We start from the raw sequence: 72,089 nt of genomic DNA on the forward strand, positions 1-72,089 counted from the left end.
ATATTAAATATAGTTTTTAGAAATAAAAACTAATTTTGAGGACCACATACTATGCTTGCTTCTATTTTAATGTTCATTTCAGTCATGTTTTGAGAGGAATATTTTTCTGGTTTCTGGTACTTGGTGTAAAATGTTTTAGAACCACTGCCCTAGATAACAAATGATTAACGGGGTTTTGTGTACAATTGCGACTATCAAACATATATCTGTGGTTACATATTTAATCAATTACAAGGAAGCATATAGCAACACAATCATGCAAAAAACAGGATTTAATACATTTCCTATGGTCATTAAAATGGAGGACAAGCTTTTTAGTGTGTGCTCAAAAGCAGTTTGAAGCACTTTTACTAGCGCTGCAGGCTCAATTTTCATCTCAGGAGAACTTTAAGGGCATATTTCTGTATGTTGTGCAAGGATTGCTTGCAATTGGCGTGCGTGTGAGCAGAAATTTCCTCCAACTCTGGGATGCCCCATTTGTTTCAAAGTGTCACCCATGAAAGCGCCTCAGTGGGTGTCACTCGCCCCCACTGACAGAGGTGGTACCTGGAAAAGTCTGCCGGGCTGATTGGATGACGATGACACCCAAGAGGCGCGAAGCCAAATGAAGCGTTTCCCCCTCCCCCAGGTGTCTCATTCACTTTCAGTCGGGAACTTTTCTGCCCCTCCTCTCCAACGCCGAGGAAATAACAGCGTGCGTTCAAGCTCAAGCCATCTTGTCGACCGCCGACGGTTCGAGCCTTTCTGTCGCTCCGTCCACAAGCGCGACAAATCCCGGAGCGGCTTCGCGCAGCTTTGAGCATCAATCGAGGACGCGAGGTGGGCCGGTGGTGGGCTCCCTATTGCGAGGCTTCTAGGCACGCACGTGACGGGCTGGGATTTACTGGATTTAACCAAATCATTTCATCACTTGTATGGAATTATAACAGCTTTGCCGTAAGTAGTTTTCCTGCTTTTACAATTAATACTGTGTTACATGTGCTGTTAAGAAAATAACAAAACCAAATAAAAGAAGCTTTTGTGTAACAATGAACACAATAGTTGTTATAAACGAACTGAAATGTTTTTAGGAATACTGTAATATCTTTTGACTTTTCGGGGACTTCTTAATAGTAATATTGGGGAACGGGTGCCCGAGGATGCTGTACTGTTCTCATATAACCTTGAAGTCCTGTCGCAGATGTGGCTTTGAAGTTATATGGCGTGATGCTGATAACTGATTTACAAATTAGTTATACCACCAATCTCATCTCTACGGAACTAAAATTATTCCAAAAATAGTATTTAAAAAATATATTTTTTTGTATAGATGCAGCAGGTGAAGTTATGGTATGATTATTCTGAGCATCTCACCTAAGTGTATTTTGCCACTCTCCAAAACTTAAATAAACGTTTTTTGAAGTTTTTAGTAATACTTAGTTTATTTTTGTTCTCATTTCATGTAACATGATCTTTTTGTCATATCAGGTTTTTTTCTTTTTTTTTTTTTTGGTGCTCTTCAAATGTGCTCCTAAATATCTAAATTATGAGGTTTTCCCGTGGTGATTTTATGTACTGATTTATAGAGGAGAACATTTGACTACTCCAATCAATGCCACTTGTGAATGAGGGTGTGCGTCTGTGCGTAGGCGTGGTTGGGGGGTCTGCCCTCATGTGCAGTCTGACCCCACAGGAAGCCTTTGTGCACTCGTGTCAAACTCATTTTCATGGCTGCCCAAATCATAGTCATGGTCTCCCTCAGACGGCTGTTTTGTTTATGAAAATCTATTAATCAATATTGACCTTACTTTGTGTTTTCATATACACAATTGCCTGTGCATTGTCCTTTTTTTTTTAAAATAAATCAAATACTGTGTCTTTTAAAAACAAATTGAATTTAAAATTACGAGTCATGGAAAATAGGGTGGACCAAATATTTAAATATACAAAGATTGTTGATTTGGGGAAAAAAAAAGTCATTCTTGGAATTGCAGTTAGAAGTTTACATTTTAGTGGAGATTTGCAGCAAAAAAAGAGAGAGAAAAAGAACAAATCAATTTAAGAAGAAATATGAAGTACCATGTTTCATTTGCCTTAGCCATGAAGTGATGTGGTCAGGCAGATCTGGCCCCAAAACTTCGAGTTTGACACCTTTGCACAGCCACTGAAAATTGAAATTTCTCACATTTGTTCTCCATCCCGACTAAGCTGGTCTGAACATGATTATTTTGAACGAGAATAACATGTTAAAAACCACAGAAACAACAACAAAAGCCTCTGCTTCTGTCTTTTTGTCAACAGATGATACAAAATATAAAGCAGATCCTGTGGTTATATTGCCTCTGTGGAGCAGCAACTGCAAGCGGTACGTTACGGTCACTCCCCTTTCTCCCTGCTCTCCTCCAATACCTCTGACAAGGTCACATTGAGCCATGTGCTGCTGAGTGACGCGTGGCCGGCCACGCCTCACGGTGAAAACGTTGCCCTCTGTTCTTAAAACCGCAGGTGTCAAACATATGGCTCATGGGCCAAAACTGGCTTGCCAGGAAGTTCAATCCGGCTTACAGAATGCCTTTCAAAATGAGAAAAAAAAAATGCCGGTTACCCTATACTATGAATTATATAATCATCAACTGTTTGTTAGTTAGTGAACATGTCTCGGCACTATCCTGACATAGGATTGCAAAAGAAAGCCAAGGGGCAAATTGCAAATTTTCTTTAATAAATGTGACGATGCTAATCTTTTGAACATGGATAGTTCATTAGATATCAAGATTTTATTGTGGTGACTTTAGAGCCTTGCATTAAATAAGTAGAAAACAGCAACTTATTATTCATATTTCACAACTGTACCTGCTCAGATATTCAGTGGAACACGTTAAAGAAAGCGAATAATCTGCTTGCGGGACCAAATCAACTGTAGAGCTGCAAATAAAGATATGACAATCGAAATAATCCCTTTCTGTAATATTTTTATGCATTGAAAAAAAACAGCTTTGAAATAATACTCCGTACAGAAAAAAAGTGAATACACACAATTTGACTGTATATCTATCCGTATTATCTGCCCTAACAAAATATACTGTACTGTAAAATCTAAAATCAATTTCTGTCTTGGGTGATAAAATATGCCGTGTGTTCCCTGGTCGGGCCCACTTGACATCAAATTAGGCAGAATTTGGCCCCTGAACTAAAGCGCAATGAGATTGACACTCCTGCTTTACAGGAACCTCAAGGTGATCGTGTGTCCTAAGACCTTTGCTCCTGGGGGCCCCATTGGCCCCTGAGGCTCTTCTTGGCCTCTGGTCTCTGTCTGTCTCTGAGGACGGAGGGACACCTTTCAATTAGACCGAGTTCCCGGTCTGGAAATAACAGCTGGTTTCACCTCTCATCCTAATAAGGCCATCGGTTAAACCTCGCACACTCATGCCTGGAAGGCAGTCTCACCGCCGTTTCCAGAGCATTCCCTACATCATTCCTCTTCAATACTCCCCCACCACCACTTATCCACCCCTCGGAACCCCTTCGAGAAAAAAAAAAAAAAAGAAGCAAATTCCCTCCTCACCACATGAGTCAGTGTGATTCAGCCTGTTGCCATGTTGTGTTTGGTTGTCTGTCTGTGTCCTTTGCCTCTCTACTCCAAAGTGGACTGAGATACAGTCAGCAGAGGCAAAGTAGTGGTCACCCTGTCTGGTTCAGAACAAGGCCTAGTTTAGTTCTTAACTGTGTCGAGAAATAGATACAATCGAGGGGAAAAAAATCCATGCGCCGCAATGGAAAAACTGCGACCACTAGTGTTCCTGTCTGGGGAAAAAACACATTTTAAGGGGCTGGATACCCTATACAGGATCATTTCTTTAGTTGAACCGCAAACAACACGATTGTCAAGAATGAAGCACATTTGCCTGGCTGCTGTAACTATATTATAATAACACAAATACAGTAAATTGAGAAAGACAAGGAAAGTGTGACTCTTACAGAGATTTTTGGCAACCGCTGGCCCATTCATTTAGGAGACAGTGACTCTCCACGCTTTGCTTTATAGCTGCAGGTACACATGAAATTAATGATATAGTTACATATTATTATGAAACTCAGCTATATACTGTATGTACAGTATTGGGATAGCTTATACGGTTTTGATTGGGGGTCATAATCAATATTGCAATATCAAATTTCAAATTACATCAAAATTATTTGCTGATGGTTGGCCACTCACAAAACTATTTGTAGTACTCCGCAGACTGCGTGGCAGTTCGTTCACTCGCATTCAGCCACGCCTTTACATGCGCTGTATAGTCTATATTAAATTGGGCATCATTTTGGAGCTGAGGTGTGACTTTCCAAGCGTAATTTTCAGGCGCATGATGTTTCTAACAATTTGTGTGGTTTTCTTACACCCTGTCAATTGAACTGAGTCTGGCAATAGTAGAGATCAGACTTATGGTGGTACAGAAGCTGTGCCATTAAAGGTCCAGGAGCCTTGAAGTTCAAATGTTGCAGTACCCTTTAAATCTTAGTACACTATGGGGCGCGTTAGTGTAGTGATTCTCTACTAGTGGGTAGTGATGCAGTTTTTACATGTAGTTGTATACATCCTCAGTTCCTTTATAAGGCGCTCTGACAGGGACTTTAAACATGAGGAGTTATGTTTAAAAAAAATTATATATATATATATGTTTACGAGAAAAACATGTCCTTTATTGTTCCTAATTTCTAATTTCTGTGAAAGTGGACCCCGACTTAGTAGCAATTGAATGATGGGGGTCCCTGGATGAGAACAGTTGAGAACCACTGGGGTAGTGTGTTTATTAGGACCAGAAATAAAAACCATACTACAGTATAGCATATCCCCATTTTTTTTTTTTTTATTAAGGATGAATGTACTGACCCTCTTTTGTTTTGTTTTCCCTTTCAGTCGCCAACACGTTATCCATCATCAAGCCAGTCACTGGTTCCCTCTCCGGGAAGGTCAACCTTCCCTGTTTCTTCTCAACTATTCCGACCTTGTCACCAGCAAACCCCAACACCACCGCCGTTTTTTCCATAGACTATTTCCGCATCAAATGGACAAAAATAGAGGGAGGAGTCGAGTCAACAGTGCTCGTGGCACAAAATGGGGTCATCAAGATTGGCTCCAGCTACAGGAACCGGGTATCTGTGCCCAGCCATCCCGAAGATGTGGGAGATGCCTCGTTGACAATGGTAAAGCTGCTTGCTAGCGATGCGGGCACCTATCGCTGTGAGGTCATGTTCGGTATTGAGGACACCCAGGATACAGTTAACCTCAATGTTGACGGTAAGGAGATTCCTGTCTATTTGACAGTGATATGTCTACTAAAGATCCTGTACTTGAATGTACATTGTGATAGTTAATGAAAAGAAAGAACTGTTAGCAACTAGACGTGTCCTCCCATCTACATGCATGGCCGTCTTCCTGCTTGCTCTCCATACTAAAAGCATATAGTCTCAATAATTAGTGCTCCAGTGAATATAATGAAGCGCTCTGTGTTACTGCCTATTGCTTTCCATTTTGACATTTACTAAAATGTTACTTTCGCTTTTTATTTACTTATTATAACAACTAAAGAAGATGTGAACCATACGTATGATAGTTGACCATAACTGGCCAGCCAAAAGATATTGGGCTCTATTTATGCAGCGGCCACATCTGTGGCATGCAGCAGCTTTCTGGCATACTGTACCTTGATTTTCATGGAAGCGCAAGATTAGCTGTGCCTGTCTGCCAGTTTAGCAACCAGCTGTGCGTTTCAGCGTGGCAAGGGTGTGTCCTTTGAAACGCATCCGGCGAAGTGACGATTTGGTGGCAGCAAGTCAGTCCAAACGTATCCCCGCTGAGGCCACGACTGCTGTTCTAACAAGATTTTTGTAAATTTGATCATGGCTGCGACTTCTGTGTCATTACCTTTGATGGTGGTTGAGAATCCCTACATCATTTCCCTCGCATGTATTTCATGCATTTTTAATTAGCTCGATTTGTCACTCACCATCTTGTTTTATTGCAGCGTTTCACCTTTGCAAACTCAACCCATCCCCTGGAGATTCTCGATTCTCGCTGATGTTGCCGCATACATGGATGGCATTATTCTGTTTGTGTCCAGGTGTTGTCTTTCACTACCGTGCCAACACCAGCAGGTACACGTTAGACTACGAGAAGGCCGTCGAAGCGTGCTACAACATTGGCGCAACCATCGCAACATCCGAGCAGCTGAAAGCCGCGTACAAGGACGGTTTTGATCAGTGTGACGCTGGCTGGATTGCTGACCAAACAGTGAGGTGTGTTGTACTTCAAACATGTCTGTAAATCAATGACATTCAATGCATTTGCCCACATATCGAAGAGTTGTAAACTGGATCTACCTGTCACTGTGTCTAGATACCCGATTATAAACCCCAGAAAAGGTTGCTATGGCAACTTACAAAATAAACCTGGAGTTAGATCCTACGGAACCAGGAAACCCACAGAGAAATACGATGTCTACTGTTATGTGGAAAAACTTTATGGTAAGACATACTCTCTAGTATATTTTCATTGACGACGTACCGCCAAAAAAACAACATTCACAGGCACGCTGCCTAGTAGTCACCCAATAAAAAAAACAACGTGACAATGATGTTGTAAAAGTATCTGGCATTGATTCTGACGATCTTCGCTGCGTGTTTTTCTTATCACTCAAGTTCCAGACCGTGACTGCTGACAAAACACAACAGGGCCTTCTAATGACGGTTTAAATCTTTGAGCTCAAGCCCAGTCTCCTTTCAGTTGTTCCTCCCACTGGCATTTCGACTCTTCAGCTCAGATATTCCATTGCAGCATCCGATATGAAGCTCATTTCATTGTAGTTAAATACAACTGCAGAATGACATTTCCACCATTAGTGTGAACAGATGCAGATGGCGGTGTCAGCCACAGAACAAAACCCAGCACGGAGGAACACGTTTTCTATGTACTGGATTTTCTTTTCTTTCTGGAGCCAGCAGTCATATTTGTTTCAACATGTTCATATATTGACTGTTGATACATTTGTTTCTGCATCTGTTTTGGAAAAATCCAACATGGCCATTAACGTAAAATCTGATAATAATCAGATTAATTACCACATTTGATTGAACATTCTGATCAATTTGAAAGAAAATAAATGGTGAAGAAAATCTAATCAAAAGTTACTAAACAGTCAGTGTAACCCCCAAACTTGTGTCACGCTTTAAGGATGGGTGACCACTATAAATCAAAAGAATTGATATATTATGGGAGTGGTTGAAACGTTCCGCCCTGGAGTAAATGAAAACATGTTTTCAGCCTTTTGTTCACTTTGGTACTGTAGTTTGATAAAGACCTGCAAGTAGAGTACAGTACAGGTTTGTCACCAAGCAGCTCAACTCAGAATTGTAAACACTAATCCGACATGCGCTTTGACCGCAGGATGTTTACACGGGATGGCAAAGCTGTGTCAGCTCCATAAACAGAGTGAAATCATAGCAGTGCAACCCAAAAATTCATTAGAAAAAAAAACAGGAAGCAATGAACACAGGTGCATGATATGTGCAGGCATTATAGATACCAGTAATATTGTATGTCACCCCCATTCCATTTCCCTTGTTGGATTGGCCTTTTTTTTTTCGTAGTGATATACAAAGTTCAGCCAGAGGCAAGTTGAGGCTTTTTTATTGGCCTGCTGTACAGCTGGAAAACGTTGGCCTCACAGGGCTGAGGTCCCGGGTTCAATCCCGGACCCACCTGTGTGGAGTTAGCATGTTCTCCCTGTGCCTGTGTGGGTTTTCTCCGGGCACCCCAGTTTCCTTCCACATCCCAAAAACATGCAACATTAATTGGACACTTTAAACTGCCCCAGAGCAGGACCCGTAGCTCAGTGGTTAGACCACTGGTTTGGTAAACCAGCGGTTGCGGGTTCATATCCGACTGGGGCCTCCACTCCCTGAGAATGGTTGTGTCAGGAAGGGCATCCGGTGTAAAAAAAAAAAAAAAAAAAAAAATTGTGCCAAACATATATGTGTGTTCATCTGAGATGACACCCTGTGGTGACCCCGAAAGGGACAAGCTGAAAGAAACTTTTTTAAATTGTGATGGTGAGTGCAGCTGTTTGTCTCTATGTGCTCTGCGACTGGCTGGCAACCAGTTCAGGGTGTACCCTGCCTCCTGCCCGCTGACAGTTGGGATAGGCTCCAGCACTCCCCGCATCCCTTGTGAAGATAAGCGGCTAAGAAAATGGATGGATTGATCTTTTATATTTACAATTTATTTATTATATTATTTATTGTTTTATTATTTAGTACAACAGAGAAAAAAAATCTCATTAAAATCACATTACACATTATTGGGTTTTTTGGGGGGGTCAGAACAGATTCATGATATTTTAATTCAAAAGATTTGAAGTATGAGCAAGGTCAGGGAGCAAATGAAATTCATCTCATTTGTCTGTCTCTTGAGGCAACAATCTATGACATTTAAACATGGGATATGGTTAAAAGGTTGTGACACAAAGTCAGATGTTAAACGAAAGCACACTATTTTTAAAATTAAGAGCAAAATGTGGAAAATGTTGAACACGACAAGATATCAATTTTATTTAACCTAAAAAATGTTGAATGCATTTTTTAAATTGTAATTTCGAATGTTTTTTATTATTTTTAACAACTTTTGCTTTGTCACTGATGACTAAATCCTTTGTTGCATTTTGTCATCGTAATTCCAGGTGATGTGTTCTACGCTCCCGTGCCCCAAAAAATGACTTTTGAGGAAGCGAAGGACGCTTGCAAGACGAGGAATAGCGAGCTGGCAACTCCCGCCCAGCTTCACGCTGCGTGGCGACGAGGTCTCGACAAGTGTGACTATGGCTGGCTTTCTGATGGAAGTGCACGCCATCCTGTCGCCGTAGCCAAAATTCAGTGCGGGGGAGGCCTGCTGGGGGTCAGAACCATGTATCGCTACAAGAACCAAACTGGATTCCCAGAACCAACGACTCAGCTTGGAGCTTACTGTTTTAAAGGTGAGCCCATGGTGTTTACTGTGTATGATGAGTGTCATGGAACATGGCGTTACCTGTGCGCTTACAACGTTATGTGTTCATATTTGGCTGCATTGAAAATTGGCATTAAAGGCTCAGACATTTTTGTAAAACAGTCCAGACGATGATCTCATTTTCTATTTAGTCCCACCCTTTCACTTTTTCCGCCCTGTACATTCCCATGTAGGTACCAAACAACACATTTTTCTCTATTTTGTGCACACTTTGTCACTTTCTGATATGGGTTTCAGCATGGTCAGCATTAATTAATTAACACATTTTTTCAAACTTAAACATTTACAGGTACCGGTAATTATTTTAACGATGTCCCAACCTTAACCTTCTCAGAACGCAGCATCCAGTTGACCTCACTGTCTTGATTTTTTTTTTCCAGTCCATTTCTGTAGCTGCAAACATTGGTTAAGGGGAGGGGTAGTGGTGACAAACTGTTTACCTAAAAACCATTGGTTGGATTCGCCATTACTTCAATGGGAGGATTCGTGACTGTTTTTTGCTCGAGAGGCTGAATATTTCCCCCTCCTCCTTCAGGCTTATCCTCCAACGATCTATTGATTGATCTGAAACACATTCACACACTCAAGTACTATTCAAACACAGTTTTAAGTGTGTCTTGGCGTAGCTTCCGCATCAGATGAGAGTTAATACGATTCAGTTTTGACGTCTTACGTGATCTCAGAGCCTATCCCATTGAAAAGATGCAAGTATGCGTAAAAATAAGGTCATTGTTGTGCCACGGGAAAAGAGGAGACGACGGCAATACATCTCACGACACGTCGCGCTTCACTGGAACTTACTGGACTGGGACAATTCTCAACTAATCAGCAACCCCAGGGCAAGGCAAAGCAAACGACTGATGATAGGTTTCTTTCAGAGAAGCAGCAGAGTCCCTCACCTGTCATCTCTTTTAGGCCAGGCTCACTATCTTCGTCCCTTTTCTGCCTTTCTCCACTCATTTCCGCTGTCAGACTATTTCACTCCGTCATTCTCACTTGTACTTATCAGAACAGACATTTGGATAATGGACAAAGCTACCGCCGGACTTCTAAATTCAGTCATCCTCGGTGACCCTTGACCGGGCCTTTCCATCTTTACAAACGAGAGCTTGAGCAGATAAGCCATCCCCTGCCTGGCCATTTAGTGCTCCGAGGAAGCCTGACTCTCGCGGTGATAAGTACCCGTGGAGTTCAGAGGGCATACAAACAGCCCACCCTTTCCTCCCCGCTGTGTGTTCCGTGTCGCCTCGCTCAGCCATTTGTATTCACGCCCCCACCTGACCGCTTTTCAAGTCCCCTTGTTTTGGGATCCACTGCATCATTTCCTGCCTTCCCGCTCACAGCCATATGTCACAAGACAAACTTGTGTAAACCATGGATTGCTACATCATTTAGACTGGTGTTTCTCAGCCTTTATTGAACTCAGGCCAGGCTTTCAGACTTGACAGTTTATTTTATTTTTTTTTTTACGAGGAGCACAATGACGGAGCTGAAATTTTTAGGGACACAAGCAGAAAATTGAGGGCTTTTGTAAATCTAATATTTCAATTTCTTCTTATTTTCACTGAATTATTGAAAAATACTGTAGTTTGGCCATAAATGCAGAGACTAGAATGTTTTAAATTCTGATTTTGTTATAAAGTTATGACACAAAATAAGACAACAAGTCATACATCTTAAATACTAAAAATGTAAACTTAATGTTTAGGCTGGCAGCGCCAGTATTCTTCATCATCATATTATTATTATTATGTTGTTGTTGGCCGTATCATAAGCAGAATTTGAAGATCATTAAATTTGTCTCAATGAAATACCTCAGTCAAGTGAACTGAATCCCTCAGTTAAAAAAAAAAAAGTATCCTGAAATGATGACAATATTGACTCGCTTTACTCGTAACTTTGCTTCCTCGTGTGTGAAATCTGTTCTTGTATAGTTGAACACTACTCTCAGGAAGCCATGACGTGTTCTGTTGTATGAATAACTGCAGATGGATACACAGGTTGGAACTAATTGAAGAGCAAGAAGTTTTCATTGTTTCGCCTGTCACTAAACTGCTCTAAATACAATACAATAGATGATAAAATATACTTTTATACATTTTTCTCATTAATACCTTGGACATACACCTTGGACCATGATGTGATCTTCAGTGAAAGCAGGGAGCTGGCAGAGAAACAATTAGAAAGATGGAGGTACGCAGTGGAATAGAGAGGAATGAAGATTGGCTGAAGTAAAACAGAATATATGTGTGTGAATGAGAGGTGTGGAGGAGGAAGAGTGAAGCTCCAGGGAGAAGAGATAGTGAGGGTGGATGACTTCAAATACTTGGGGTCAAAAATAGAGAGCAATGGGGAGTGTGGTAAAGAAGTGACGAAACGGGTCCAAGCGGGGTGGAACAGTTGGCGGATGGTGTCTGGTATTCTATGTGACAGAAGAATCTCCGCTAGGGTGAAGGGCAAAGTTTATAAAACAGTGATGAGGCCAGAAATGATGTACGGATTAGAGACGCTGGCACTGAAGAAACAACAGGAGGTAGAACTTGAGGTAACAGAAATGAAGACGTTGAGGTTTTCGCTCGGAGTGAAGAGGTTGGATAGGATTAGAAACGAACTCATTAGAGGGACAGCCAAAGTTGGATGTTTTGGAGACAAGGTTAGAGAGAGCAGACTTCGATGGTTTGGACATGTCCAAAGGCAAGAGAGTGAGTATATTGGTAGAAGAGTGCTGAGGATGGAGCTGCCAGGCAAAAGACCGAGAGTAAGACCAAAGAAAAGGTTGATGGATGTTGTGAGGGAAACATGAGGACAGTGGGTGTTTGAGAGGAAGATGCACGAGATAGGCTTAGGTGGAAAAAGATGGCTGTAGCGACCCCTAACGGGATAAGCCGAAAGAAAAAGAAGATTTTTCTCATCAATAAATTATATTTTTCAGAGTAATAGCACACATGATGATCCCTCAGGTTTTGTAATGTGGTTGCCAATCATTGAGTTAGACTTCACAGAAAGAAAAAGCTGAAATGAGGCCACAGGGAAAAAGGGTGTAATTGGGATCTGATCGCTTCCTGGATTGTCTTGTACAAAACAAAGGTCTCAATAATAGCAACAGCTCAAATGTTTCAGTGAGCTAACACACTCCCTTTTTTGAGCTGCCTCTTTTTTCCTCTTTGGAAAAATTGTGTCTTGCACCATACATCAGAGATAGTTTCATGCCGAAAGTGTACATTAAGGTGGGTTTACACAAGCTCTGTTCCACTGAATCGGAATCAGAATCATCTTTATTTGCCAAGTATGTCAAAAACACACGAGGAATTTGAAAGTTCTCGAAAGATGTTCCACTAATTTTTATGTGTAAGTCAATGATGATGAATCCTGGAAGAACAATGAGGAAATGCTGAAAAAAAAAAATGCTATGGGGATTGATATTTTACAATAATATGAAAAAAAGAAGGTTCAAGCAGGTTCATATCTCAATAGATTGAGTCCCCATTTTATTTTTTTTGTGTGCAGCAGTACTAGAGAGATAAGAAAAGATAAGACAATTGTACCTCTTTCTTCAGTTATAATCAAAATGTGTGTTTTTACTCATAGATCCACTGACAGTTCCTTTGTTGAAGACCTTTTATTGTACAAATACATAATACAGTATCACAATTGCGCTCAGTGGTCATCTGCAGCCATTAATTTATACTTGTGTTTGTATTTGAGAATAGGAAGAAAGGCTGAAAGGTTCAAGTACTAATGACTTGTGTAAAGGGTTTATAGAGTAAAGGGCCCAAGCTGGATCTCAATGTTTAGATTTTGTTCTTCCAAGAATCACATTTGTCGTTTCACGGGCTTGAGGAAAAGTTTCCTTCCTCATGCGGAACAATGCATATTTTATTAAATCACAGAAAACAAATAACATTGCTGTAATTTATCCACGAGTTCATCAGTTTGTTTGAAAACACGATTCAATATTCTTGAGATGCCATAATAAAGAGATCACAGTTTGGAAAGAAAGTACTTCATTTCAGCAGCACTTTCTTAGATACATACAGTAGTCTTAGTTGCATGTTCACTACTAAGCATTGTTTCTGATTTGCAAACTGGCAAATAATTCCACTGTAATATTGCTTAAAGTTTTGTTGTCTTATATTTATAATGTGTGTATTTTACAGGAAGGAAACTGATGTTCAACCAAACATCTTTTGTGGACATTTCAGTGGCCAACATTACAAGCATAACCTTCGGTTCCTCCATCATTCCTTCAGTTGAGAGTAGTGCGGTTACTCAAACCCAAACTTCAGGAACTGGATCAGAAGCTGAAACAGACTCTGCTGTTCCTCCAACTCTTCCATCTATGTTTTCCACTAGCATGGTTCCACTTAGGCCGACTCCAGTAGGCAAAGAGGAGGAGTTATTCACCACTGTGGCACCGACCATTATGGAAGACCATGAAGACATTGATGATCTGACACCAGTCGACCCAGACTTTGATGTTGATGACTTTATAGATGAGAGGGTAATATACGTGGAAGCCATTCCCCAACATGGTGACACATTGCCAGACCTCCACTTCACAAATGACTCAACAGAGTCACTGTCCGAAACAATGGGAGAGCCAGACGATCATTCAGTCATTGAGATCAGTACCATTGGACCTGATGTAGTACTGCAAGATGCTTCCTCGAGCTCGGAGCCCATGTTCGCTGGGGGGGAAACAGAGGAAACAATTCCCAATTCTAATACCACCGACAAAGGAACAGAATCATCTGATGTGACAAGTGAAGAAGTTTTTAGTTCATTAGAAACAACCCCACCTGATTCCACGAGAGCCTTCCCATACTATGATAGCAAAAGTGAGGAAACAGAGACCGATACACTGATAGGGGCACTGTCACCCACAAAGTCATCACAGGACCTCTTGCTCAGTACAGATGGGACAGACACTCCAGCCACCACTGCCATTCTCACCAGCACCACATTTATGCGTAGCACCAAGCCTGGCACAGAGGTGGGCATCAACACCACCCCCCGTTTGCCAGTGGCAACAAACCAACAGAACAATGTCTTAATACAACATGTTATGACACCAGAAGAAAGCCTGTTTGCATCAGGGACAGGCGCTCCCATTCTCATCGAAGGTGCAACATCAGATGATGTGTCGACAAGAGTCTTTGACGAGTCCAGCGATCAGGTGTCACAGCAAAGTGGTGACACCCTCACACAGGTCGACACTACCACAGACATTGATGAAGAGTTCTTCACAATCGCTCCAGTGGTGTCAGCTGCAAGCAGCGACACCACCATCGCCCCAGGAACAACGGTCACAAAGGAATCGCCAAACATAGAGACCATCGGGATGCAGAAACACAACACATCAGGTATGACTTACCAACAGATCTTTAGCCTCGGAGTTGTTATGTACCACTATTAAAAGTCGGTGTCATTGTTAAAAGTTTGAACTTAGTTCTTTAAATTGGGCTGGCATTCATTTTCAGATGGGTACGTCACTTCATTTGCAGATTGGTGCCAATTTGCGGATTCAGATTTGTTTCCTATTTTTGGAGCTTTGGCTTAGTTTGTCATTGAGATTTAGGACTTATGTTTGTCTATTGTGTAAAGGTATCCATTGTGTCCTGGAGCTCTTCTTTCCAAAATCTGAGAGAGAATTAGTTTATTTTTTTCCCCCTAGGATCTCTGAACCCAATTCATCACTTTGAAAGAGCATACCTTCTACAAGCCATGTGACATGGTGTGCATGTCATTTACACTTTCGGTCTTCGCATTTGACAAACGTGACTCCTCATTAGCTTTTACATCAAGGTTATCCGAAAGTCTTAGCTTGCATAGTTTTACACAGATGAAAAGTGGCCTTCCACCACTTCTGCTACTTTTAAAACAACTTGCAGATGAGAAGCCTATTCAATTAGGAGCTCACTTGCACACAGCAAGTGCATCAGATTTTAGTCCAGGATTCATCACAACTACGGGCATTTCCACAATGACTTCAACAATGACACAATGCATTTATGAGTTAGAAAATACAGTCTATGACTTGTTGCTTATTATTTGCCGTCCTTGGAAACTGTATTCCAGGTTTTTCCACCATAGTATTTTTTAAGGAACACTAGCAGTCAGTTTCCAATTGCTTTATGTTTGGTTCTGTATACAGAGAGTCTGTCTGTATAGACTGCACTTCAATCCAATATGCCTACAATGTTTGGAGAATTTCCATCCTTGTGAGAACATTTCTCCGAGAGAAGACAAACAGACAGCGCATACAGTAGGTGTGTGTTGCTCATAAGTAAGCACAGATGCCCGTATTTCACTCACATTGGACCAGAGATTAAGAAGTGATGTCATCTCTAACAAAAAGTCTCCACTTGCTGCCAGGACAGCTGGAGGCCGCATGACCAAAGTGGGCGATTACAGCTACTCTTACTTCTACATCATGTCATGTGGCTCAGATGACACACAGTTTTTGCTCTCTTGGGATTTGTGGGAAACTTTTTGGAAAATTAGAATGCTAGGAGGCAAGACTTGTCTGGTTGCATGGTAACTGTGAAAAAATAAGATATAGAGATACATTTAATTGGTATACACGTGATAAGTTTGTGAATAATTACATACAAATTGATAAGTGCAAAGCTGTAATTGTTAAGCATCCTCTTTACATCAAACCTGTATGGATTGTGATGTACTAAATCCATTAGAACAAATCAAGCATTTGGTCAGCAACAAACTCCCCCCCCCCATCCCAAAAAAAGAAAAGCCTAAAGTATTTTACATCGATTATGAAATATGACAGAAATATGTGTGTGTGCAACATGGATGTTTTATGTCTTGGTCCCAAAAGTCTTAAAATTGTTCTCAGCATAAACACCAACAGAAGTCTAACGGAAATGTTAAGATTAAAGCATTCTAGGATGAAAAAAAAAACATACGATGCCAGCCAGTGGTTTTGGTGTCTAATTACTCTCAGGCCCTTTAGTACAGCCAGGGTAAGAGCCAGGGAGAGTGTATTTGTGTGTATGTGCCTATTTGTGTTTGTGTGTATGCAAGCTTGACTGTGGATTAGTCAGCTGGGTCCCCTGCATGCGTTCCCAGGCTGGTCTGAACTTTAAACAGGTGTTCTTGGTTGCAACCAATAATCATTTTCAAGCACCATTTACAATCATTTGTGGAAAACAGGGAGAGAAAGGGAGAGGATGATGCAATTACATTTGAGTAAGTCCCACATGCACTTTAAAAGGATCATCATCAGACACTTAAGGCGCTTTGATGAACCCCCTCCCCTCTTCTTCAGTTCTTGTTTGGTTCACACTGGACCTCATATACACGGTGGAGCAACAGATGAAATTTATTAATCTTTTTCCATGTCTGCATACAATGAACTCCAGTGTGATCTAAGCGAGGACGGATGAGAAGAAGAGCGTGTTTTAATAAAGCATGTGTGAGAACCGAAAGGCACGAACGACTTGCAGAGTTACATGGGCGAGGTACATAAAGCAAGCGCGATCACGAGGGGCTGTCGGCGACACATTTTAGAATCACATATACACACAAAACTGAAACACTCAGACACATGCTGTGGCACTACTGAAATGCTCTCACACTCAAATGAAACGCTCTCATACACACTTCTGAAATGCTCTCAAGCACAACTGAAACACTCATACACACTATTGAGATATTCTGTACATCTATGCTTCATGTTCCTCAATGAGGAACAAAATGTGAATTTTCTAAACGAAAGTTGTAACACTCATTTGTAGTTGAATGGTTAATTTAGCAATCCAATTTTGATCTTCATAATATAATTAGACTTGTTTTTTTTTCAGAAAATAAAAACATACAACGCCGATGTTTAGCTTATATCATCTTCTTCAAGAATTACGTTATTTATCCAAGGTTCTCGGAATTTGGCTTGAAAACAAAGGGCTTTTCTTCAACGCCATACAGTATTTTAACACTGCTCATTTGCACCAATCTCACTTATAACAATAATGATAATCAAAATATGATCAGATTTGAGTTGAGGGAAAGTTACTCCGTCAGCCATTCTTCACCTAGTATGAATCATGTTCTCTGCTACAGCCATGTTGTCAAAGTTTTGTTTTTGTTTAGCCGTATGTTACTGTTGTGGACAAAACAAAAGCTTTTAATGTTGACTAATCTGAGTTTTACTTATGATATTTCGATTTCAATATTTAAACATCTCCCTTTCAAATTAATATTGTGAATATTGATGTAGTTTACATTTGACGTGTTTTTTTTATTTCTACATTTCAAAGTTTGATTCTTTTATTTTAGCTGAAGGCTTTTCTCTTTTTGCAGTTGCCAAGATCATTCAATTGGAAAATGCTCCTGTTCTGCCTGACCGTGCCACTGCCTCAGTGATAGATGGTGATCTCATCCTCCAGAGTGGAAACCCAGGCTTGTCCCTTGCCACTGTTACTACTGCTCCAATTGTTAGTTTTATTAATGGAAAATACGAGATAACGCTTGATCCGCAGAGTCCAGAGGATAAAGAAGCCAAGGGTACCCAGATTGTAACAAATGTGAAAACTTTAGGAGGCAATGAAGAAATATATACGGGGTTTGATGATGGACTGCCCGACCACCCTGTAGACAGCTTAACTGAATCGGCAGAGGGGCTCCACTCAACCACAGAAACAGTGAACCTAGATGACTCTGACACTGACATTATCCCAAAACCTGAAACTAAGCTTCATCACATTTATCCTGAAAATGAAGAGGGCCCCACACACACAGACAAAAGCTCTGCTCCAACTACAACTTTGGGTGACACTACATCATTTGAAACCACACGGAAAGCTAGCTTGTCAACCACAGACAGGATGTGGGATATGACAGCTCCTTCCGCTCACTTTTTTCCAACCAGATCACTATATGGTGGACATATGAAAAAAATACCTGAGGACATCCAAATAACATCAACAGATAAGATAGCTAGTGCCTTCTCCACATCTCTCCAAAAAGAGAGAGACGAGTCAAAGGATGCTCACACAACTGCGAGTGACTCACAATTGACTCAGACAGAAAAGGCAGAGGATACATCCATTTTTACTTTGGAAACTGATCTTCACATAGACAGAAACATACCTGAGGCCACAGTAGAAATAAAAAGCACATCTGCAAAACCAGCTGCTGAAGATTCCTTTCAAGCTCCTCTACAGACTGCGCACACACCCATGTCTGCTGATGCTGATGGGAAAATAAGCATAAAGAGCAGCATTACAAAAGGAACGTTGAAACCATCCATATTACAAGTGACATCAACTATTTCTTCTGACGGTGGTCAAACAATACCAACCTCTACATTTAGTTCCACCCCAAGTACAGTTTCTATTCACAGTGCTGTGACTTTAATGGCAGCCACAGATGGAGTTAAAATGGAGGAGTCTGAAACAGCCACACGAGAGCCTTCTATATCTGGCATAAGAATGGTCACAGATACACCACCCAGCATGGTCTCGAGGATATTCTCTCCTGTTTCAGAAACTTTGGATACAGTTACTTTATCATTACCTGAAGAGGAACTATCTCTGGAAATGCAAACATTAAGTTCTGCTAAATCTGAGGAAGTTCAAGATGGTTCAGGTGAGCAGACACCAGATTTGATCATTCAGACATCTACCATTACTGCCACATCTGCTTTTGAAAGTAAAGAAGAATTGAGTACCGAGTCACCGATTGTTCCAGAATTTAAGGTGCAAGATGCAAGCACTAAATCCAATCAATCTGTCTTTGGGCTGAGTTTCACACCTGAAACAGAATCATTATATGTCAGTCCTGCTTTCATAGAAGGTTCTGGAGACATGGCCATAGAGCTAACTGCAAAATCATTGGTTTCAACAACCACATCCACCTCAATAATTAGCACCCACACCCAAGTAGTGACAGCATCTCATCAAATCTCCACTGAGCCACCTCAGACTGAAGACTCATATGTACCACCAGAGAGAATTTCTGCTACAGAAACCACTGATGAGCAAAGAACCGGACTATCCAAAAAAGTGACGGCATCTCCAGTTTCATCATTTTATAGCACAAAGAAACCAACAAATATGCCACTTGAGGAAAAATATACAGATTTTAAATATGCATCACCAAATAATACGGAATCCGCAGAACCAATGTCATATCAAACAACAGAAAGCTATGAAACTAAAATGTATTCAATTAAAGAAGAATCTTCAGTTTCTCAGATTTCAGATGTGACAAGCACAAGCTCTCTGTCCCCAAGGTTTTCTTCTATGGTATCAATTACAGTTCCAGATATTGAAGAAGGTGTGGGTAGTGAGACTATGTCGGTGGAGTCTATTCCTTCCCTCTCCAGTTCTGAAAAAACAACTCAAGAGGTTCCTGAAACCTCAGCTAAAACTGAGGAAGCATTGGCTCTGACTCCACTGGATCGTGATGGTGTAGGTGAAACCACCCAAAACATGCTCAGTCAAACATATTCTTTAGATGCCACACATACTATTGACTTCACTAAGGCACCAACTCCAGAAACTCCTGTGAGATTATCAACTGTTCCACAAAATCATGTTAAAGTTGTGAGCTCTGAGATAATTCCATCTCTTCCTGAACTCAACATTACACCTGAAACTGATGATTTTGAAGATATTGATGATGAGTTTATGGGCAGTGTGCTTATTGAGTCTTTACCCTCCTTAAATGGAACAACCATGACACTTGGAATGGCAACAGCCACAGAAGGTTCTGGAGACATCATTGATGAGTTTACACAAGAGTCAAAAATCACACCGACTGGTGTGTCATCAATGTTCAGTACAGAGGCGCCCCCTGTGAGAGTATCGCATAAAGAAGTTAAAGATATTTCACAAATGTCAGGCAATGTTGCATCATCCACGCATAGTATTTCAAAAGCAACCCTAATATCTCATCAAATGCAAACATCATTAATCACAAGTAATTCTGACGAGGAAATGTTGACTACAATTAGTACTGTTCTGACACCAGGAGATCAAGATGGCTCAGGCGACCAAACCAAAGACATGTTCATTCAAACATCTTCCATCACTGATGCAACTCTGTTCACAACTGAAGCACTAACAAAACCGTCTAACAGTTTACCTACAGTCACACATATTGACATTGACAATGTGAGTACTGAGTCAATTTCATCGATAATTAGATCAAGTATAACACCTGAAACCGAATCGCTATCATTTATCGGTAACACTACAAATGAAGGTTCGGGAGAATATATTGATCAAACTGGAGATTCATTAATTTCGACAACCCCATTCTTTTCTATTTATGGAACTGCCACCTCAGCAACAGCATCACATGGAACAGATTCTAAACCACCGGCACACACAAGTCAGATTCAGAACTCTTCAGTCACCCCAGAAACCAGTTTTGTGATGAAGGCCTCAAATGAGGAAATTACTGAGATGCCAAGTAAAGTCACTGCATCTCCGGAATCTTCGGCCTTCTTTAACACAGTGAAACCTACAAAGGTGCTCCTTGTTGACGGGGACACTGTTTCCTCAGGTGACTCATCGCTTTACAACACAGATTCTCATCGAGTAATGTCACATGAAGCGACAGAAAGCCATGGACCAACAATGTCATCAGTTACAGGGACTACTTCTGCTTCTGTGACGTCTGACCTGATCAACATAATGTCGCTGTCTTCAAAGCGTTTGTCTATTGAATTGTCTACTGTTTCAGATGATGAGGTGTCTTTCCTTTCTCTCAGTGGTTCAACCACCCAATCTGGAATGTCATCATTTTTCACTGCCACAAACATAGATGGCTCTGGAGACAGCATTGAGGATTCTACTGAAACAATTAAAACAACTACTGGTTCTATATTTAGTACTTATAACCCAGTATCATTTTCCACTATCACAAATATAGATGGCTCTGGAGACAGCATTGATGATTCTACTGAAACAATTAAAACAACTACTGGTTCTATATTTAGTACTGATACACCAGTCATGACACAATCAAATGGAAATGGAAAGATATCCATTGGTGTGTCATCCCTCTACAGTACTGAAGCACCAACAGCTGAAACTCTGGTTGGGTCCCCAAGTTTTTCTTCTATGGTATCATCAACAGTCCCAGATATTAAAGAAGGTATGGGCAGCGAGACTATGACGGTGGAGTCTATTCCTTCCTTCAGTGACTTACCTGTTCAACCTGAAATTGCATCATTTTCCACTTCAACAAATGAACCAAAGAGTTCTGGAGGTATAGCTGAGGGTTTTATTGGTGAGACGAAAATCACAACACCTACTGTTTCCTCATTTTTTAGTCCAGAGACACGAACAATGACATCTTTAACGTCAAGGCCTCTCGAAATCCAAACGTCATTAAACATAGCTAAGAGTGATGTGATATTGACAACAGGTGGAACTTCTCTTTCAACCCGATCAGATCAAGATGCTCCAGAAATTGAAGGTGAAAATGTGAGCACTGAATCCATTCCATCTGTCACTGGCTCAAGTAAAACGCCCGAAACAGAATCGTTATCAGTCAGTAGATCGTTTACACAAGGTTCTGGAAATGAGCCCACTGCAGAGTCTTTCATTTTAGCAACAATTTCTTCTCCAGTGTTTAGAACTGAAATGCCCCCAATGGCATCAGATGGAATAAGCCATAGTGACAACTCTTCACTTCCACCAGAAAAAAAACCTGCGTCTTCAGAAATACAGAGAGAAAGTTCAAGTGAGCAAAATACAGTGATGTCTCAAAAACTCCCTGCATCTCCAAGCATTTCCATCTTGTTTAATATGGAACAGACAACAGAAATGCTTCCCGAGGATAAAGAAAAATTTGCTACAGGTTCACCTTTCACCACTTTTTCCCAACAAGTGATGTCACACGGAACAACAGAAAGTCATGAACCAGAAAAGCCTTCAGTTACAGGTGAACCTCCATCTTCCGTGGTATCTGATGTGACAAATCTAATGTCATCCATCAGTGCATTGACAAGTGACAACGCATTATTCTACACTACCCTGTATACAGAGAACTCTGGAGATGGCACAGATGTTTATGGTGAAGAGTCAACAACTTCTGTTTCTTCAATATTTAGTACAGAGACTCTTGCAGTGACAACATTGTATGGAACAAACCAGATTGAGGACAGATCCCTTACACCTGAAAACAATTCACCTTTCCCAGAAACAGAAACAGAAACAGAAACAGAGAGCTCAGGTGAACAAATGACTGAGGGACTCCAAAGACTGCCAGCAATGCCTACAATTTCGTCATTCTTTAGCACAGAAAAAACAACAGAACTGCCCTATGACTCTAAAGAACCCATTGCCACAGGATCACTTTTCAACAGCAGTGACTCCCAGGAACTAATTTCACATGGAGTAAAAGAAAAAAATGAAACAGGTACAGGAGAAGGATCAGTTCTGCTTGTCTCTGATGTTACAAATCCAATGGAAACCATCAAAGAACTAACGATGAGGAGTTTAGTGGCATCATTCTATACTACCACTGATGCAGAGAATTCTGGAGATGGTGATGTTTTTACTCATCAGTCAGAAATAACTTCAATTTCTTCAATATTTAGTACAAACACACCAGAAGTGACATCACACGAGGATGTGACAAAAGCCAGTTCAAATGAACCCTCTTTTCCCCTCTCCAGTTCTCTAAAAACAATTCAAAAGGTTCCTGAAACTTCAGATAAAACTGAGGAATCTTTGCCTCTGACTCCATTAGATCAAGATGGTTTAGGTGAACAGACCCGAGACATGCTCAGTCAGACATCTTCTCTCGATGCCACATCTACTCTCGACTTCACTAAGGCACCACCTGCAGAATCTCTTGTGAGATTAATAACTCCTGCAGAAAATCACACTGAAATTGTAAGCACTGAGATAACTCCATCTGTTCCTGAACCTAGGATTACACCTGAAACGGACTATTTTGAAGATATTGATGATGGGTTTATGGGCAGTGTGCTTATTGAGTCTTTACCCTCTGTAGATGGAACAACCATGATGCTTGGAATGGCAAGAGCCACAGAAGGTTCTGGAGACATCATAAATGAGTTTACACGGGAGTCAAAAATCACACCAACTGTTGTCTCATCAATGTTAAGTACAGAGACACCCCCCGTGACAGTATCACATAAAGAAGTTAAAGAAATTTCTAAAATCTCAGACAATGTTGCATCGTCCGTGCATAGTATTTTGAAAACAACCCCAATATCTCATCAAATGCAAACATCATTAATCACAGGTAATTCTGACAAAGTGATGTTGACTACATTGAGCACTGTGGATCAGGATGGATCAGGTGACCACACCAAAGACATGTTCATTCGAACATCTTCCATCACTGCTGCAACTCTAGTCACGGATTTCCCAAATACTGAGGAAGCAAGCTCAGGTGAACAGATTGATGAACAGAAAGATCCTTCATCTCCTCCAGATTTCTCATTGTTTCATACAGAAAGACCAACAGAATTACCACTTCAGGAGAAAGATACATTCACCAAAACCAGTGCTTTGCCCAGAACTAACTCCCCAGAACAAGAGTTAAATAAAACAACTTTGTTTCATGGCTCTCAACTATCATCAGTTGCCACTACAGACTCTGGTGGTTCTGGAGACAGCAGTGATGAGTTTACTGGGGAACCAAATATCATAACGCCTACACTTTCTTCCACGTTTAGTTCAGGGTTAACTGCTGTGCCTGCATCACATGGTGATGGAACCCTTGACATTTCAAAGATGTCAGGTACTGCTGTGTCATCCTTTTTTAGTACTAAGAAACCGACTCCAACTGTAATGTCTGCTCTTCCCACCATTGAGGACATTGATAATGCAGGAATTAGCAGTGACAATATGATGGTTGAGTCTACACCTTCCCACACTGGCTCAATAATCAAACCTGGAATCGTACCAGATGTCACAATGGCAGATTACGACAGTTCTGGTGACAGCGCAGATGGATTTAAAGAGTCATCAATAAGAACTGTTTCATCACTATTCAGTATAGAGACACCACCGATGACAACGTTACAAGAATCTCAAAACAATCAGGTCTCAAAGTCCTCAGTAACGCTGTCATCTTTCTACAGCACTGACAAACCTACGTCAGTGTCTCTTGGAATACAGAAGTATGTGACAACAGCTAAGATTGATGGAGTGATGTTCACAAGTGGGACTAAACCAATCCCTGGTAACTTTGAAGGGTCAGGTCATCAGACCCAAGACACACAGACAGAGACATCATCTTCTGTCTCTTACACCGAGCTGCCTAAAGGAGTAGAAGGTGACCCAACAACCAACCCTAAGATGCTTTCATACTCGAAACTTCCAACAGCTTCTCCTAGTTCTTATGTGACAAGATCTGGTACCAAACCCTTACCAATATTTTCTGTTCCGTCATCCACTCTTGCCAGCATGCAGGGTGACATTAGTAGCCAAGCACATATTGTGGAATCTATTTCTTCCATCAGGGCAACAACCATAAAATCTGAAACTGCTCAGTATATGGATACCTTTGGTGACTACACTTTAGGTGATGTGAAATACCAGCCAAGTGAAGCAACCACTGTTCCTTTAATGACCAACACACTTACTCCAGTAACCACAGGTTCAAATGAAAATGTGACAAGACATGTTTTAAAGGATGCTGTTACTGTAGCATCTTCATACAGCAAAAAGAAACCAAATCCAATGTCACATGAAACGCAAGAAAGTGTCACCGTAAGTCATCATACAGAGAAACCTACAGCTACACTTGAGGCAAAGTCTGTAGTATCAACAGTAGATGACGAAAGCAACAGTGATGCATCCATCAAGGGGTCTCTTGCAAGCTTTGCTTCTTCCCTTAGCCCTGAGAAACAAACACTGGAGTCAGAGATGCACATTTCTAATCAAGTAGAAGGCTCTACTGCAGCAACACCTAGTTCCGATCACTTTAGTCAGTCTGCAATACCAGGGATAACTGCTACAACACCTCTACAGTGGATAATGACACAAACTCAAAAACTGCAAAGCACGGAAAAACCTTCAGATATTTCAGTCATCAATGAATTTGATGAAGGTTCTGCGATCATTCTTACAGAACACGACATCTTAAATGGACATACAACAGAAATTTTAACAGAAGAATCTTCTAGTTTGTCTTTTTTGCCAACAACAGACAGAATAATGGAACGCAGCAGTCACTCTGCTGTTATGACTGGCACCTCGCAGGAAACATTCACTAAATCTCCAATCTCCTTTAAGCCTTACATTAAAATAATTGACGACACAGAGGTCATTGAACCAACCCCTGAATTTTCTACAAAGGTCACAGGGAAAACATCTGAAAACATCTCTTCAATGTTTACTACAGAGACACCAGCCCTATCTACAACATCCCATTCAACAAGGGGAAATGACAAAGATTATTCTCAGTATAGCACTGAAACTTCAGCTTCAAGATCAGGAGATGCTGCCACAACTGAATTTACGACAGCAACACCAAAACAACAACTATCTACAGAACAAGCAACCTTGTCAAAAAACACTATCAGCCCATCAGTCACAGACAAAGAAGAAAGTTCGGGTGATAAAATATTTTCTGTCTCAGCAAGTTCCCATACATTTGAAGGGACTCAATCAATGGTAATCCACAGTCACTCTGTGTTGAATTCAAAAGAAACCTCCACTTATGATGATATGGAAATCTCTGGGCTTTCACCTGAAGAGGATGATTTAGAGGCAAGTACAGATGGATCTGGTGGACAAATAACAATGGATTCAACTGATGAGACAGAAATAGACAAGAACACATATGAATTGTCTACTCGACCGAGTAAACAGTCAACCCCGAAATTTGTGTTATCAACCCACCCACCACACACGACTCGCAATGAGAGTTACTTAACGGAGCAAGGAAGTGGTGTCTTCTTTGATGATTCAATTACTGAAGATGACAGTTCAGGTACTGACATTTTTGACACATCAACAACATTCCAACCAAAAGCAACATCATCTGTGCTTGACACCACTACAGCAGCTAGAAGACAAACCACTCTTTCACCTAGTATGCTTGCTGTCTCTGAGGATACTTCAACTGACGAAGACTCTATAGAAAACGTTTTCATACAAAATCCTGACGATCCCCTGTACAGCACTGTGAGCTCAAAGGTTTTTACAGGAGAGACTCAAACAAGATCAGAGAATAATGATGAGGATGAGACACATGTAGATTCCACATCCATGGTAACCTCTAATGAAATTAAAACTGCTGAAACTGAAACAACTACACCTTCTTTTCCCCAAGAGACGGCAACAACACCAGAAAATCTAAAATCTGCTTTTACTGAAGTATCTTCTTTTGACAGTCCACTGAAGTCCACTGCAACTGTAGTTCCTTCTCTCTTCAGCACAGTAAAGCCAAACCCACAAGATTTGATTTCGATGGAAGGTGAGAGTTCTGGTGAATCAACTACAAAGATATTCACCACTGAGCCATTTATCATTATGAACGTTACATTTGGAGACGCAACAAGTGAAAGTGAAACATTTGTTTCAGTCACTTCAACCATAGGTGAGAAGGTTTCCTTACCGGAGAGTGAAACGACTTGGGATACAACAACTTCAAATACCACCAAGATTACACAGTCTCCAGTTTCTAGCACTGGTTCTAATGCATCTACTACAGCTGAGAAGAAAACCCAATCTTCTTCTACAACTGTTCTCCCCCACATAATTAGTGCTACAGTGGATGTTCTCAATAATGGTGACCTAACTACAGTTCACTCAAGCAGTGACTATAAACAAGTTGAAATCACATCTTTGCTAACCCCTATTCCTTCAGTTATATATGACAGCATTTCAGACCAACAGGTAGTCATTGTTAGTCCCAGTGACCAGGCCGAGACTGACTCAAAAGAACATATATCCACCGCAGTGGTGCATGTGTCTACTCCTTCAACCAGCACAACAGTTTTATTCACAGAAGATACAAAGAATGAAGATGAACTATTGTACCCAGTAACTCACAATATAAGAGAAGAAAGCCCGTCACCTGACCTCCTCCAGGGCACTGATGTTATTATTGATGCCGATACCATTTCCATCATGCCCTCGTCTCCATTTTACCCAACCATTCAGACAGAAGAGGCAGGAGCTCTCACTCCAGTTACAATGATGAAACAATTGGAGGTGACAGAGGAGCCAGAGGCTTCAGGTACCGAAGATATAAACCTCTTCACTCCTACGCATGCATCAGAAACCTCTTCTGAATATTCTCCACCTATGTCTGAAATATTGCATGTGGAAAGTGAAACATTGTCATCACAAACCACCACAGCTTTGACTGTCACCACCAAACCAAGCCAGGGAGTATTATATGACATAATGCCATCACAGCCATTTGTTTCACTTGATACTCATGCAAGAGCAGTTCCCAAGCAGGTGCATGGATCACCCACAACTAATACAGCCACAAGTGCGGCTGGTGAAACATCAAGTGTATCCTCACAAACATCTGTGCCAACCAGTCGAGTATTTCATCAAGAGTTAACAACTCCACAGGCCTCAGATGAAGGCTCTGGAGGAGAAATTGTCTTGAGCCCCGAACCCACAGCAACAATCACATTATCCTCTGAATGGACAGCATCTGATGTACAAGTAACAACATCAATATCTTCACTGTTTAGCACAAAGAAGCCTGAAACTATTACTGAAAAGGGTATAAAGTCATCAACCCCTCAGTCATCTCACTACAGTACTGTGAAACCAATACCCAGTTTTGTATCTGATGTTACTGGCACTTTAAACAATGAAATGTTGACGGTTTCAACGGTGCAGCTTGAAACAATATCACATCTAAGTGATGTGCCTGATCTAGGTAGTGGGGAGGCTGAAATAGTTCCATCAAATACCGCTTCAAGTCTCCACAGCACTGGGAAAACACCTTCATTCACTGATATTACTAAGACACAATCACATAAAAACATTTATACAACACCGCGTCCAACACAAACATCTGCTAGTCTTAAGTGGCTCTTCACAACATCATTATATCCTGCAGGTGTGGAGGGCTCTGCTGACGAGATTTCAGATGAGACCACCGCTTCACCACTCATAGTAACTCTTGACAGTAAAAATACTTCTGCCAATAAAACGTCAACTCTTTTTAGCACAGATAAACCCATAAAATCCCAAGAGGATGGAATAGATGATGTAACCACAATGCTCGATGAATCAGTATTTGTAGAAACTGTTTCACATTCCTCTGACAGGCTAATAGTTAACCCATCACAGAATGAGAGCACCATAGAGCACATTGCATCTACATTTACGGAGGACTCATATTCTACATCAACGGTGCCTTCTGTAGAAAGCATGTCTCAATTTGACACATTGGTCCAATTTGTTTCCACTTTTGTCCCAGAATTAGATGCATCCCCTTCTGAAGTATCTTCCCAACATGCAATGTCTGAGATCGCATCTACTCAGGATTCCAAGATTGCTCATGGTGCCACAGCCACCGCAAACCCAATGTTTCCCATTGAAGGGTCAAGTCAGTATTTCAGCCCTAGTGGTATGGTTACTCAGACTGAAATAGAAGATAACACATTTGACCCCTCACCAACTATTATTTTAAAAACTTCCCCTCATTCCCCTGAAACACTACATTCCAACGCAACAGTCTCTCCTGACGTTGAATCTGTCACACCACCACAATCTATTCAGTCTACGAAACCACAGGAAGAATCATCTCAGATGGACACTGATTCAGTCTCATTTGAAACAACACCTGAAAGCCCTCACGGACTTCCAGTACAAAAAGAAAGTACCCAATCACCAATGTTCTCATCACTGTCAAGCTCTACAACTCCACCAGCATCTGCCATTTTAGATATTACTCAACAATCATCTTCTGATGAAACTGTGAATTCAACTACAGGGGAACCACATACAGCTTTTGAAAGTTCAGGTTCCTCAGAGAGTGAGGATAGTTCTCTGTCAACAGAGAAAAGTTTAATCACATCAACAGAAGAAATGGGTTCAGGGTTCAAAATACCAATCTACAATGGAGACTTTGCTAGTCCAACATCAACTGAGACAGGGCCATCTTTGTATGAAGAAACGTATAGTTCTACATCTACTGATACTTCTCTGACAGAGGGTTACTCAACCCAGACCACTGATATGTCTCTAACTCCTACTGAGTCAAGCACAAGGGATGCTGAGAGTAATGAGACACAATACACCCACATAACAAACACGCCAGATCCTACTGGTATTTCAGATGCTGAAGAAACCTCTGCCGACTACCAAGTGATAGCTACACCAATACCACGTGAGCACATTTCAGACATCCCTTTTCAATCAATACCTTCTCAGGAAGATATTTTGGTAAAATACGTCACAACCTTTCCTCCCAGACAAAATCTGACACCCACGGAAGAATCAAGGGAACAAGCCAGATCAGGGATTCCTCTCACCCATCGCCCTCACACAGATCTTTCCTCTGAACACGTACCACCAACCAAACCTTTGTCTTCAAGTCGGTATCAGGAATCAACAACCATCCTTGCTGCTGCTAATTCCGTCACTGAGTCTATGTTTGCCGTAGTGGATCTAGCTACAGTTGCCCCTACAGATGAGCAAGTTTCAAGTGGTAAAAAGATTGAACCAACTCTAGAGAAAGATGTCAGAGTAACACAGTCTCCAGCTGGCATACTTTATGAAGACCCAAGTGAAGAGACCCCAGACTATGAGGGATCAAATTCCAACATAGTAGAAAGCATTCCAGATAAAAATCAAAGGATAAAACCAACAGAAGTAACAATGTACACTACTCATCAAGCTGCTGAGAGTTGGCCTTCTGATGCAGTAAACAGTATTGAAACTTTTACAATGCAAAACGGATCACCCCCTCCAAGCTCTGAAGGAGCTTCAGAAAGCACCAGCGGGCTACAAAATAGAATGATCACCAGTGCCACTCTTAAACAGGATTATGGTTTGGGTGAGAGAGTGACTTGGAAGCATCATTATGTCACTACTCCGTCACCCTCCATCTTTACAACTGGAGCAGAGACAGAAATAGTCAGTTCTCCAGGTCTGCCGAGAAAGGCGATCACCACAAAAAAAACTGGATCAGATGAAATTCAGACAGTGTACAAGGTAGATGCTACCACCACTGCTTCAAAAGTTGAGTCAGCTGAAGTACATAGCACTGGGACAGAGAAGGTTGCATATAAGACAGAGCGATCTACAATACCCCCACCAGACCAACCATTGACAACAGTGATACCAGCTGAAACTCTAAGCCAGAACGGACTATCAGCCACATCGGTGCCCCCCACCCAACTGATCTCTGGCACAGATGACAAACTAGACATAACTTCACCTCCGTTGCTTACTGGAGGAGAATCACATAGCATAGGGAAGGGCTCGACTTTACTTCCTGATACGGAACGTGATCTGGGGCACACCATTGTAGGAGAGACTGTTGAAATTCTGGGTAGGTTTTTTTTTCATTATTATTTGAATGGATGTTCATGAACAAATATGATATAACAGACACTTGTTGAACTTTTGATTTCAGGAATTGATACCTGTACTGAAAACATTTGTATGAATGGAGGATCTTGCCTCATGACCGGCAGCATCCAAACATGTAGCTGTGCTCCCGGTTATCACGGTGATCACTGTGAAACAGGTCAGACACTCTTTTCAAAATATCTTTGTAATAATTAACTTTTGTTCTGGTCTGTGGTTTGTAAATAATAATAATAATCATAACTACACAATAATCTCTTTGTTTAGATATTGATGAATGCCAGTCCAACCCTTGTCGCAATGGAGGAACTTGTGTGGATGGGGTGGCTTGCTTCACATGTGTTTGCCTCCCGAGCTACTCTGGCCTGTTGTGTGAGGAGGGTACGTTTTTTTTTTTGTCGAATAACCAATATTTACATGACATGAAAAACATTGTTCGGGCCATTCTTTTGTGTATGTTTGTTCAGGTTTCAAGCACATTTCAAAGAAATGTAGTTCTGTAGTTCTGAGCATGAAATAAATGGAAAAGGTAAAGAACTATGGAAACACTGGTACCTCGGTTTAAGAACACCCCTGTTTGCAAACAAATTGATTTAAAAACTATATTTTTGGACAAATATTGCTTTGGTTCAAAAAGTATGCTTCAAGCAGACATGGAATTCTCAGTTTGCGCTTTCTCGTTATAGTCTTTGCTCCAAGTTAGCCCTTAGTAATGGCCCAAGAAAGTGAAACGTACAAGTAATTTTGCGATTAAGAAGTTCTGGAAACTAAGTTTCTGGGGGGTAGCCACTGTTCTGTGGTCTTGTGGCTTGGCACAGATTTCTTACGCGCGCGAGTGCTTCCGCACAGTTCATGCGCGTGAAGCCGACATTTTTTTCTTGGGTTAGAATGGAATAATTTCTTTTAGCGGGAAAATTTGCTTGGCTCACAGAATCACAGAGTAAATAAAATACATGAACTGATGTTCCACTGTATTAATGAAAAAGGTGAGTTTGAATACATTTCATAAATTATATATTACAATCTTTTGTCACTTTCTAGAATCACCTCTAGGTTTTTATCAGTTGTAAAAAAATGCATTAAAAATGTGGAAGTAGTACAAATAATTTGGGTGTTAACAATGCAGCTAGATATTGCTGTTGTTTCTTAGAAAATGAGCTGTCTTTTTACTTCATTCCGAACCCAGGATATTTTGTTTGGAGTGGAGATGAGGGTGAAAAGGTTGGCTAAAGGAGTCTCTTTTCTACACCTTTTGTTTTGCAAGAAAGCTTTCATCAGTGGATTACACTCAGATTGTATACTTTGGCCAGTTGCTGTCTTAGAAATGCTTGGTTAAGCAGTGGCCTGGAGAGATATTTGCCTTTGTATTCCTCTTTTAGTGCAAATGAAAGGAGGTCAACCAACAGAAAACATGAATTTTTGTTGTTAATACTGTATTTAGACAAGGCTGACCATTGGTGTGATCAGTAGTACTGTGTAATTGGTTAAGGATGGGAAAAATATCAAAACATTGATCAAATACTGGTCATATTCTTACCTTTTGGACCTCTTATTCTGCTTATGCAGGAACTATTCATTGTTCTTCCTTCACCCTAAATAGAAGTACTAACCAGAAAAAGGTCTTAAGACTGTCTGAGGTTGAAAAAAATATTTGGACGGAACAGAGTAACTCTCTCGTTTGTTCTACCCTTACAGATACAGAGGTGTGTGAATATGGCTGGCACAAGTTTCAGGGTCAGTGCTACAAGTATTGCCCCAGAAGAAGAAACTGGGATACAGCAGAGAGAGAGTGTCGCATGCAAGGGGCTCACTTGACCAGCATCCTGTCTCATGGGGAGCAACAGTTTGTCAACAGTAAGTCCTAAAAGAAAAGTATACTATATGAAAAGCAAAGTCACATTTTAAAATGTAGATGCATGCATGAAAATACGATTGCTTCTTTTGTCCATGTACGGTTTTAATATGGGCGAGATGTGTAATCTGTTGTCTACTGTGTTTGGTAGGTCTTGGACAGGACTACCAGTGGATTGGGCTGAATGATAAAGTGTTTGATAGCGACTTCCGCTGGAGTGATGGGAGCCCCACGGTAAGATAGGTTTGCTCTCTCACACAAGACCCCCCCCCCCCCCCCCCAACAAACATAGCAGAGCGACAGTCTAAATATTTGGAGCTCATGTCAATGACAAATGCACTCAACGTAGAGAGGAACACCCTTTATTAGCGGGCACTGTTGGTTTTCTCATGAAATTCAACCCTGTCAAAAGTGTTCCCAAGTGTGACCCTATGAACATAAGAAAGCACTCAAAGGTTGTGAAAAAGATCACACAGCTGGAAACCAGTTAGTAGTGTACAATGGTCACTAGTGGGAAGTACATAAGTACATTAATAAATAAGAAACACGACTTCAGTTGGTCCTTGACATAACTTGACTGCCAAAAAAAATTCTAATTAATCCATTCCAACTCCACCCAAAACTGTATTTCATTGTGTGAACATTTTTTAACAAAAAATTTAACATGATAGTATTGTACTTTTTAAAAGCACAATAACATTTGCAAAATACATTAATAACATTTGCAGTCCGTATAACCTGCCAACACGCCTATACCTAATGTATTGTCCTTTCTTGTTCTTCTTCTGTGGTTGGCACATCGTAATGGTGCCTTCCTGCCACCTACTGGTAGTCCATTGATTGCAGGAAAGCAATGCGAATTGATGGTAGACGAATGATGTCAAATTTGCTACTGCTAACTAGCAGTGGGGGAGTCATGTACCCCCATATCTCAAATATCTGGGTCTTGAGATAAAAAAAGCAAAACAAAAACAAAAGAAAAACAAACAATTAAGCAACAGCTTGTATATTGAAAACCCGTAAATCATTCACCATTTTATTTGTACTTTTGTCTTCCTTTGTCAAAATAGGGTTGTAGCTTTTTCCAACGTTGCAGCAATAAAACGATGTGAAAAAAACCTAAATTGAGGAAAGGTCAAGTGCTTTTGAGATCTTAAATGATTGAATTAGTGACCTTTTTGGGTTTTTGTAAGACATCAAAAACAGGGAGTGCTTTGAGATGGAGTTTAAATGAGGGAGGATTTCCAACGATGGCAGCAGATTCTTACAAGCAGAATACTCGCCATCTTTGCCCTTATTTAAGAAAATTATTGAATGTTGTTGACTACAAGAATGACTCGAAGCATCAAACTCAAGTCAATGGTAGGTGGTGCTTGGTCTAAAATAAGGTGAAATGAAGCTAATACAATTTTTTTTTACGAGCACTATTCAAATTAATGAAAGATTGAAACTTGTGTTCTCTCCTCCGTTATACCAAGTTCTCAAAACAGATGATGTATTTACTGTACTTAACAAGAAAGAAAATGTGTACTTTTTAATGTTGTAATTAACTGTAAGTGCATTTTGGGTGAAGTACAGGACTTGAATTACCTTTACAAACCCTGGTAGTGTCGCGGAATCTGTTAAGGAAAGATGTCACTGCAGTAGTCAGGAAAGTGAGCAATTGCCACGTGCATCAGTGCAGGATGATGTCCTCACTTCAAAGACTATTCAAGATGAGCGCGAGACACCCATTGAGATGCTTTCTCAGCTGAGGGGGTGATGAGGCTGTGAGTGAGTGACGGTTTTGGGGAAGGACGGGGGCTGGGGGGGGTTGGTGCAGTCTGGCGGGTGTACACAGGTACGGTATAGTGTCCCACGACCCCCGCCCCTGCCTTCCACTCCCTTGAGGAAGGGGCCACCAGGCAAGGAAAACAACACAGATGGACAGCACCTGTGCCCGCCTGCAGAAAGACAAAGAAATGGATGAAGCAATATGGGGGGTCTGCATGGGTGGTCACACTCACCCCGTGGCTTTGCATTTGCTAAAAATACTCCACTTGTTTACATTTTTTTCTCGACCATCATGACAAATGTTAAAATACAGTCGCATAGCAGGCCTAAGGGTTCACCCTATGCCCCTCCCAAAAAAAGACTTTATTCCGACAAATATATTGAAAAGTGTTGGCAGGCTCTGTAACATCATGCACTGTTTAATGCTGCACTGAAATATGGAATCATTACATTTGGATATATTTCACATACATTAGATTTGAAATGTTACTTCCGTAAATGTTTGAACTCAAACTGTTGCAAAAGGTTAAATGCAACTCTATTCTACTTTAAAGGTAAAAGTATATGACCTGTACTTACGTATGCTATACTGAATTAGAAAAAATCCAATACATCATTGTAACAAAAGGCATCATTTTAACAATTTCATATATATATATATATATATATATATATATATATATATATATATATATATATATATATAAATAGGTACATGATTGATTATTTTGCAGCAGATGGGATGAACTTTCTAGCCGACGACATTTGTTAACGTCGCAGTGAGGCGAGCAGGAAGTGAGCCTGTTTGTGAAAAGTAATAACAGAGCAGCGCGGCCCAGGGACAAGGCATGTCGCCGAGTCGGGGGTTAAGTTGTGTGAGGGCGCGCGCAGGGGGTAGGGGTGGAGTGAGGGGTCGCATCTTTGAAGAGGCCCTTTGAACCCGCAATGTGCTGAAAGACACGCACCAATTGCACGTTGAATACCCCGCAGCACTACAGCTGTGTGTATGTTGTTAAAATGTGTAAATGAGCAGGACATCTGTGAAGTAACATTTGTAATGCTAAGTATGCAGACTGTGTGATGTCATGTTATGTCAACGCTTTAGTCTGATCCTCATTTGCATGGATGGTAGTCGGAGTTTCATTTTAGAATCACGCTAAAAAAATCACTAGAGTAGAATATTTCAAATCTTTTTTCAAGAAAACCATGTAAGGAACCATTATTTAATTTATCTGAGCAGATCCAAACATATATTTAAAAGATGTTGCTGAGTAAATCTTTTACAATCACATAAATAAAATTCAATTATATTTCAATATCACGTTAAAATTTAATGTCACTCTGATTACAGGAACCAGTTTGCAAGTGGCACATTTGCAAATCACTGTTAATGTTGGAGTTTTTGTGCAAGAACACACGCTAGCTGTGTTATCTGCTATGCTAGCTATACCACCAACAAATTTGGCTACATAATTAAAAAAAAAAACACATGCTCGCTGTGTTATCCGCTATGCTAACTAGTCAACAAGAAATTTGGGTACATAATAAAAAAAACACATGCTAGCTGTGTTATCTGGTACGATAGCTAGTCAACACCAAATTTGGCTACATAATTTAAAAAAAAAACACATGCTAGCTGTGTTATCCGCTATGCTAATTAGTCAACAAAAAATTTGGGTACATAATAAACAAAGCACATGCAAGCTTGTCCTTTGCTATGCTAGCTGGTCAACAACAAATTTGGCTATATAATTTTTTCAAAAAAAGGAAAACATTTGCTGCTAATATGTTTTTCTGTTTTGGTTTAGGTGACACACTCCATTCTGCCTGAAAACAATGTAAAAATTGGAAGACGTTTACCGGCGGTCATAGCAGTTAGGTTAAGTGGTACAGAAGATAAATGAATAAATGGTTACAAGTGGTGATGGAACGGTGGTTCAGCTGGAAAGTGTTGGCCTCACAGTTCTGAGGACCCGGGTTCAATCCCTGCCCTCCCTGTGTAGAGTTTGCATGTTTTCCCTGTACCTGCGTGGGTTTCCTCCCACATCACAAAAACATGCAACATTAATTGGACACTAAATTGACGCCAAAGGAATCATGGTGAGCACTTTCCATGTGCCCTGCGATTGACGAGCAACTTATTCAGGGTGTAGCCTGCCTCCTGCCTGTTGATATCTGGGATCGGTTCTAGCACTCCCTGCGACCCTCGTGAGCCAAAGAAAATGGATGGATGGGCATAAGTGGTTTTAATTTATGGTTGTTTGGGTCATACGCAGAATCAAAAGATCACCTGACCTGCTTGCACGGTGGCGACTTCATGGGGGCATTGATAAGCATTGCAACTGAATGAAACATATTTCCCATTTACATGACATCACGTCTTCCACGTTTTGTGCTTCTTGAATTGCAGCACTACGAAAACTGGAGGCCCAGCCAGCCTGACAGTTTCTTCACCTCAGGAGAGGATTGCGTGGTGATGATCTGGCACGAGGGCGGCCAGTGGAACGACGTTCCGTGCAACTACCACCTCACGTTCACATGCAAGAAGGCCACAGGTAAAAGGCACACGGACAAAGCAGGGGCAGATTAGTACCACGCTGTATACTCTATGGATGTGTACATGTTACACATGCCTGAATTTAGTCACAAAGATAAATGCACTGAAGTGAGAGTACAGTCAATGTGTTATGTAACACAAGTGCCCTAGAGCACCTCACAGATACATTCTAAATGTTTCTTCTCAATTGTTATAACTTGATTACTTACTGGTGTTTCCCTTAATGTTCCACACAAGCTGAAAATCACAACTACATGTATCATACCCTCCGTATGGAAAAATTGGTTTATGAGCCCATTACAAGCATATTTAAAGTCAGCCATTGATTCACTGCCATTTTGTTCACAGTTGAGTGAAATGAACTAAGTAGTCTTGCTAAGTGAAAACTAAATAATTACTTTATTAATTTACTTGTTTACTTGATTACATATTTTTTTTTTTTACCAACGGACATGTACCTGTTTCACTGTTACCCTAAATTAGTGGTTATCATGACAATTTTTTAACACCTCCCCACCCTCCGCAACTCCTCCATCCAATCACACAGTTTACGCATAGACTAAGCTTGCAATAATCACACACGTGGTCACGGTTACAGTTGAAAAATTACACTGGTGACTTTATCAAGCCACCAAAAATAAACAAAATTCAAAAACTTTTTTTTCCTGATAAAATGTTACATCTTTCTTTTCATTTTAAGTTTCTAGTAAAATTAGCGTCATCTGCTGGGTGAAAGTGTTCATGGCACCCCGGGCCGCCCCTGTCATAACCCTCCGAGTTTGACAACCACTGCTCTAAATGGAGCCCTAGCCCTAACCCTTTTTCCTTTCTTGTTGTCAGATTTGCATATCAATTTGTATTTTGCGTTCCTCAGTGGCCTGCAGCCACCCTCCTCAGGTGGTAAACGCACGGACCTTTGGGAGACAACGTGAGCGGTACGAGGTCAACTCACTAGTCAGGTACCGCTGCAGTTCAGGATACATTCAGAGGCACTTCCCAACTATCCGTTGTCGTGGCGATGGGCATTGGGACGTTCCTAAAATTGCCTGCTTGAACCGTAAGTAGAAGAAAAACTCACAGAGAAAAAGGAAAAAAAAAGATAACTTTTTGTAACTTTTCCCATTTCTCACTTTAGCGTCCAACTATCAACGAAGCGTCTTTAGAAAACATCAACACAAAACTCTGTACAGCATTAACAACTTCAGGCAATGGCCGGATCCGGATCAGGCCTTCCGCTTCCACTATCAGCGCTACAGGGGACGGAGAGACAGCCCGGAACACAAAAGGAAAAGAGCGTGATGACCGCATGTGCGTTGAGAACTTGAGTGCGGATAATAAAGAACAAGATATGAACAATCGAAGAGGAAGACAACGGAAGTGCGTTTGAAAAACAGACGACTTTGACATCATGGTTTCTGATGTTGCCTATCTGGAGACGTCCTTTGAACTGGCTACTGGAATTTTTTTTTATGTTATCAAAAAAATGCAACTACGATTCCAACTGAGTTCTTTCAAATTGCCACAAGTGGTCCTTAATCAAAGCAAAAAAGATGTTGTGAATTTATAGCGCTTACATTATGCAAATGCATTTTTTCTGTGCTATTGTGCTGTTTTACAATATTGACATTGTTAGCAGCGTCAGCGGTGATTGATTGTACGAAAAAAAAGTCATGTTGCAGCCTTCTTACGATGCTCAACCCGTCTAATCATTTGGAATTGAAATAAATTGACCGATTTTATTTTGAACCAAAGAGCGGAGGCAGCTTTCAAAGGTACCGACCTGAATGCCAACCTTGATGTTTTTCTAAGACATTTTGTTTCTATTTAACGAGACTTCTATATGAAGATTAAATGCTATTTTTTTTATTTTGTAGCTACGGTCTGAGCAGCCTAGATGGAGACGTTGCACACCGATAAAGTCATCATCAACCAGATGGGCATCCATACCCACACAGTTGCTTTATCGGAAGGACGGTGCAGAACTGATGCTTCTTTTTTTCTTTTTCTTTTTTTTTTGTGTGCACAACGTCTCGCCAGGACATGTTTACAATAAACACAATGCTGTTTAAATGTATACGGCACAAAACTATGCTCTCATCTGCTGCTTCTGAGCTACACTCTGGGAGGGTTTATGCCTGTTCATTGAGAGAATGTATTTTGTGAAACGCTCCGAAGGACTTCATCGTTTAAGCAGGGATGCATAAAAGTTCATTTTCCATATGTGCGTCACCTCCTTAAATGTTTCTAACTCTACTTAAGTGACAAATCAATCACACCGATGATGATGATGACCGATATGATGGGATCTTTAATATCAGTGGCGGACCAAATAATATGCACGGCCATGACGGCTTCAATAATGCTGTTACATACCAAAGGCGTAATAATATCCATACAAATGGATGCATTTTAAAAAAAAAAAAGTGAAACATGTTTTTATTTTGTCTGTCTGTGAATGTCCAAGTAAGCGTCTCAGCCTTAATGTGCACATATCCTTTTATATTTATAACATTTTTTTCTTGTGTCACACTGTGAATGTCTGGGATGTTTTTTTATTTTTATTTTTGAAAAACAGGTCAGCCTGTTCACTCCATGCTTTAACACACAAAAGAAATAAAAACTGAATATATGAATATGACGAGCAGATTTCATTTCCGAAGAGAAAATGAGAAAAACGGGTGAAGAGGATTTGAGGGACAATGTTGTGCTTGTACCAGCAGGTGGCACTGTTGATCAATTCTTTGTCTCGAGGTTTTCCATTTCTGGTAGGAGCAACCATAAATCTCAAAAAACTGTCTTTGAAACGGACATGAAATCTATTCAGAACGTCGCTTAACGTCATAATATTCGTCCAGTTTTGAAGAAACACATCCGACATGCTTGACGAAACCCTGCGGATGCGTACCTGTGCGCTCCGTCCCAGTGAGCTGATCATGGGAAAGACCGCAAACAGATGCAGTAAGAAAAGTTTGGCTCGGGAAGCCGACAACTGGTTCACGTAGCTTTTGCGGCGTAATTGCATAGCAGAAGAGTCTAGACCGGGGATGCGGAATCTTTAGAGGGCTCCCATATGGTTTATCCAAGGGGCGAGCTTGTGAAAACCCCTGAATAAATGAAAAGCAAACCTCATATAACGTATACTTTATTATTGTAGATTGTTAGCGATTATTCATTCCAACTTCCAAGTGATTAGTAGTTCGAGAGGTATCTCCGTGCTTGCGTGGGTTTTACACTCCTGAAACCTCCTCACGCGCTATACTGGGAAACTCATGTACACTCACTGAAATGATCCCACCAACACTATTAAAATGCTCTCACGCTACTAAAAGATTCTTACAAACGTATTTTTCTTTTTTGGTCAAATAATCTTTTTTTTTTTTTTTTTTTTTTTTTCCAAGATGCTGCAAATAAAATGCTCAGTATTTAGATAATGGCGTAGTGTCGTGCAAAACATCAATTTCAAAACGTATCATGCACTTCAATGGACCTGTCAATAGCACCTAGTTATCTTGGCCAATTTAATGAATTTGCGCATGGTACCATACAGTGGTGCCAAACTTGATGACTCCCACCAAGATCAGATGGTTCTTGTTCGCCGGGTGGCTGCTGAACTTCCTTAACTTTTCCATCTCCCGCTGTGAATGTTTTGAGTCATTAGAAGCTGGACCTGACTCACGTGGCTTCCTCATCGGCCAGATTGAATAAAAGTAGGGTCAGGGGTCGGCAGTCACTCCATACCTGGTCTACGCAGCAGAACAGTGACTGAATTTTGCATGGCTTCTCACCAGGGGAAGTATGTGCAAGGAGGGACTGCAACATTACTAGAAAAGAGGGGAGTACAGTGCCATCCATCCATTTTCTTTTGGCACTTATCCTCACTAAGGTCATGGGGAGTGCTGAAGCCTATCCCAGCTGTCAACGGGCAGAGGGGGAGGGGGCACACCCTGAACTGGTTGCCAGCCATTCGCAGGGCACATGGAGACAAACAGCCACACTCACAATCACACCTTTGTTGCAATTTAGAGTGTCCAATTATTGTTCCACGTTTTTGGGATGTGGGAGGAAACTGGAGTTCCTGAAGAAAAACCCACGCAGGTATGGGGAGAACATGCAAACTCCACACAGGCAGGATTGGGATCGAACCTGGGTCCTGAGAACTGTGCGGCCAACGCTTTACCAGCTGAGGCACTGTGTCGCGGGAGTACAGTGGAACTTGCAGATTCTTTAACGTCCTCGCCCAGATTTGAATAGCCAAAATTTGCACGTAATGGCTGCACAATGTTTATGATTGTTTGGTGCCTTGTCTCTCTGGTTTAATTCAACTATACAATTTTTTTTTATTTACTTTAGTAGTATTGCTGTTGGCCAAGCAAACAGGGAGGTTTGCTATTGTTAATAAAAGGATGCAATTATGTGATATGCTTTCTTACATCAAATGATGGACAGTTATGACAGCCAATTATTTTATTAGAAGGTAAAAAACACAAGCCAAGAAACACATCAACTGAAAATGGCTCCCCGCTTTTACCTCTTCGCTGTATGGGGAAAGTGATGTTTAAAGTTAATTATATTTATATTCATTTCACACTGTTGGGTGTGTGGGTAAAAGCACTTTTTTTTTGCTATAAAATGTGTGTTGTGTTGTTTTGTTTGGATGTTTGGGCTTCAGGAACACATTACTTATGTCCTATGGGAAGTACTGGTTTGGATTTCAGATTCAGTTTGAGTCTGACTTTCTGGAACAGATTCATCACGAAAACCAAGGTTAAGGACTTTCATTTTTGACAAAACTCCACTTTTCTCCCATTTGAATATACCAACGTTAGTGGATTCAGAACAGAGCATTGTGGGTACATTGACCTTTTACTGAAGTTCCCCAGTACCCATCCAAGCCACGTCACGTGAAGTCTACTGACACTAATACTGGAAAACTTTATTAGTTTTGCGTTTAAAATGAAGTTGCACGATGCAATGTCTGTTGCTCGCTGGGATTTCCTGTTATTTCAACTATGCTGGTGTGACGTGTGTAGCTCCTGTAAGCAGTAACATTTAGTTTTTACAAAAAGGAAATGAACTGTGGCTGGTCCTGATCTCCTGGTCTTTGCAGAGCAACAGCACCGATAATTTTGAACACATTTCAACTATTTTAAGTGTAACATCATATTATAGTAGCATGTATTACATGCTTATTTGCGTTGTGACGCGAAAGAGGAAAAACGTGCGGATTACTTTAGGACTGCACAAGGAGCAGTCCAGAAAAGTAACTGTTGGGTCTGCCATTATGTTCAAAGAGGGTTGCATTGAGTTATAGAAGGAAAGCCCAAATGATTTGTGTCGTCTTGAGCTTGCCATCAGATCGGAATCATTCTTTGAATGTAACAATGCTAAATGGCTCTTTTTAAGCATCAAATGCCACTGAGTGTGTTTTAGGTTAAATCCTGTTTCTTCTGCGACTTGCATCAATGAACCTTTCATATTTAGCCGGCATTTCACTGTTGTGGCCGACTTAATGTGACCCCATTCCCATGTGTTCTAGCAGACAGACGACGATTCTTCTTGTCTAACTTGAGGGACTTCCCTGCTGCTTTAGTGCAAAAAAAAAGAAAAAAAAAAGCCTTAGAATAAATGAGTGCATTGAGGTTTAGGTAGGTGTTAAATTTTCTCAATGCAATGCGATGTGTGGCCTTTAAATGTTGATCGTGGGAAGAAAAACTCTGTAAAGTCACAGATAACTTTTTTTTTAATTTAAAATGGTTTTGTTGGAAAATGTACCCAGAACTACAAAAAATGTGAAAAATACAAAAATATAGAATTTTTTTCCCCCCAATTTAGAATTTTTATTTTTACTGCTCTGTAAAACACACAAGAGTGCACCAGAAGACAATATCAGTTTCTGACTAAGGAATGCCAGTATTTGTTAATTTGGGATTGTTTGTGACATTTGCAAAATGTATTGGATAGTTTTATGTTATATATGTTTGTAACAACAATGGTTTTAATGTTTGCACTGTGTTCAAAGTATGAATGAAATCGGTGTAGTATGTCCAGTAAACCATAATTCCTAGACGTTCTAAAGCTCACTCTACTCAATATCCATCGACTCAATCCTAATTAGTTTGGGTTGTGTTTGCAGCTCTTTGGTTGTCGTGGCTTCGACTGGACTCTTCAGGGCTCGGGCCTGAAGCAGTAGACGCCATAGAGCTTTTCTTGCTTGTCTGGAAATCCAACAAAGCGTACCGCGGCCTCTGTGGGGCTGCAGTTCCTGCGGGGCCTGGAGATCGGGTAGCGGACGCTGCCGTCGGCCAACCAGCCGGCGTCGCAGCGGTCGTAGCCTTCCAGCTTCCAAGCGGCGAACATGTGACCGACCTTGGCGATCTCTGCGCCGTCATCGAAGCAAGCCTGGATGGCCTCGTCGAAGTTGAGTCTGTCGGGTTGGGTCAGCCAGTAGAAATGGCCTGTGTGGAGAAGACAAATTAGAACATTTGGTCCGGACAAGCTTTAAGTCCCATAAATTCAAGGTTGTGTCGGAAATGTCCTGCTACAAATTGACCCCTCCGTGGATATTGGGCAATCCGCGTCACTGACCAATCAGAGGCCAGAGACCTGCATAGAACCAAAGCCCGTTTTTGCTCCCGCTAGTTTCTCAGACAACATTGCATTGTCCAGTATAGTTTTTGTTAGCGTTTTATCGCGTATTTGGGTTATTTAACAAAAAAATATGGTTAAGAGGTGTAGTCACGACAGGTATCCTGAAAGGCTAGTTGGTGGAGTTCGATTCGTACCCTTTCCAAAACCGAAGACCCAGTACGAAAAATGCCTTCGATGGATCAAACTTTGTGGAAGACAGCATCATCAACTAAATCCATCTAATATCAACCGGAACACATATGTTTGCACGAAGGTATGCCCTATATTTGATTTTCAATACATGTCTCGTATAAATGAATTCGAAGTTCTTCGCTAGCATAACACTGCTTCGTGTGAACGATTGACACACTTTATTCTTTGTTGAGCGATATTTAGCGATGATCGGACTGCACAAACGTGTCACTTTCTTGCTGGCTCGCGGCCGAAGCTTAACCAGACTGTGTTTGCACGAAGATATGCCCTAAATTTGATATTTAATACACGTCACATATAAATGAATGAGACATTCTCCACTAGCATAACACTACTGCGTGTGAACGATTGACACACTTATTCTTTGTTGAGCGATATTTAGCGATGATCGGACTGCACAAACGTGTCGCTTTCTTGCTGGCTCGCGGCCGAAGCTTAACCAGATTGTGTTTGCACGAAGATATGCCCTAAATTAGATTTTTAATACAAGTCTCGTATAAATGAATGAGACGTTCTCCGCTAGCATAACACCGCTACGTGTGAACGATTGACACACGTATTCTTTGTTGAGCGATATTTAGCGATGATCGGACTGTCACTTTCTTGCTGAAAATTATGAAATTATTTAGTATTTTTTTTGCTATGGGAACACATTTATGTGGTATGAAGGTCAAGCCAATGCTTGCTAGCTCTTGAACATGCAATATGATTTTTTTTTTCTTCTTCTTAGTACAAGCACTATGACTTGAATTAATGATTTTTCTCAAAACAGTGAATGTACCAACTAAATACCAACCCTTCAATGCTCTAGCGAAGCAGAACACATCGAAGCGGCTCAGGTACTTGTCACGTCTGCCGTAGGTTCTGACGCCAGGACTGCTGTTGGCACCGCCGCAGGGTCCTCTAGGGTTTGTTATGGGATACTGCACGGTGCCGTCATCCAGCCAGCCGGCGTTGCACCAGTCCAGGCCGTCCTTCCAGGCTTCAAACAGGTGGTCAAAGGTGGCGACCACTGCATCCTGCTCCAAACAAGCCTGCACGGCGTCGTCAAAGTTCAAGTTGTAGCGCCCAAGAGGTGGAGAGTAAGGAAACACCACACCTGAGTCAGAGGAAATCGGTCAGCGGGTTCCATGTATAAAACTTGAATGAAGAAATATTCTTACAACAGCCAATTCATGTTGCCATGAATATGTTGAAATAAAAGCAGGTTGTACAGTATTTTGATGTAGTAGTACAGGTTACAGCGACACTGATGGTGCAGTACTAGAGTTGCATCGCCCTCAGTTCGCACTCAGTAATTGTGTGAAAGTCAGTGATTGTTCTGTTGATGTGTTTATGTGCCTTCCGATGGATCGATCGCTCACCCGTCCGGGGTGTGGTCTGCATTTTGTGTAAAGCCAGGCGGGAAATGCTGAACAAGATCAGCGGTATACAAAATGGATTGATGGTTGGGTGGACTTTAAATTTTTAATTGACAGCAAGCTCTTTGACAGTTTTTTTAAAAATTGTATATAACTTCGTAGGGGGCACGGTGGCTCAGCTGGTAAAGCCTCACAGTTCAATCTCGGACCAACCTGTGTGGAGTTTGCATGTTCTCCCCGTGCCTGCGTGGGTTTCATCCAGGCACTCCGGTTTCCTCCCACATTCCAAAAACATGCAACATTAATTGGAGAGTCTAAATTGCCCCTAGGTGTGATTGTGAGTGCGGCTGTTTGTCTCAATGTGCCCTGCGATTGGCTGGCGACCAGTTCAGGGTGTAACCCGCCTCCTGCCCGTAGACAGCTGGGATAGGCTCCAGCACTCCCCAGGACCCTCGTGAGGATAAGTGGTGAAGAAAATGGATGGATGGATGGATTGAACTACCTTTTCATGCAGAACAATTTTAACACGTTAAGTGCTTTGAACAGCAGGCTTATTAAATAGCGAATCAGAAGCTTTGCACGGGTATTCAAAAAGATGGAAATGAGTTTCAGTTTACTGATGAACACAATTACAAAATAGATCTATTTTGAATACAAAGAGTATTTTTTCCCTTTTACTGCCAGAGAAAAACAGACGAGAACATGTTATGTAGTAATGTAACACAATCTATTTTCGATACGGCCAAAAAATGATTCTTTACCATCAGTGAGGCCACTTTGCACCTCCAAGCCAATCTCTTGCATGGTATCGACCATCCCGTTGATGATCTCACAACGGTACGTTCCACTGTCATCCAAGGAAACGTCGGTTATCACCAAGGAAGCGTCATCACTATCCAGTTCCCGCAAGAAGACGCGACCCTCGAAGCTCCCGTAGGTTTTCTTGTGGAAGCCCATGGAAAGCAGCACATCCTCATTCAGAGCCTCATCGTCTGCTACCTTGGTCCATTTGACCCGGATGCCGACGCTAAAGTAACTGCGGCCTTCTTGTGGGAGGTGGCACGGCAAAGTGACATTGTCTCCGAGGTCGCCAATCACCTTAACTAGAAAGAAGCACAGGGTGGTTAAAAGTTGTTTGAAATGCTTAGTTTGTCAATAAATGCATGAGCCGTACTATGCAAAACAGTTTAAGTGACTAAAGCCTTAGAAAATTCAGCTATAAACAGGCCTGATGACCAAGTAAGTAAATAAGTAAGCAAAATAAATACCCATTTTCTGTGCTACAAGTAGCGCACCCTGAAAATGTTAGCTAATTTATTCTTATTGAGTTACCTCTGTAATCATCCTTTTTAGACCTCACAGGGCTCGGATAAGCAGCCAAGCCACTGTGCCCCCCTCGAGGCAATAATAAACCCCAGATGGACAGATGTACACAAACCCTTGACCCTCATCTCCACAGGTATAACCCTTAAACCGGCCTAGTAATGGGAGTCAGGACCCGCAGCAAACGGACTGAAACAGTGAGTCTTAGATTTCTGACAGACAGGTTGCGCAGGGAAATTTCAAGCTGGAGAACTGGATCTTACGCATCATGTTTCCTCTACTGGGAACACGGGGAATACCTGGCGCCTCCGGTATGCTTGAATCCATTCATACATAAACTGCACATTAACACTTAAAAGACTGAGACTGGAAAGTCATACAAAGGAGTACAGTGCTTCATTCAAAGCACACAGTAGGCAGATCTCGACGTTTTCCTTCATAGGATTTACAGAGAATAATTGCAGCCACCAGTATTGCTTGAACCCATTAAAGATAATATGCCCGACGTGACATTAACATATCAACGACTGACACCGGAAATCCATCCAAAGGAGTCCAACATTTTATTCTAACCGCTCAGGGGACATATCTGGACTTTGTTCAGAAGCAGTCACATTGTTAATATTGAGCTGTCGTGCAAATTCAATGCAATACTGCGCAAAACTGAGCCAAGTATTTATTAGAGCTAAAGAAAACATAATTTTGTGTTCAAAATTACAAGCTACTTTTTGGTTGTTTTTTTTTTTTTTTTTTTTTTTTGTCCGTGTTGCTTGGAATGACTCAAGCTCTCCCAGGCCTCATAAACACCCGTTTTACAAGGTCTGCTTCAAACCTGTCAGACTCAGATTGACAAAAAATTCCTGGCAAAGATGACCTTGACGTCAAGATTGACTCTCCAGATGTGTTGTCGTCATGCACATATTTAGGCCTGGAATTTTGCACATCTAATTTTCTTTGATGAACTATTCATTCAACTTCTCAATTAAATTCAGTGTGTTTCCCTAATTTGGAAAAAAATGAGCACTCTGTCAGTGTAAAAAAAAAAAAAAATCTGCTGCAGCAAGAATTTAAGTAATTACTGTATGCTCAAAATACACTCATTGTTTTCATACTGGTGTACAATATTTTGGACTACTTAAAATGCTAAACCATGTAAAATGTAGTAATATGAACTAATAGTCTCGTACTTTCATATGATTCATGGCAAGTAGTGTAGATTTGCCACACTATTGCACATGTTACTAAATAATGGTTCTATAGTACTTGAATGTCCAAATAATTCTACTTAAAGTCTGACGACAACACTGGTAGGAGGAGCAATTAGGAGTTGATTAAACATCACAATATAGAAACATAAATGGTCAACATTTCTTATTCTGAATACACAGTAGCACAAGACTCAAAGACTTCAAGACTGCTGAATTAGGGTCAATGCCAAAGTAGTACCAATTGTAACATCCCTCATACTGGACATGTGACAAAAGATGGGTTAGAATTTGTGTGTAGTTGGGATTTTTGTTGTTTTTGGGCCCCCCATGACTACACCCCTTAACCCCAAGTAACGCCTTTGTTAGCCTCTTATGCAAACGATTTTCAAACAGCAATAACTTTCTCCATGACATCTTGGAAAAACACACCTGTGGATGAAAATATGTCATGTTTGAATGAGGGAAGAGAAAGTTCTAGAGCTGGAGCAAAAACCTTCTGCAGTTTTACAGTACACCACTCATATTAGAAAGTGATGGGAACCATATGCTTCTTTGTTATACAGTACCATACTTTTGTGTATCATTATTGCATTAGTACAAATCTGCAAATTGATATGAACTTTGAGAGTCTTCTGAAGCGTGTGAAAATTTTAAAAAGTTCGACTGCTACATCCATTAATTTTCTGTGCACACATTCTGAATTCTCTTTGATCATGGCCAAGACTTCTCATAATAATTGTCTAGGTCAAGTTATGAACCGCAGATCATTTGAAAATGAATTAAGAACATTGATAAATAGATGGTTATTCTATAATAGGTCAGGGGAAAAGGGAAAGATACTAGAAAAACAAACACGTTTAAAATATAGCAAGTGATGTGAACAATGGAGGATTTAGCATGTTCATAAATGGGCCACACCCATTCTCCAAGATGATGCTAGCTCGGGCATACACTGCATGCCGAAACCTATTTATCAATTGCAGTACTGTACTCGCTTTGTTGTTCATTGAACTGAATAATGAGGCAAAATATAGAAAGCGGGTGCGTACTGTACAGTATGAGCACAGCACCCTGTCATGTTAGATTTAACGCAGTAAACGCAGCTACATCACTGTCTGATCTTGTAACCTGAATGCGATTTTGGGCCCTGCTTTGGAAAGAGGCCATTTCCACGGCAGCCCCTTTGCCAACGCAGCCCCAGCAACCAATGAGCAACAGACGCACTTAACAGACAATTACCTCACAGTCATTTGGTGGCCATTCAATATAAGGCTCTATGCGTTTACGCTGTGGGTCGTTAATCTTAACTCAGCTCCTGTCAGGATACCCGTTGCCTTGGCAGATTGCCAACGTGGTTCTAATGCAGGAGTGAATCCCTAAAAGTAGGACAGGCAACACCTTGGGAGCACACAGACAATAAACTCTTCACAGGCCTTATAAAACGCTGCTATGTACTGTAGCATGCACGCTGGAGGCTCTGCATTAGTGGTAAAGAGGAATGTATCACATGACGGGGGAGTTTTTCTTTGTAATATGCCATATTGTAATACAAAGCAGTGATTAAATTGCCTCGTTAATATATTTTAAAAAATCCTTACTGTCCAATTTGCGAATGGCTTTCATTGGACTATTATATTGGAAGAAGGGCCAATACGAGTGCATGACTTGGCTAGGAAAATAAAGTAGGTGATTTCTGTTGAGCTACATTGGTTGTTCAAGCCAAGTAATATTTGCCCCCCAAAGACTCCAATGTGGTCTCAAGCTGTGCAAATCCTTCCACATAGTGAGGTCACGATTTAAATACGCACATGCACACACTTCACTGGTCATTGTGAGAACAATTCCAACATTTCAATAAAAAAGCTTCCCCACTTCCCAGTGTTGACACTCCAACTCTGAATAAAGCAATCCGGGCTTGCTTTCCAGCCTGTGAGATCTGCTGAAATTGCATTAAATACAAATCAGCTGGTCTGGGATTTTTAAAGTGTGATATGGAGGCTCCATCTAGTGGCATGCTAAATAGACACAGCCCAAGGACAGTTCAGTTATGTTTGACTTTTAAGTTTGCATTTAATTTTCAAGAATTTATTGTTTTTAAACATCAGGTACAGTTTTCATATATGATATGATTTTGGTATCCCACATCATTTATATTTACCTAAGTGGTAATGTTGCAACCGTAAATAATATAACAGCGGCCATGAATTAGTTAAATACACTTTACAGGAATAAAACCTCCGTCTCATTTTTCTAACGAACTAAAAGGAGACTGTCTTAGAAGTACCAGAAGCCCACCAGACTTAAAGGCCCCGGGTCAGACAGTTCGACAGGGCCAAATCGGAACACGGTTCTGTATGACTTTGGGAGTGCTGGCAGCACGGGTGATTTATTCCCCGCTCACGCCACGATTTGGTGGTCTGTTGGCAGACAGTCAATGAGCCGATGTTTGTGTGTTACTACCCCAGAAGCCTCTGCTCCAATGACCCTCAAGCTGTGTGCTCATTACATGGGTCATATAGCAATGATTGAAATGAAGAAAGCTGTCATTTTTATTATGTTAAACATGAGAATCTTACCTGAATATGACCCGGGAGTGCCGGTCAGCTGACTGTGGACAATGCCAGCCAGGCTCAAGGACAACAAAGTGATGCACAGCAGACTCGTCATCTTGTCCTTTTTCACACGAAAGGCGGTCATCAGTGGTAATAAGAATCAAAGTGCTAAAAACAAGATTGTTAATAATGTTTTCAGCTATTCTCCCCCAAAATATATTTTTATTTGTTTTACCTGAACCTCTTTCTTTCAGTGCAGCAGACACCTTTGATGCTACGGGAAAGTTTGGGCTCCTCCGAGGTCCAAACAAGTGGCTTTTATTGAAGCCTTGTATGGTCCAGACCACTCCCCTTACCATCATCACGCATGGCTCTATTGGGGCTCCTCTTTGGCACATTCTCTGGAACCCCCTCCTCCATTTTGGCTGAATGGGAGACTTGCCTTGGTTTGTTCTCCAGGGCCAGCACGTACACAATCTATGTTATTGTGTGGGCTAGTCGGATTCATGGAATTACTCTAGTTCGGCTAGAAAATGCTACAGGACTGAATAGTAAACTTGAGAATGATTTAAAGGTGATTGAATGAAAAATTAACTAAAATGGATTACAACAATTATTGTCAGTGTGGCGTGTGTACAAATACATGTACAGTTTCAGTTGGATTTAGCTTTTCACGTATGCCCGCACTCTTAAGTATAAAGTATAAAACATCTGAGGATCACTGCAGTAGCAAATAACTCATGTACTGAACAGTCAAATACAGTCAGAGATAATCTAAAATAAAAAAACAACTAATGTTTATCTTTGATACAAGGGGACAAGGAGGTAATAAATTAATCAGCAGAATTATCAACTATTTGTCAGTAGAAACGACAAACAGTGCCTTAAGATACAAGTTAAATTATTTTGTAACTCAAAACACTTGCTATTTCAAATCATCTCTCCCCATCAAAACTGACAGAAGTACAATTACTCTGGTCCAGTCTCCCACCCAAAAACAAAAACTTAAAACAGATGTTTTTAATATTAGGCGGTCTGTAACGTTGTACATTATGGACATAAAATAGTGACATTAACCTAATAGAATGTTGAGAATTTTAACTTTTGTCACCTTCATCCATCCTTCCATTTTCTAAGACGCTTATCCTCACAAGGGTCGCAGTACCAGAGCCTATCCCAGCTGTCACCGGGGAGGAGGGGGGGCACACCCTGAACTGTTTGCCAGCCTATCGCAGAGCACATAGAGACGAACAACAATTGCACCTAAAGGCTAATTATTTTTTCCCCTGAAAGGATTGCGACTGTTGCATTAACAAATGTAATGATCTGTCTTGTGTTTCCATAATTGTTGCTTTATCATTTATAACACTGCAACAAAGATGCTACTGTATTTGCTCACCCATCTATGGCATTTAACATTATATATCAACATGTAGCTAAACAGACTCTATTAAACATTATGTGATTATTAAAAACATGCAACATGAAATCATCTTTCTATGTTTAGTGTGAGAGGAAATAGCTAAGTGGGGATTGCATTAAGCAGTTTGAAGGCTCTTTTTGGAAGTATTGGTCCCTATCTCCCAAAACATCTGCTTGTTGTGAAGTCAGTTGAATTAAAAGCCACCGTAAACTGCATGTATTGGAAATGATATATTGCAATTCTTAGTAAAAAAAAAAAAAAAAACTGCTTGTATCTCCAAAATCATAAAAATCTCAAGTCACTTGTATTTCAAGGCTAGACAGTACGGGAATTGCGCAGCATGTTCTCATCAATACCTTTAAGATTGTATAAGTGGTCAGTAATTTGCAGAAAACCTGAACAAAAAGAATGTTGTGATATTACATATTCAAAGTAAATTTCTCAATGTGCTCAATGTTTAAGGAGATGTGACATGTATCCGTGAGTGACGCATTTTTCCCCGCCACCCAGTTTGTACTTGAAAAATGGCAAATGAGGTAGCGGAGCGACACGGTGCAGATGCTGCTCTCGACAAGCCTGCAGCCCAAATGACCGTAAAAGTCATTTGTTACAGCCTACTTGAGTCATTGCAGCTGTGATAAACGCAACCGTTTTCGATCGCCATCTCTCGCTTCCCCGTATCCATTTCAGTCTTTCAAAACCCCGCCGAGATGACAGCGTGTGAGCCTTCATTGTATGTTGTGCAGTTCCAACATGCTGAACTCTCGGATCCTGCCTTATTCTCTGTGGATCAAAGAGAAAGTTTCAAAATACGAGCAAACTAAATAAATACATGCAGAGAAATTACACATTTAGATGGTCTGGGTGTAAACTTTGCTGCTACCTCTTGTACATGGTGGGCGCTTGAATCACTTATTGTAACACTTTATTTTGGGGACATTCACCGCTAAACTAGTTCTACCTTGCATCAGTTATTACAACATAAATTCATATTGTATAAAGATGACTTTGTAAAGAACAAGAACAGTGTCATTTTCACACGGACGTGCAGAATTGAAACACTGTCAAATACATGCCAAGGTACTACTTACTTGTATTTCTGATGGTACTGTAAAAAGTGTTGCCACTTACTTTGAAATAAAACCAGGTATCTCATTCTTCCTTCTTCTCTTTTGTTGTTTAGAAGGTCTCACGCCAGTTGCTGCATTCAACATCCCTTTCTACTATTTTGAAGTAAAGCAGTGTCCCAAAAAGAGGGTTTGTGAGATGGAACAACAATTCATGGATTTTTATGGCATGGAACGTTCTAACATTTATTCATTCACTGGACATGGCTTGTGTTGTAGTCTCAGCAGACTTTGGGTGAGTCTCAGGGTACACACTGTACACCAGGAACTGGTTGCTAGCCAATTGCTGGCAACATTTAGACAAACAACCATTAACACTCCCATTCACATTTATGGCCCATTTGGAGCCTTCAATTAACCGACCACGCATACTTTTGAAAAGTGGGAGGAAGCCGGAGGACCTGCAGAGCACTGCACAGGAAGGCCAGAGCTTGGATTTGAACTCAAAATGTCAGAATTGTGAGGCGATTACCACTTTCCACCACAGTTATACAGTGAGCTGAGTTAAAGAAAAGATAAGAATAAAGAATCAGAAAATCATGAAAATAATCTGCATCTTTGTTGAAACTGCAGGGTTTAAGGTTTGGGGTAAAGAAAAACTATCAAGATTTTTTTAGTCCGTCAGCATATTTTGCAGGAGAGAATATATTAGACAGCGTTGATGTATGGTGGATGTGGACAATTTGGAGGTCCACCCAAAGTTTTTTTCCACAGGTCCTCTGCACCAGAGTCAATTCTCAAAGCCGTGAGTGCATTCACAGCTGGCTCTCAGCTTCAGACTCATCGTTGGCTTGTAAAGTTCCTGCTAACATCAAACAGCTCCCTTGGTCCTGGGCTTAAGAGCACCAGGGGACAGGGACAACCAATTCCTGTGGTAGGTAGTTACATCAAGTTTCCCATCGAGTTTCAATAGGGAAAGTGGAAGCAAAATTTGTAACAGCCAGCGAAAAGCATGTTTTTCATTGACATCTGCTTTTCCGAAGTCGACTAGAGCAGTGATTCCCAAACAGTGTGCCGCGAGCGCTCTTCAGGTGTGGCGTGGGAAGTTAGCCCATTTTATGTAATTGCTAAAAAAACCCCATTTATTTCCAAGAAATAATGCATCTTTATTCATCTATTTATGTCAGTGAGGCACAATGACAGACAGAACAAAAAAAATCCTCTTCTATTAGATGGCAGGAAGTACATACAGTAATCAATCGATCCATTTTTGGTGACGTTTACTTTTGTTGGTGTGCCGTGGGATTTTTCAATTGTAAAATATGTGCCTTAGCTCTATAAAGGTTGGAAATCGCTGAACTAGAGGATGGTGCCTTGTTTGCCAAGGTGAAGCAACTATGTGACAAAATAGCAGCTGAAAGGGTGTGAGCGGAATAAGAAAATACAGTAAACGTCCTGAGTAGATCCAAACTTGAACAGGTCAGCGTTGTCTTCACACAGCTGGTCTGCATTTTGGTACGTGGTGTAAGAACTGGGAGGAGCAGAATACATGGATTTTATCAGGGTTCTCGAGATGACTCATGACTTGTCAGTGGCCTGATTTGGGTTTCTTAGGTCGTTCTTAGTAATTCTTCTGCAATACTGAAATATTGGGTATGGTGGACGAATAGAACAACAGCAACAAAGGAGATTCAGACCATGAACCCTTGATTGTGAGTCCGGTGTCCTTAACGTTAGACAACAATGCTAAAGTTATTCTGGTTTATCGAAATTCGGTCCAGACATTCCATTGTCACTATCAAATGAGATAGAGTGTACAAAATGAGATAACTACGCCCATGCCCAGATTTCAATCTGAATAAAATTGGTTTTTAATTGGGTTGTAATAATTTTATTCACATTACAAATCGATTCCCTGCTCTTTGTCAAACAGTTATTTTAACGCCCTGTGAAAGGCTGGCAACTGATTTAAGGTGTGCCCCACCTCCTGTCTGATGACAGCTGGGATAGGCTCCACCACTCCCCGTGACCCTTGTTCGGATAAGCGGCTAAGAAAATGGATGGATGTCAGAAGCAGACATATAGTCCTGCTCCTTTGTCTCCCTGTCTGCTAGTTCGCTTATCTTCAAGCTGCCAAGTTCTCATCCATGGGCGTGTAAGCTGCAGCTGCAGAAGTATGTGTGAGAATCTCCGAAACAATTACACACGTGTAATCAGCCTGTGATATCTAATCGTGTCATTAATTGTGTTTTATTCAATGTTGGATGGCAGTTGTCTGGCAAGGAGATTTACTATCAGCTGTTTTCCTTGCAGAATCAAGCCAAAAGAATGTCCTGGGATTTGGTTCACATATTTTATAATAACTCTTATAAATCTTGAGATCGTTGACAACATCGGTATATATTTTTTTAAGGATTTATGGTAGACGTTTAATCTTAACTGTTCGTAAAAATCCTATGCAGTAGACAGATTAAGGAGTAGATGACTAACACGGAACAAAAAAAAAAGATGACTAATAAACCACGACTCAGAACACCACCAGTAAGTCTGAGTCATGCTAAAATGCCAAAAAAAAGCTCTACTATAGTCTAAAAGCATATTGATGTTTAACTAGAGGTTGATTCATTTGACCTGCAATGGAGGTGAGCTAATGGAGTCTGGGGAGCCGTAAAAGTGAGTCATGCATGGAGATTGCCACGGAGCATATGCATTTTGTTACTGTTACTGTAATACGCCACAAACAGCTGTTTTTCTCTGCATGAACGATATATGTGGGAATTTCTGATTGAGCTGAGTAGCAATTTCCTGTGTGAGAGTGGGCGTGGTAGTAGTTTGGCAAGAAATGCATCGCTGTGTTGATTAGAAACATGTTTGGTTCTCATGGTAACCATAACTTTAATTGGAAAACACCTTTAGCCTCCAGTTTCACACTGAGCACATTTTTTTGTGCAGCATGCCGTGTTGGTAAGGAATCTGTGTCATAGGGTGAGACGTCACGATTAATCTTTGCACACTGCAAATGTGTCCAACTGGCCCGCGTCAACCGTCTGGATGTTCGAGTCCCCGGCAATTACAATCTTTCAGGACGTGTTGTGGGAAGCCGACATCAACTCCATGCTCAAAGTAAGTAGCAAGTGATTTAAAATCTCAAGTTTCCTTATTGTAAACTAATGAGGCTTAAAGGACAATTCACAAGAATTATGAACTAGCATCAGACAAACAGTAATGTTTATATTGCTTCTTTAGACAATGATTTTTTTAATAAAAAAAAAATCACTCCTTTGACTATGGGTCGAACTTTCCAAACTGAAAACTACATCTTATGAAACCCATTTCATTAAAGAAATACGTATCTGAAAATGGAGCCTGTGAGTATTGCCTTTTGTGTGCTTGCATCCATTCGAACGGAACTTCTCCAGGTTCTACAGTTACATTACATCCATAATTGAAATTATTAACACAAATATATGCAAAACCAAAACAAAAGACCAAGAAGGCCAACAATTGCCAACTCTTTGAATTAGATGGGTGCCAATTGTATGTGACATATTTATCATATACAGTGAGTCTAAGATAATTAATTATTGTGCGCATAAGTGTTTTTTGCACTACAGTCCCTAAAATAGAGTCAGCCTCTAGTTGGAGCCCAAATGTACTCTAACCGACCATTTGACTGATATCTGCGAAAAGGCTTTTGAAAAAAACTGAAATGCTAAAGTCGATCGATGCCTTCATGGGCGCACAGTGCCCGACTGGTAAGCACATCTGCCTCACACTTCTGAGGATCCAGATTCAAATCCATCTTTGGCTATGTGGAGTTTTTCAAATGTTCTCTTCGTGCCTGCGTGGGTTTTCTCCGAGTACTCTGCTTTCCTCCAACATCCCAAAGCATGCATGTTAGTTTAAATGAAAACTAAACTGTCCAAATGTGTGAATGTGAGTGTGCTTGTCTATATGTGTCCTGCGATTGGTTGATGGACAGTTTAGGTTGTATATCCTGCTTCATGCCCAAAGATAGATTGGCGACGCCTGACACCCCATTGATGATGACTTGTATGGAAAATGGATGGATGGATGGGTGGATGGATGGATGGATGGAGGGATCTGTCTTTATCCTGTCTGAGCAGTAGAGAGGTAAAAAGCAAAAGAGAGCCACAAAGGTAATTAAGTTTGTTGTTAAATGGCTTTAAATAAGCACAGTGAGTTTATGGTTGGTTTGTATAATGACTACAAGTACATTGTTTAACAGAAACATTTCTGTGTTCAGCTTTTAAGTGTTCAATAAACAAATGTGAACTTTAAGACTTGACTTCTGGTCTCCTTCCTACTGCCTGTTCAAAGAAAAGTGTTCTTCTTTCTGTCTGTGTTTATGACCAAAAAAAGTTACAGAGTCGTAAGACCTTGAATTGAAGTTTATTCTCCAAATAAAACTGTGCTGAACTTTTTCTTTAAGTCATTGTCTTTTAGTGCTGTGAAATGAAGTCATTATCACCCAGTTTATGGCACACATAACCTCTAGCTGGGGTTATTGAGCTCATGCATGTGACGTCACAGTTTGCACAGCGCCATATTGCCGGTCAAACCTAGCTGCTCTGCAGTGTGGGAGCCGAAGCAGATTTTTCAAATTGCCCGAGACCTGTTGTGCTGTTGGTGGTCACAATAGACGACACAGTTCTTCAAAGATATCATTCTATAGAATACCAGCTGAAAAGACCAGAAAAGATCGATGGGTCAAACAAAGCTGCTCGGGCGTCGCTGAACTGGACCACAACTTTCCCAATGTCTGAGATCTATTGTGCCATTGGTTGTCACAAAAGATAAGACAGTTCTTTAAAGAGATCATTCTATGGAATACCAGCTGAAAAGATGAAAAAAGATTGATGGATTTCGGCGATGAAACGGGTTGGATGGTGCCTGACAAAATACACACGCCTGTGTAGCGATCACTTCATTATAGGTAGGAATTATTCTTCTCAATCTCAAATAACCAAGAAGTATTCATCATACCAAGTTGACTCATTTGAGAACAATTAATATTAAAAAAAAAAAATGTCTGTCGCAGAGAGGTGTGTCCGCAATCCGCTTCCATGTATAGAGGAGATGACTCCCTGTCCAAATTTTTTTTCCCAATCATACTTAATGAATGCAAGTTTGTATAAACCTGGGGGTCATTCATTTAAAGCCCAAGTGTCATCCCTATGAACATTCTAAAATAGATATTGTAATGAAAAATACATATAAAACTTCAGTTCAAAGTCTATACAAAAAAATAAATGTGAGTGGAGAGCGCGTCATCCATGCACCAAGTTGCAGAAGTGTCATTCTACGATATCCAAGTGGTCGCCATATTGGCTGCGTCCTCCATCCGTGATGTCACCTGGACATTCACCAATGAAAACACGCGGTGCACCCTAACTATGGGAGACGAACACGCCCCTTCTGACACGGAAGCTCTTTTCGAAAAAGAGAACACCACAACATCGAGTGAAGTTACTGGGGCAATATTACACTATTGTTTCGAGCCATATTCAGAGGACATGCGATCACGGCCAAACCCCATCCCCGTCCGATCCACTTCCGCGGCAGAGATGAGACATCGCGGCTCATTGTAGCCGGCCGGTGTGGCTTATGACAGAGCCGAGCGGTGCTGCTTTAGGGGGGTGTTCATAGATGCCGCAGTACTGAGCAACACAATCGAGCCAGGGCGTACGCGGGTGAGAGAGGCATTCTCGGCTGGGTTCTTCAGAGCCGCCCCTGTCCGCAAAGCCCGACGCGCAGCCTTCACAGAAGCCGTGACCCCGAACGCGGCGCCTCAGCCGGTGTGGCTGATTTTCGGCACCGTATTGGCATATAATGGAGCCGAGCCGTGCTGCTTTTAGGGGGATGTTCAAAGCCGCCGTTGTACTTGTTGAACACTGTCCCGGAGGTAAAACTAATGGAAACAAACGAGTCCATTGGGGGGCGCCGCTGTCTTTTACGTCACTTCCTGCTTCTTCTAGAAAACAAATCCCTTGAGAGGATTTTCATGGCGGGAGTTACAAAAAGCTGCATATGTCAAAATCATGTTTTGTGGTGAAAAAACGCATGGGCCCATGTTCTCTGATGTTTTTTCATTAATAACATACTAAAAATCATCCATTTCATGACAGGAGCCCTTTAAATATTGGTGTTAGTATTGAAAAAAATCTGAGTCAATCACTTTGTGGGATTTATTCCTGATTGAGAACAGATCCAGCAACGAAGTATTTGTATGTGTCCAGACTTTTATACACTTTTGAAATCTTCTGTATAAATCTCAACGACCTACTCACCTACTCACCAGATCCATGAGTATATCCAGTTGTCCAAGACAAGCAGAAGCGAATTAACAGTCCAATTTCTTATCGGCGAAAACATCGACTTTGGCATTGAATATGATGAGTCATCTACTCCAAGTGTCTCTCATTTTTCCACGTAGTACCTTCGTTTATTATCACCTTCTAAATGTTGAACGGTATCAGACAAAACTCTGGGTGTCGTGCTATAAGGCATATTTTCGTTTCGTCTCAACGGACTTAGCATTGAACAATGCTTTGTTAGACCGGCAATATGGCGAGTCACATGATTTTATGACACAGGTGCACGAGCTCTATAGTGGGATAGAAACATTAAAATGATGGCCCAAAGAGCACTTGGGCATCAAATGTCACCTGAGATCTCAAGGCATAGTGTTGGGGTACTATTTGATTGGATTTCACACAGATTTAAAGGATAATGAATCAGCGTCCTAAACTGTTATGTCTGTGTGTGCATTTTTATTCTTTATTTTCTTTTCATACTTTTATGTTACTATGACGCGGTTCTTTTGTGATTGTGTGAATTCTGGATTGTTCCGAGGAGTGCCTATATACGACGACTGAGAAGGACCATCAACAAAGCTTCTTACCGCCACTCTTTGGATAAGCAGATAAGTACACGGCACACTGCATTCTGCTTTTCGTCCCTGGACATTTTTGTACATTTGTTGACTTGGAATATTCACTGGAAAGAACATTTTCCTGGTTGTTGAACTCTGGTGACTATTCATAGCTTGGCTCAACTACTCGGTCTTTGAACTTCTATTCTGTGTTAGTTGTTTTATTGTTTTTGTTTTGTATTGTGTGTGTTATTAAATTCTCTTAAACGCAATACAACTGCTTTGTCGTATTTTGCTGGTTTGAGCAAGGGGATTTTAGTTTAAATTCACACTTAACAAGATCGAATTCATGTGACATTAGTTTAAAAACATTTCTTAATTATTTGGCATATTTGAAAATTACACATTGAAGGCAACAAAATTGAGTTTAGACTTGAGCACTTTATTAGGCCCCCTACCCCTGAATCAGTCTGTGATTTGCACAAGTCTGATCTTGTGAGGAGTTGATAAATTCTTCCCCTGCTTTGAGAAATTTGCTGAAAATCTCAAGTGGCCTAAAGAGTTATGGACTATGCTCTTGCAAATAGTTTTAAAGGGTTCAGGATGCAAATTCGGCCCTTTCTGTCGAGCAAAATTCTGATTATCATTTTGTCAAAAGGACCCCACTTTTTTTTATTGATGACAGATTTAAGTGTCTACTAGGATTGGACCAGAGAAGCAACTAAAGACATGGGGAGGGTCGTTTCTTTGAAATTGTGAACAAAAAGAGATGTCAAACTGTTCGGAGAAATGTTTAAAGTTTATTAGAAACAAAGCAAACAGTATTATCGCAGTCGATGAATGAAGCGTTGTTGTACTGAGAACTGGTTCCAATTGAAAACAAAGTGGGCTCTTAACGTGCGTCTGCTGATTACAAACAGACGGTGTCCGAACTTGAACTGCAGCACAATCAAAACTGACACATGTTTTAAATTTTCATTTATGACGTTTTATAAAATGATTCACCAAAGAAGCATAAACCTAGTTTCAAGGGCAACATACATATTCAATGATTTTTTTTTTTTTTCATAAAATCAGTCATTTAGGTGGGATCGTTATAGTACAGCTCTACAGCACTTGAAATAGAATTGTGTATCCAATCCCAAGCCATTTGTAAGACAGACATGTGGACAACATTTGTTGTAAGAGACCGAAATCGAGAAGCGGACATGCAAAGATTCACTACACAGACTGGCCAAACAACTGCACAGAATATAAAAATAAGTTGCATGTTGTTTATACAAACTTACGGTACATATTAAAAGATTATGGCGTTGCATACACTTCCAGACTTTCACTGTCTGAAGAATAAAAATGAAAACCCAAATGTAGAAAACGGTTCTGTGTGCATATATTTTTCTGACCATTTTATCATTCCAGAATGCATAACAATACTCCTAAAATGCTATCTAATGTAATCATACTATCTAAGATACAATATTTGTAATGCCACAATATTTTATAAAAAATTCCAACTAGTCAAGATTCTGCAGGTATGTTGAAGTACCCCAAATACCGTAAAACAGAAATGTGCAAAATGTACTTTTCATCAAGTTCCATAGTGACTGCTGTCTGTGCAAACATCAACTTCCAAAGCTAATTTTGCATATCTGTTGACCGGTCTATAATTCATAGATCATACAATTATTAGGTGAGTATTATACAACACCAATTTTAATGAAGCTGGGACGCAGTGCTAAACAAATAAAAACAGAATACAATAATTTTAAAATCATGTTCAACCATCATTGAATTGAATACACTACAAAGACAAGATTGTAAATGTTCAAACTTATCAACTTTGTTTTTAGTAAATAATGATTAACTTGGAGTTTTAGGGCTGCAACACATTCCATGCCATGATTTCTCCGGATTCTGTGAACCTTTTGATGATATTATGGACCGTGGATGATGAAATCCCTAAATTCCTTCCAACTGTATGTTCAGGAAAATTCTCCTTAAACTGACCTATTTTCTCACGCACTTGTTCACAAAGAGGTGAACATAACCCCATCTTTGCTTGTGAATGAATTCAGGGAAGCTCCTTTCATACCCAATTATGGCACCCTCCTGTTCCCAAATTAGCCTGTTTTCCTGTGGGATGTTCCAAAAAAGTGCTTGATGAGCATTCCTCAACTTTCCAAGTCTTTTTTTCCCAACCCGTCCCAGCTTTTTGGAATCTGTTGCAGCCATAAAATTCCAAGTTCATGATTATTTGCTAAAAACAATGTTTATCAGTTTGAACATTAAATATCTCATCTTGGTAGAGTATTCAATCAAATGTAGATTGAATATGATTTGCAAATTATTGTATTCTCTCTTTGTTTAACACAATGTCTCAACTTCATTGCAATTGTGGTTGTAAATGTATTTATCTACTAAATGTATTTTCTCACAGATGTAAAATGAGTTGGCACCCTGTATTTATTTAAAGTTTAATTTTGTTTTATTTCCGTGTTAATTTGTATTTTTCTATCCTTTTGTTTGGTCATTTAATGTTCTTTGTGTGCTGAGTAACCCTGGGATGGTCGTTTTTGGTGAAGAGTATATCGGGCGCTTGTTCTTATGTACCTCTGTATTGGCTGCAGGTTCACAACAACCCGCTTTTTATTGAGCAGACAATTTTAGCACGATCCAACTTCACCACGTATCTACAATGCTACTACGGTATCAAATTGCAAGTGTGTGTTTCCGACAGGCTATAAGTTATCGGACATCTCACGAAGGTTAAACGTGGGGTGACCCCAGATCGGTGATGTACGAGACTGTGGTCCTTCACACAGGGCCCAAGGCCCAAACCCAGTGTTGATTTGAACCCTTTTAGGATAAAGCAAGCCGCGATGCAAAACACTGTGCACTCCCCCAACCTCAAACACACTGAGCCCCCCCCACCCCCCCAACCAATGACTGGCATGCAGTCTCCTCTCACAGAGGATCCTTTGTGTGCTCGGCGGCAGTGTGAAAGCGAGAGAAAATGAGAGTGGAATGGATTTGTTGTAACCTTTTCATCTCCTCAATCATGCTGTGAGACCCATGTTTGGCGAGAAATAATTGAATGAAGTCATGGTTCTAAACATCATTGAATGCTTATTCATTTGCGAGAGCGATGAAGCTCAGAAGCAAAATGAAATGAAAAACACTAATGTTCAGATTATTTGTGGGGGTGGGATTTTGGGCAAATGTCCTAAAGGTGATATTCGGGTTTGAACGGACACTCACCAGCGAGTTTTTGAAAAAATGAAAGAGATTTGATATGAAAGTGTCAGCCATTACAAAGATATGAATTTTGAATTTTGACACTATCAGAGAAAATAAGACATCTTTTCATAACAGATTTGTACAATTTTTAATTATTTGTACATAGTGGAGCAAGAGTCAAATGGTGAAGTAATGTTTGGAATAGAGATGGATAATTATTATGGTTTTTAAAGGTCAAATGTCATCCCTATAAACATTCTAAAATAGATATTGTAATGACAAATACATATAACATTATTCACTTCAATGTCTATACGAAAAAATAAATATGAGTGGAGAGCGCGTCGTCCATGCGCAAAGTTGCGGAAGTGTCATTCGACGAATCCAAGTTGTTGCCTTATTGGCTGCATCCCCAGTCCGTGACGTCACCCCGGACATTCGCCATTGAAAACACGCGGTGGACTATGGGAGACGAACACGCCCCTTCTGACACGGAAGCTCTTTTCGAAGAAGAGAACTTCACACAACCGAATGAAGTTACCGGGGCAATATTATCCTATTGTTTTGAGCCATATTCAGATGATATGCCATCACGGCCAAACCACCTCCCCGTCCGATCCACTTCCATGGTGGAGGTCGCGACGAGCCACCCCGGCCAACAAGGCCGAGCTGGCCGCCGCCGCGCGGCTATGAACAACCCTGTCGGCAATGGCGCAGTCAGCCGCATGTGATGACAACACCGTAAAGCGGCGCGACTCGGCACGGTGATAAGCCACCTCGGCGCCGAAGATGAGCCACCCCAGCCGAAGCTGTGACCGGCGGACACGCCGCCGAAGACGGTGAAGGCGAGTGTTCAAGCAATGTCCAGCAATGCAATGAATCGGCATTTTGGCTAACACTAAGGAACAACGAGCTACCTTCCCGGAGGTAAAACTAATAGAAACAAACTTTAGGGTGGTCCTGCTATGTATGTCACTTCCTGCTTCTTCTCGAAAACACATCCCTCGAGAGGATTTTCATGGCGGGAGTTACGAAAAGCTGTATATGTCAAAATTATGTTTTGTGGTGAAAAAAATTCATGGGTCCATGTCGGCTGCCGTTTTTTCATTAATAACATACTAATAATCATGCATTTCATAAGAGTGGCCCTTTAATTACAAGATTTTTTTTTTACATTTTCCTCAAAATGTTACTGTGCTTTTATCAACAATGAATTTAAACCAAATTTGACGGTAATTTATGTTCTCAGTTGGTAATGGGTGATTTGTATGAAGTCCAGATACTTCCAAACTAGTGGAATTAGTTTACCAGCTTGATCCGATCAAGGTTTCTCGCAACAATGAAACTGCCAGGCTTTTTGCCTTCAGAACACTTGGTCTGCTTTGTAGTTGTGAGATTACTTTGTTGACAATCAAACTACACAAAGGAAAAAAAAAACATACAAGAGTTAGTCTCTTATTTATATTTTTATATTCACACAAAATGTGTGAAGGCTCCGTCACACCATGACGTTCTGGTCAATGTTCTCTGAACATTTCAATCATTCTATTTTTCAGCGTTCCCAAATGAGGATGATACATCTGACGTGTGATTAACGTGTGTCTAACGCATGCCTAACGTGTGTCTAACGCACGAGAAGCGTGTAACAGCGACCAAATAAGATACCCCTAAAAACCATTAGCGTGTGGTAACGTGTCACTGGCCCGCGACGAGCAATTTATCAACATTAGACGAGCGTGTTGAGCGTGTGACTAAACGGGTGAATAACGACAAATACCGTTTTTCTGGCGTGTTCTCGTTAGTTTGAACCGTCATGCCGCCTAGACGAAAAAAGGTGGGGTGCGGACTTCATCAACTAGTGCTGCAAGTAAGAATGCAAAGCATCGGTTTATATACCCAAATGCATGGACGTTCGGGAAATGCTCGAATGACGCTCAATGGACGCCAAAGGACGTTCGTTTGATTTTAGTTACACGCTGTGTGCGCTAGGGGATTGTTCAGTGGTCGTTGACAGGTCGCCAGTGAGTCGTTCACTGTAAAGCAAATGATTAAGTAACAACCAAGTAACACTAGAGTAACAACTGACGAACGACAGCCAAACGCGTGCAACGCTCGGCGAACGTTAGTAAAACGTTCCACAAACATTCTTGAACTTTCTGCAGCGTTTAAAATTAAACGTTGATAAACACTGTTCTCTGTGAGAACTTTTGTGCATGTTCAAAACTTTTTTTCCGGACCGGCGTTCTTCACCGATTCCCAGAGATCATTGACCTCCACTAGCGTTCAAACAACGCTCTTCTGGCGCTATCCCGGCGACCATGGGCGACTACCAACATTTCCTCAAACGCTATAGAACGCTAACCAGAATGTCATGGTGTGACGGGGCCATGACACAGCTCCACACACATGGAACAAGTTATACGTTTACATCTAAAATGTAACTAAATATTAACTTATAAATTACATTTTGAGGCAATTTTGTCGCAATTTCACAATATGCTTCTATTTTTGTGACTGTAGTTTGCAGTGCTGTAATTGTCTCTGTAATGTGTTTTTGTTGACTTTGCTTTGTTTAGAATTTGTTTTTGTTTTGTCCTTTGTCAATGATGATGTCTCGTTTGTTCGTTAGGTTTTTGTTTCCAGGTGTTCTCCTCAGCCCTGTTCCTTTTGTTAGCCACTCGGGTTCCTCCAGCCATTTGTTTTTTGTCCGGCCAGGTGTTTCTTCTTGCCTTGTCAGTTTGTTTATTGTGTATTTGCATTATATTTGGTATTGACTTACCCGTTGTGATGAGCATTTTGTTTCCACGTGTTACTTTGAATTCCAGTTTTTTGGCCATTTTTGATTTTGTGTTTCGTGTTTCTTGTTTACTTTGACACTGGACCTCTTGCTTTGCCTGCCTGCTTCCCTAGAATTGGGTCCTCCACATTTGTACTTGACACAAACACTACAAAATCGCCTCCCCTGAAAAAAATTTACCAAAATGTGGTGACCAAATTATTAGATAGAGCTGCAACAGTCTAAAAATGTACAGTTCATGAATTTTCACATACATAGGAATTAAAAAAGGCCATCTAGTCACCAAATTGTCCACTTACCAGACATGATTAACCACATTCTAAATAGATTTTGTTTAATGGTTCAGGGTGTAACTTTTGAAGACCACCTGACATTTCTAACAGACCGGCAGGAAGTTCACCCCCAGATCTCAAACAAAGTGAGAGTGTTGTGGTACAACACCCAGCTGTTGCTTTTTTCCCACCAAGGTCTACTAGTAAAGAAACACAAGTTTGAATGCTCTTCTATAGCACCATCATCATCTCTCTATGTTTCTGCCTATTTGCAACGCTTAAAAATATCTTCTGTATTTTCAATATAAAGTCACGATTGAATATTATGATCAAAAGTTCAGCAGTCAAACCGAGGACACTTCATTTCAAATATAATAATCAAACACATGAATTCTGGGGGACTGGTTTGTCATGAGCAAGGCTGGACCACGGCCAAGAGGGGAGTTGCCTAGACACCGCTCCGAGCGGTTTCATCTCTGACACCTGCCGCCGGTCACAGCTGTGTCACATGAGGCACTGTGATTAGATAATGTATTTAAGTTGGAGTTTTGTCACTGGTTTTGCCAGTTGGTTGAGTACTCTGCCACTGCGCCATTATAGTCCAGTCACGGGTTTGTCCTCTTTGTTCTTTAGTTGACTCATAGTTATTGGACATTGTTTCTTGTGTGTCTTGTGTTTGTCTCTTGCCTTCTTGGACTGTGTTGTCGTTCACAACTTTCGTTTATAATAAAACCCACTGAACATCATGTCATCGTCTTGGAGTCCTGTATTTGGGTCCACCTGTACACCGTTGGTTCGTGACACTATTTTATACAAGCCCGTTGTGTAATGTTACTCCCAATGCAAGTTCACTATTATGCTCTCCTCTTCTCTCTCCTGCTAATCACAAAAGTCTCTTTGCCAATCACACATCATTAATTCCTCAATCAAACTACAAGAAAAAATTGGTCTTTCCTGACTATTTCAGACTACTGCCATAAAATCTTGCCATATTTCAGCCAGACTGACAACACTAAAGGACGTTAAATTCCAATATCCCAATATCCTGTCTTTTATGATCACTCAGCTTTCTCTTGTCAAAGCAAACACTGTTGGAAAGGCAGAACAAGAAAATGTGCTACCAGTGAATGCGACCTAATATACTTGTTACTGTGGTAGTGACAATTGCGCTGCGCCCATGTATTGTGTGTGAATGGGGACGAGGAAGAGATCAAACTGCAGGAGTTCAAGTACCTCGGGGTCATGGTCACAACTGAGGGAAGAATGGAGCCGCAGATTGTAAAGGCGAATTGGTGCTGACTCTGCACGGATGTGGACTTCATTGCATTGGTATGCTGTAATGAAGAAGGAGTTCATCCAAAATGATACATTTTGATCTACCCAGTCAGTTCATCTTCCAACCTTTACCTACGGTTGCGAGCTGTGAGTCGTGACCAAAAGAATAAGAGCACAAATACAAAAGGCCAAAAGGAGTTTCTTCTGCACAGTGCCCTGGATCTCCCTTTGACATGCAGAGATACTTGGTCCTCCAGAAGGAGCTCCGAGTAGAGTCACTGCTTCTACTCATCGACTAGATTCATATGAGATGGTTTGGGCATTGGTTAGAATACATTCACAATACCTCGCTTGTATGTTGTTCTGGGCACATCCCACTAGGTTCCCCCTTACAGGGATGACCCTGAACAAGGAGCCGAGATGGCTTCTGGATATCCTGGGTACAGCTCAGCAAAAGTGGGAAGAAAATGGATGGATGGATGGATGCTGATAAAGAACTGTAAAAATGACTCAAGGTTGTTGAATAGATGTACAGATCTTCTATATCCTTATAATCCTTTAATGGACTCTTCTGCTGTGTCTGTCTTTTAAAAAGTCACTAACTACACAAGAATTTAAATGGGCATCTACCACTCGCCAACTGGCTTTCCAGAGGGTCTGCAGTGGAAACATTACAAGAGTTTCCACATGTTTTCCTGCACAGAAAGGATCTGAAAACAGGAACGATAACGAGTGGAAAGAAGCAAAGGAACACTCAGTAGATCTGAAGTATAAGACATCATTTTCTTTCTCATGTTGAACGTGCTGACTGAGCTCCATATTGTGTACCGTCTTACCCTTCAATTGATAAGAAGATAGTATGGATCCTCGCTTACTGTTGGGAATTGTAATCTATTTGGGGAAAAATGTTTCTTTTGAATTTACTTCATTTGAACATGTACAGGGATTCATATGATTAACATGTGTTAACATATTTAATTATTTTTTTCTGAGGAAAAGGGTAAATTACAATAGTTTACCAGTTTTAATCAAGTGCAACTGAAAATTAAGTACACCTCGTTCCGTGTAAATGTTAAAATGTAAACATTTTATACCACAGGGACAATCTTAAAACCTTTACATATATAAAAAAAAAAAATCACCATTAATGTGAGCTTCAGCTCGTTTCCCAGAAAGAAAATGGTCTATGTAACTTTGATTAAAATTTGGGTTCATTTTTTTTTTTTTTTTAAAACAGTTGCCCTCAGAGTTGAGATTCACAAGTGTGATTTCATTCATCCATCCATCCATTCATCCATTTTCTTAGCTGCTTTATCCGCACGAGGGTCGCGAGGAGTGCTGGAGCCTATTTCACCTGTCAACGGGAGGGAGCTGGGGTACACCCTGAACAGGTTGCCAGCCAATCGCAGGGCACATTGAGACAAACAGCCACACTCACAATCACACCTCGGGGTAATTTAGAGTGTCCAATTAATCTTGCATGTTTTTGGGAGGTGGGAGGAAACTGGAGTGCCTGGAGAAAACCCACACAGGCACGGGGAGAACATGCAAACTCCACACAAGCTGGGTCACGATCAAACCCGGGTCCTCAGAACTGTGAGGCCAACGCTTTACCAGCTGCTCCAACCGTGCCACCTGATTTTATTCAGTAACTTGGATATTTGCGTTTGATCTGTTTTTTTTTTGCAGAGATAGGCAACACAAGTCTTCCAGTAAAGTCTCACTTCACTATTTAAAAAGTAGGAACACATTACAATGAAGTGATAGAAGGACAGAGCAATTCAGTTTCCAAACATTTACAGAGAAAGTACCACAGTATGAGCCACTTCAAATTTGTTGGTCATTACCTGGAATGTGGAACCAATGCCAGTACATCCTGGACAGGCTAAAAATAATTAAATCCTACATATGAGAAATAAAAGTAAACTTGATGCCACTTTGTTAGCTTCATTACTTTTCGTTGCTTCTGTTGTGTGTATGTGAAAAATACAAGGACAGAGGTCAGAGAAAGTGAACACATTTTTCCAAGTCCATTTTGAAAGCCACCTATCCTCACAAGGGTCATGGGAGTGCCGGAGCCTATCCCAGCTAACATTGGGAGAAAGGCTGACAACACCCTGAATTGGTCACCAGTCAGTCCCAGGGCACATACCTATCGACACCATCACTGAGCGGGAATCGATTCCATGCTACCGGCACCAAAGTCACGAAACTATCAGTGGCCTCACCCTCTTTCATTCATTATCATATCCTATGGATGACTAATAATCATTATTCTGATTCAAATCAGTGATTGCATTAAAGAGGAGTGACATGGCATCTTGAAAATATTTTTTTGGTCTGTGTTTTCCTTTGGAATTATAGCAACTTTTTAATGAGGTACTGCTGCTGCATACTGGCAATATGATGAGCAGTTGCTCATTTGTTGACACCTGAGATGTCATCATGTTCATCTCACTTCCAGAGTTGAGTAAACTCAACACGCCACAAAAACATTAAAGGAACCAGTCAAAGATGTCGAAGCACATGCGCGGCATAATTTAGCCAATGTGCAAGCTCCATGCTTTGATGAAGCACACACTTATTATACGTACAGATATACAATGCCTTCTCCAGGGTTGGGTGGAGGTCAGGTTTGCTCTCACAGTGTTCATATTAACAATCATTCATTAGACTTGTGTAGGAAACCACATGCTTACAGTTCAGGGAAGCGAAGTGGAGTAAACTGTTCATTGAAGCAGCTATAGGATGATGGCATTACCTCATATAATTCTTGCAGATATCCCCGGTGTACCATACTCTCTGTTTACAGAAACTGCATGATGCATTGATTTAACTCTTGGTTGGCAAACGCTTGACTTCTATTAGCTCTTTGAACGTCAAAGCCTAGACGTTCCCTTACTTTGCCCATCCTTCAGCTGGTCTTTCCAGTGAAAAAAAATTATCAAGTCTGTTTAGTTTGGGACAAATAGAGTTCGGCTGTTGAGTTTTGGATGTAGAAAACCATATATTTATGAACAGTTTAATGGAGAAAAAAGATTCAAAGCTTTCTCATTTTTCCAATGCAAATGTAAGTCCATCAATCCATTTCACACACTGTTTATCTTCACTTGGGTTTTGTAGATAATTTTGTTCTTTTTCATACACGCCGTGGGTGTTTACATTCTCCTGTAATGTAGTGTTGCATGCTGGAAATGAGATTTTCTACATTTTCCGATTCTGTTCAGCGTTTTTGAACCAGTTCTGTCGGTAGTAGGAGTGGTACTTGTGTGGTGAGTGGTCAGGTATGTTGAACTGTAATGAAATGAAATTTATTGATAAGTTAGAACATGTCAAACAGCCTGCTGTGTTGAACACATTAAACGGAGTCAATGCTTCAAATTATGAGGTAAAAGTCTGCAAAAGTAAGCATGCAAACTTGTACAAACTTGGTCAGACCAAACTCTTGTTTTTGACCACTTTCCTCTGTGCTCTTCAAGTTTGGGGAGACATTTCAGTTGCTGAGGAAATGCATTTTTTTCATTGATTGTTCAAAAAGAAGTTCACGCAAGCTTAAAGTATTATGTCAGTCAAAGGTAACTATTTAGTTATAGTTTCTTACATTAACTATATTAAGAGAAATAACAGACATTTGGAAATTGCAAAATACATTAAAAGGAAAGGATTTAGAGAATCATACGCTAATTGATCTCAGCATGTCACAGCAATCCCAAGTATATTACGAGGTACGACTGTGTATTAAGTTTGAAGTCACACACATTCAACAAGATACACATTTTGTTCTTTTTTGGGTTGCAGTGGTGTTTTAATAATCATAGTAATTATAATTATATTAATAAACAAAACAGAAAATAGTAATACTATTGATATTATTCTAAGAACATGAAATGACCAACTTGACCAACAAAATACTGTATATGACATTGATCTAAACCTTTTTTTTAGTTAATATATATATTAGTACAGTACATCTTTGAGCGGCTAAAGCAAATCGTTATGAATGAAAAATAATGAGATTATAGTTTAAGTGTAGTTTCATTTTTGAAATTCATAAAATAATAAAAAAATAAATGTCTTGGAAATTTGATACACAATGAAAGAGTACAAAAATAACAAAATATATAAAATGAGTCTTCAAAATCATATTTAATTATTACAAGTAATACTACAACTTTATTCTTGTAATATTTTGAATATGTTCTTGATATTTTTTCCCCCCTGTGGCTCTAATAGTTCTCAGCGGGACAAAAATCTATATTAGCAAGTTGCGGAATTACTGATAGCTGTAAAATACTATGATTCCTCCCCCCCCCCCAAAAAAAAAAAAAAAAAAGTCTCCATGCAAATGGTTGACATTTACCATTGACATGACAAATGCTTCCAATATTTTGGTGATTTTCAAGTAGTAGTAGAAAGAACATAGAAGGGAACAAACTGGCGAGAGAAGTGTCAAATTTGTTGGTTTCATTTCTCGATCTAGCGTCAACATCTCTTTTGCAATCAGTCTTCGCTGGAGGTCATTTGCAGCACACTGACCCATTGTTGTGTAAACATTTGGTACCACTTATTCCTGAGGGGTCCCATATGCCTCTTCAACCTGCAATTTTTTTTTCATTTGATCACCTTTTCTGGCAACATTTGTCTGATTTATGTCTCTAAACAGTAGTTTTTAACAGACTGGCAGTGACGTACGAACCAATCTGCTTTTGCTCCAGTTTGAAACATTAACAGTCAACAGTGATCAAATCTTACAATTCAATTTCAGCTACTCCTGGCTTGTTTACTTTCTGCACAATTTTTTTTTTTTTTATTTGACCAGGGCCAAGAACATGTTCACAGCAATTGTGTAAATCAACTGATGAACTACAGATGTTTCCACAATCTATTAACAGCCCGTTTGAGAGGCAAGGGAAAGTATATTTTTGTGGCTACCTATTTTTGCAAGTGCAGATCTCGCAGCTGTTTAAAGCCATCCTCTGACCTCTGTATGACTTCTGCTCCTTACGATTAGTATGCATGTTGTGTGTTGAATTTATTCTGGGAATTATGTCATTAAAATAGCATTTTAAACCCAAGTTACAAACTCTGAGTCT

The 72,089-nt window shown here is 40.7% G+C and overlaps 2 protein-coding genes across 2 annotated transcripts; one reads left to right on the forward strand and one right to left on the reverse strand.

Annotated features, from left to right (window-relative positions):
* Positions 1 to 496: 496 nt before the first annotated feature.
* vcana (versican a) lies at positions 497 to 39,253 on the forward strand. The gene is made up of 19 exons (XM_061816032.1): positions 497 to 510; positions 629 to 819; positions 4,898 to 5,278; positions 6,102 to 6,276; positions 6,377 to 6,504; positions 8,715 to 9,076; positions 9,278 to 9,281; positions 13,198 to 14,403; positions 17,360 to 17,885; positions 22,692 to 22,872; positions 23,335 to 24,406; positions 26,867 to 30,526; positions 30,611 to 30,724; positions 30,832 to 30,945; positions 32,260 to 32,418; positions 32,568 to 32,650; positions 36,600 to 36,744; positions 37,621 to 37,803; positions 37,882 to 39,253. Exons 1-19 carry the CDS (start codon positions 497 to 499, stop codon positions 38,043 to 38,045), a joined length of 8,862 nt encoding a protein of 2,953 aa, XP_061672016.1. The 3' UTR covers positions 38,046 to 39,253.
* Positions 39,254 to 42,513: 3,260 nt separating this feature from the next.
* Positions 42,514 to 50,158, reverse strand: LOC133499893 (hyaluronan and proteoglycan link protein 1-like). The gene is made up of 4 exons (XM_061818305.1): positions 50,055 to 50,158; positions 45,709 to 46,050; positions 44,383 to 44,685; positions 42,514 to 43,201 (listed from the first exon to the last, which is right to left on the reverse strand). The coding sequence occupies exons 1-4, from the start codon at positions 50,143 to 50,145 to the stop codon at positions 42,912 to 42,914; spliced, it is 1,026 nt and encodes a 341-aa protein (XP_061674289.1). The 5' UTR covers positions 50,146 to 50,158; the 3' UTR covers positions 42,514 to 42,911.
* Between the last annotated feature and the right edge of the window lie 21,931 nt (positions 50,159 to 72,089).

This window comes from Syngnathoides biaculeatus, chromosome 4 (assembly GCF_019802595.1).
Source record: "Syngnathoides biaculeatus isolate LvHL_M chromosome 4, ASM1980259v1, whole genome shotgun sequence".
NCBI lineage: Eukaryota > Metazoa > Chordata > Actinopteri > Syngnathiformes > Syngnathidae > Syngnathoides > Syngnathoides biaculeatus.

What these genes read in the sequence shown, in the direction of transcription:
- vcana (XM_061816032.1), top strand. An exon ending in GCAGAAACACAACACATCAG is followed by an intron (nt 14,404 to 17,359) that starts GTATGACTTACC and finishes CTCTTTTTGCAG; the next exon opens with TTGCCAAGATCATTCAATTG. An exon ending in CACATGCAAGAAGGCCACAG is followed by an intron (nt 36,745 to 37,620) that starts GTAAAAGGCACA and finishes TGCGTTCCTCAG; the next exon opens with TGGCCTGCAGCCACCCTCCT.
- LOC133499893 (XM_061818305.1), bottom strand. Translation starts at nt 50,145, where the DNA reads ATGACGAGTCTGCTGTGCATCACTTTGTTGTCCTTGAGCCTGGCTGGC. An exon ending in CACTCCCGGGTCATATTCAG is followed by an intron (nt 46,051 to 50,054) that starts GTAAGATTCTCA and finishes GCTTCTTTCTAG; the next exon opens with TTAAGGTGATTGGCGACCTC. An exon ending in GCAAAGTGGCCTCACTGATG is followed by an intron (nt 44,686 to 45,708) that starts GTAAAGAATCAT and finishes CCTCTGACTCAG; the next exon opens with GTGTGGTGTTTCCTTACTCT.